Source organism: Triticum dicoccoides, chromosome 2A (assembly GCF_002162155.2).
Source record: "Triticum dicoccoides isolate Atlit2015 ecotype Zavitan chromosome 2A, WEW_v2.0, whole genome shotgun sequence".
In the NCBI taxonomy this organism is placed as follows: domain Eukaryota; kingdom Viridiplantae; phylum Streptophyta; class Magnoliopsida; order Poales; family Poaceae; genus Triticum; species Triticum dicoccoides.
This window is the reverse complement of record NC_041382.1, coordinates 207,179,416-207,251,504: the sequence shown is the minus strand read 5'-3', so window position 1 is coordinate 207,251,504 and position 72,089 is coordinate 207,179,416. Positions and strand designations below refer to the sequence as shown.

At 43.5% G+C, this 72,089-nt stretch overlaps 1 protein-coding gene across 2 annotated transcripts; it reads left to right on the top strand.

Moving 5' to 3' along the window:
- The first annotated feature begins 29,187 nt into the window (after positions 1 to 29,187).
- Positions 29,188 to 32,888, top strand: LOC119354236 (BTB/POZ domain-containing protein At3g22104-like). Of its 2 annotated transcripts, none has more exons than XM_037620950.1 (3): positions 29,188 to 29,735; positions 30,989 to 32,092; positions 32,212 to 32,888. In XM_037620950.1, the coding sequence occupies exons 1-3, from the start codon at positions 29,679 to 29,681 to the stop codon at positions 32,671 to 32,673; spliced, it is 1,623 nt and encodes a 540-aa protein (XP_037476847.1). In that variant the 5' UTR covers positions 29,188 to 29,678; the 3' UTR covers positions 32,674 to 32,888. The 2 variants fall into 2 exon arrangements, with proteins under 2 accessions (XP_037476847.1, XP_037476848.1); XM_037620951.1 differs by lacking the exon at positions 29,188 to 29,735 and adding an exon at positions 29,768 to 30,857.
- Positions 32,889 to 72,089: the final 39,201 nt, after the last annotated feature.

The following is a 72,089-nucleotide window of genomic DNA, read 5'->3' as shown; positions in this document are numbered from 1 at the left end:
CGCCATATCATATCACAAAGCACTTGCTGCAAAAACAAGTTAGACGTCCTCTAATTGTTGTTGCAAGTTTTACGTGGCTGAAATAGGATTCTAGCAAGAACATTTTCTTACCTACGTGAAAGCCACAACGTGATTTGTCAACTTCTATTTACCCTTCATAAGGACCCTTTTCATCAAATCCGCTCCAAGTAAAGTAGGAGAGACAGACACCCGCCAGCCACCTTATGCAACTTGTGCATGTTAGTCGGTGGAACCAGTCTCACGTAAGTGTACATGTAAGGTTGGTCCGGGCCGCTTCATCCCACAATACCGTTGAAGCAAGATAAGACTAGTAGCGGCAAGAAAGTTGACAACATCAACGCCCACAACAAATTGTGTTCTACTCGTGCATAAAGAACTACGCATAGACCTAGCTCTGATACCACTGTTGAGGAACGTTGCAGAAAACAAAATTTTTCCTACGATTTCACCAAGATCCATCTATGAGTTCATCTATCAACGAGTGATCGGATGCATCTACATACCTTTGTAGATCGCGAGCGGAAGCGTTCAAGGAACGGGGATGAGGTAGTCGTACACGACGTGATCCAAATCACCGGAGATCCTAGCGCCGAACGGACGGCACCTCCGCGTTCAACACACGTACAGTCAATGTGACGTCTCCTCCTTCTTGATCCAGCAAGGGGAAAGGAGAGGTTGATGAAGATCCAGCAGCACGACGGCGTGGTGGTGGATGCAGGGCGTCACAGTAACAGGGCTTCGCCTTATACTACAAGAGAGAGAGGTGTAGCAGGGGAGAGGGAGGCGCCAAGACTCAGGGTGCGGCTACCCCCTCCCTCCCCCTCATATATATAGGCTCCCCTAGGGGGCGCCGGCCCTAGGAGATTGGATCTCCTAAGGGGGGCGGCGGCCAGGGCTGGAGTGGCCCCCAAGGCAAGGTGGGGCGCCCCCCACCCCTAGGGTTTCAACCCTAGGCGCATGGGGTGGGCCTAGGGGGGCGCACCAGCCCACTATGGGCTGGTTTCCCTCCCCACTTTGGCCCATGGGGCCCTCCGGGATGGGTGGCCCCACCCGGTGGACCCCCGGGACCCTTTCGGTGGTCCCGGTACAATACCGGTGACCCTGAAACTTGTCCCGATGGCCGAAACAGCACTTCCTATATATAATTCTTTACCTCCGGACCATTCTGAAACTCCTCGTGACGTCCGAGATCTCATCCGGGACTCCGAACAACATTCGGGTTACTGCATATACGTATCTTCACAACCCTAGCGTCACCGAACCTTAAGTGTGTAGACCCTACGGGTTCGGGAGACATGCAGACATGACCGAGACGACTCTCCGGTCAATAACCAACAGTGGGATCTGGATACCCATGTTGGCTCCCACATGCTCCACGATGATCTCATCGGATGAACCACGATGTCGATGATTCAAGCAACCCCGTATACAATTCCCTTTGTCAATCGGTATGTTACTAGCCCGAGATCTGATCGTCGGTATCCCAATACCTCGTCCAATCTCGTTACCGGCGAGTCACTTTACTCGTACCGTAATGCATGATCCCGTGACCAGACACTTGGTCACTTTGAGCTCATTATGATGATGCATTACCGAGTGGGCCCAGTGATACCTCTCCGTCATACGGAGTGACAAATCCCAGTCTTGATCCGTGTCAACCCAACAGACACTTTCGGAGATACCCGTAGTGTACCTTTATAGTCACCCAGTTACGTTGTGACGTTTGGCACACCCAAAGCACTCCTATGGTATCCGGGAGTTACATGATCTCATGGTCTAAGGAAAGGATACTTGACATTGGAAAACTCTAGCAAACAAACTATACGGTCTTATGCTATGTTTAGGATTGGGTCTTGTCCATCACATCATTCTCCTAATGATGTGATCCCGTTATCAATGACATCCAATGTCCATAGTCAGGAAACCGTGACTATCTGTTGATCAACGAGCTAGTCAACTAGAGGCTTACTAGGGACATGTTGGTGTCTATTATTCACACATGTATTACGATTTCCGGATAACACAATTATAGCATGAATAAAGACAATTATCATGAACAAGGAAATATAATAATAATCCTTTTATTATTGCCTCTAGGGCATATTTCCAACACAAAGTGCATCATCTAATTTCTTAGACCAATTCTTCTTGGACCTACTGACAGTCGTTTGCAAAATTAATTTTATTTCTCTATTGCTAAGTTCAACTTGACCACTAGACTGAGGATGGCAAGTTGATGTAATTATATGGTTAACATCATACTTGGCAAGCATTTTACGGAAAGCACCATGAATAAAGTGTGAACCACCATCAGTCATTAAATATCTAGGCACTCCAAACCTTGGGAAAATAACTTCCTTAAGCATTTTAATAGAGGTGTTGTGATCAACACTACTAGTTGGAATAACTTCTACCCATTTAGTAACATGCTACCTCTTGAGCACTTGGTTTTCCCTTGAAGAGGAAAGGGCGATGCATCAAAGTAGCATAAGTATTTTCCTCAGTTTTTGAGAACCAAGGTATCAATCCAGTAGGAGACTACACGCAAGTCCCTCGTACCTGCTGATAGTCCATTTTGCATCATGCTTTTATATCAATATTTATTGCATTATGGGCTGTTATTACACATTATGTCACAATACTTATGCCTATTCTCTCTTATTTTACAAGGTTTACATAAAGAGGGAGAATGCCGGCAGCTGGGATTCTGGGCTAGAAAAGGAGCAAATATTAGAGACCTATTCTGCACAGCTCCAAAAGTCCTGAAACTTCACGGAAGATGTTTTCCAAATATATAAAAAATACTAAGAGGAAGAACTTCACCAGGGGGGCCACACCCTGACCACGAGGGTGGGGGGCGCGCCCTACCCCCTGGGCGCGCCCCCTACCTCGTGGGCCCCCTGGTGGCCCTCCGGTGACCATCTTCTACTATATGGAGTCTTTCGATGGGAAAAAATCATAAGCCATCTTCTCAGACGAAACTCCGCCGCCACGAGGCGGAACCTTGGCGGAACCAATCTAGGGCTCTGGCAGAGCTGTTCTGCCGGGGAAACTTCCCTCCCGGAGGGGGAAATCACCGCCATCGTCATCACCAACGCTCCTCTCATCGGGAGAGGGCAATCTCCATCAACATCTTCATCAGCACCATCTCATCTCAAAACCCTAGTTCATCTCTTGTATCCAATTCTTGTCTCCAAGTCTGGGATTGGTGCTAGTAGGTTGCTAGTAGTGTTAATTACTCCTTGTAGTTGATGCTAGTTGGTTTATTTGGTGGAAGATCATATGTTCAGATCCTATATGCACATTAATACCCCTCTGATTATGAACATGTTTATGCTTTGTGAGTAGTTACTTTTGTTCCCGAGGACATGGGAGAAGTCTTGCTAGTAGTCATGTAAATTTGGTATTCGTTCGATATTTTGATGAGATGTATGTTGTCTCTCCTCTAGTGGTGTTATGTGAACGTCGACTACATGACACTTCACTATTATTATTTGGGCCTAGAGGAAGGCATTGGGAAGTAATAAGTAGATGATGGGTTGCTAGAGTGACAGAAGCTTAAACCCTAGTTTATGCGTTGCTTCGTAAGGGGCTGATTTGGATCCATATGTTTCATGCTATGGTTAGGTTTACCTTAATACTTTTGTTGTAGTTGCGGATTCTTGCAATAGAGGTTAATCATAAGTGGGATGCTTGTCCAAGTAAGGGCAACACCCAAGCACCAGTCCACCCACATACCAAATTATCAAAGTACCAAACGCGAATCATATGAACGTGATGAAAACTAGCTTGACGATATTCCCATGTGTCCTCGGGAGCGCTTTACATCATATAAGAGTTTGTCCAGGCTTGTCCTTTGCTACAAAAAGGATTGGGCCACCTTGCTGCACTTTATTTACCTTTGTTACTTGTTGCTCGTTACAAATTATCTTATCACAAAACTATCTGTTACCACTTATTTTAGTACTTGCAGAGAATACCTTGCTGGAAACCGCTTATCATTTCCTTCTGCTCCTCGTTGGGTTCGACACTCTTACTTATCGAAAGGACTACGATAGATCCCCTTTACTTGTGGGTCATCACCTGCACAAACAAATAAGAACCTCGCAACCAACACGATAAAGGGGTTGTCAATCCCTTCACGGTCACTTACGAGAGTGAGATCTGATAGATATAATAAGATAAATAAATATTTTTGGTATTTTTATGATATAGATTGAAAGTAAAGATTGCAAAGTAAAATAGATTGGAAACTTATATGATAAAAGATAGACCCGGGGCCATAGGTTTCACTAGTGGCTTCTCTCAAGATAGCATAAGTATTACGGTGGGTGAACGAATTACTATCGAGCAATTGATAGAAAAGTGCATGATTATGAGAATATTTAGGCATGATCATGTATATAGGCATCACGTCCGCGACAAGTAGACCGAAACGATTCTGCATCTACTACTATTACTCCACACATCAACCGCTATCCAGCATGCATCTAGAGTATTAAGTTCATAAGAACAGAGTAACGCATTCGGCAAGATGACATGATGTAGAGGGATAAACTCAAGAAATATGATATAAACCCCATCTTTTTATCCTCGTTGGCAACAATACATACGTGCCTTGATGCCCCTGCTGTCACTGGGAAAGGACACCGCAAGATTGAACCCAAAGCTAAGCACTTCTCCCATTCCAAGAAAGATCGATCTAGTAGGCCAAACCAAATTGATAATTCAAAGAGACTTGCATAGATAATCAATCATACATAAAAGATTCAGAGAAGAATCAAATATTGTTCATAGATAAACTTGATCATAAACCCACAATTCATCGGATCTCAACAAACACACCGCAAAAAGAGTTACATCGAATAGATCTCCAAGGAGATCGAGGAGAACTTTGTATTGAGATCCAAAGAGAAAGAAGAAGCCATCTAGCTAATAACTATGGACCCGAAGGTATGTGGTAAACTACTCACAAATCATCGGAGAGGCTATGGTGTTCATGTAGAAGCCCTCCGTGATCGATTCCCCCTCCGGCGGAGCTCCGAAAAAGGCCCCAAGATGGGATCTCTTGGGTACAGAAGATTGCGGCGGTGAAAATAGGGTTTCGTGGTGCTCCTGGATGTTTTCGGAGTATTTGGACATATATAGGAGGAATAAGTAGGTCAGTGGAGCCATGAGGGGCACACGAGGGTGGGGGCGCGCCCAAGGGGGCAGGCGCGCCTCCCTGCCTCGTGGCCTCCTCGTTGATTTTTTGACGTCCACTTCAAGTCCTCTGGATCATGTTTGTTCCAAAAATAACTCTCCCGAAGGTTTCATTCTGTTTGGATTCCGTTTGATATTCCTTTTCTGGAAAACACTGAAATAGGTAAAAAAAACAGCAATTTGCACTGGGGCTTGGGTTAGTAGGTTAGTCCAAAAATAATATAAAAGTGTATAAATAAGCCCATTAACATCCAAAACAGATAATATATTAGCATGGAACAATAAAAAATTATAGATACGTTGGAGACGTATCAAGCATCCCCAAGCTTAATTCATGCTCGTCCTCGAGTAGGTAAATGATAAAAATAGAATTTTTGATGTGGAATGCTACCTAGCATAATTCTCAATGTAATTTTCTTTATTGTGGCATGAATGTTCAGATCCAAAAGATTCAAGACAAAAGTTTAATATTGACATAAAAATAATAATACTTCAAGCATACTAACTAAGCAATTATGTCTTCTCAAAATAACATGGCCAAAGAAAGTTATCCCTACAAAATCATATAGTCTGGCTATGCTCTATCTTCACCACACAAAATATTTAAATCATGCACAACCCCGATGACAGGCCAAGCAATTGTTTCATACTTTTGATGTTCTCAAACTTTTTCAATCTTCACGCAATACATGAGCGTGAGCCATGGACATAGCATTATAGGTGGAAAAGAATGGTGGTTGTGGAGAAGACAAAAAAGAGAAGATAGTCTCACATCAACTAGGCGTATCAACGGGTTATGGAGATGCCCGTCAATAGATATCAATGTGAGTGAGTAAGGATTGTCATGCAACGGATGCACTAGAGCTATAAGTGTATGAAAGCTCAAAAAGAAACTAAGTGGGTGTGCATCCAACTCGCTTGCTCACGAAGACCTAGGGCATTTTGAGGAAGCCCATCATTGGAATATACAAGCCAAATTCTATAATGTAAAATTCCCACTAGTATATGAAAATGATAATATAGGAGACTCTCTATCATGAAGATCATGGTGCTACTTTGAAGCACAAGTGTGGTAAAAGGATAGTAACAATGTCCCTTCTCTCTTTTTCTCTCTTTTTTCATTTTTTTTCTTTTTTGGGCCTTTTCTCCCTTTTTATGGCCTCTTTTTCTTTTTTTATTTTCCGTCCGGAGTCTCATGTCTCATCCTGACTTGTGGGGAAATCGTAGTCTCCATCATCCTTTCCTCATATGGGACAATGCTCTAATAATAATGATCATCACACTTTATTTACTTACAACTCAATTCCTAGAAGAAAATATGACTCTATGTGAATGCCTCCGGCGGTGTACCGGGATGTGCAATGACTCATGAGTGACATGTATGAAAGAATTATGAACTAAAGCATGAGAGATCAATAATTTCTATAAAATAAAACCACCACCGTGCTAAAAAAAGATATAAGTGAAGCACTAGAGCAAAATTATCTAGCTCAAAAGATATAAGTGAAGCACATAGAGTATTCTAATAAATTTCTATTCATGTGTGTCTCTCCCAAAAGGTGTGTATAGCAAGGATGATTCTGGTAAATTAAAAGCGAAGGCTCAAATCATACAAGACGCTCCAAGCAAAACACATATCATGTGGTGAATAAAAATATAGCCTCAAGTAAAGTTACCGATAGAAGAAGAAGAAAGAGGGGATGCCTTCCGGGGCATCCCCAAGCTTAGGCTATTGGTTGTCCTTGAATTTTACCTTGGGGTGCCTTGGTCATCCCCAAGCTTAGGCTCTTGCCACTTCTTATTCCATAATCCATCAAATCTTTACCCAAAACTTGAAAACTTCACAACACAAAACTTAAACAGAAAATCTCATGAGCTCCGTTAGTATAAGAAAACAAACCACCACTTAAGGTACTATAATGAACTCGTTCTTAATTTATATTAGTGTTAAACCTACTATATTCCAACTTATCTATGGTTCATACCCTCTGATACTAGGCATAGAATCATCAAAATAAGCAAACAACACACGAAAAACAGAATCTGTCAAAAATAGAACAGTCTATAGTAATCTGTAGGTTTCGAATACTTCTGTAACCCAAAAATTCTAAAATAAATTGCTGGAAGTGAGGAATTTATCTATTAATCATTTGCAAAAATAATCAACCTAATCTCACTCTCTAGTAAAAAAAATGGCAGCAAATCTCATGAGCACCTAAGTTTCTGTTTTTTACAGCAAGATCGCAAAGAGTTTCCCCAAGTCTTCCCAAGCATTCTACTTCGCACAAACACTAATTAAAAGCGTAAAACCACATCTAAACAGAGGCTAGATGAATTATTTATTACTAAATAGAACCAAAAAGCAAGAAACAAAAATAAAATTGGGTTGCCTCCCAACAAGCGCTATCATTTAACGCCCCTAGCTAGGCATTGATAAATTCAATGACGCTCACATGAAAGACAAGAATTGAAGCACAAAGAGAGCATCACGAAATATGTGACAAACACATCTAAGTCTAACAAACTTCCTATGCATAGGCATCTTATAGTCAAACAAATTATCAAGGCAAGCAAAAACTAGCATATGCAAGGAAGCGGAAAGAAACAATAGCAATCTCAACATAACGAGAGGTAATTTAGTAACATGAAAATTTCTACAATCATATTTTCCTATATCATAATAATTACATGTGGGATCATAAGCAAATTCAACAAAATATCTATCACATAAAATATTTTCAACACGATCCACATGCATGCAAAGTTGACACTCTTCCAAAATAGTAGGGTTAACATTAACTAAAGTCATGACCTCTCCAAACCCACTTTTATCGAAAATTGCATAAGATTGAACATTCTCAAAATACGTGGGATCTAAAGTTGACACTCTTCCAAACCCACTTTCAATAATATTGCAAACACTATTATCAATCTCATATTCATCATGGGGCTTAAATAAATTTTCAAGATCATAAGAAGAATCACCCCAATCATGATCATTGCAACAAGTAGAGGACATATCAAAACTAGCATCCCCAAGCTTAGGGTTTTGCATATTATTAGCACAATTTACATCAATAGAATTTATAATAACATCATTGCAATCATGCTTTTTATTCAAAGACCTATCGTGAATCACTTCATAAAGTACTTCATCACAATTTGCAGATTCACGAATTTCAAGCAAAACTTCATAAAGATAATCTAGTGCACAAAACTCACTAGCAATTGGTTCATCATAATTGGATCTCTTAAAAAGATTGGCAAGCAGATGAGGATCCATAGATATTTAACGAGCGAAGATGCAAGATAATAGAAGGCACATGGTAACATGAGCAAACAGAGGGACGAACGGAAGAGGGGCGAATAAAACAGCAAAGATGAAGTGGGGGAGAGGAAAACGATAGGCAAATGGCAAATAATGTAATGCGAGGGATAAGAGTTTGTGATGGGTACTTGGTATGTCTTGACTTGTGCGTAAACCTCCCCAACAACGGCACCAGAAATCCTTCTTGCTACCTCTTGAGCACTACGTTGGTTTTCCCTTGAATAGGAAAGGGTGATGCAGCAAAGTAGCGTAAGTATTTCCCTCAGTTTTTGAGAACCAAGGTATCAATCCAGTAGGAGACTACACGCAAGTCCCTCATACCTGCACAAACAAACAAGAACCTCGCAACCAACACGATAAAGGGGTTGTCAATCCTAGGGCTGGAATTCGAGCCGAGTCGAGCCAGCTCGGCTCGACTCGCTAGAGCTCGTTTTGTTAACGAGCTAGCTCGACTCGACTCATTATTATAACGAGCTCAAATCCAAGATTGGCTCGACTCGTATAACTTGTGAGCTGGCTCGTTTAGCTTGTTAAGCTCGTTAAAGATATGAACATAAAACCCTCAAATATTATAAAAATGATTATGTATATATTAAATATATATATCACTGAACAATAGTAATTTCCTTGTAACGCATGAGTCTCTTGGGCGGCTGGGCCTTCAAAGGCTAGGACTTATGTTGTGCGCTTAGGACACAGGGTGCTGAGTGGCTGATTTTTTTTGTATTGGGAGTGGCTGATCTTTTGTAACGAGCCTAATGAGTTATATGAGTACTCGTGAGATTGACTCGTTTAACTTAGTCTATAAACGATCTTAAACTAAAGCTCAACTCGACTCGTTATTCTTCGAGTTCGAGTCGATTCGAGCCGAGTCACGAGCTACTCGTTTACCTCACGAGCTTCGAACTTTTTTTCCAGCCCTAGTCAATCCCTTCATGGTCACTTACGAGAGTGAGATCTGATAGAGATAATAAGGTAAATAAATATTTTTGGTATTTTTATGATATAGATTGAAAGTAAAGATTGCAAAGTAAAATAGATTGGAAACTTATATGATAAAAGATAGACCCGAGGCCCATAGGTTTCACTAGTGGCTTCTCTCAAGATAGCATAAGTATTACGGTGGGTGAACAAATTACTGTCGAGCAATTGATATAAAAGTGCATAATTATGAGAATATCTAGGCATGATCATGTATATAGGCATCACGTCCGCGACAAGTGGACCGAAATGATTATGTAGCTACTACTATTACTCCACACATCGACCGCTATCCAGCATGCATCTAGAGTATTAAGTTCATAAGAACATAGTAACGCATTAGGCAAGACGACATGATGTAGAGGGATAAACTCAACCAATATGATATAAACCCCATCTTTTTATCCTCAATGGCAACAATACAATACATGCCTTGCTTCCCCTGCTGTCACTTGGAAAGGACACCGCAAGATTGAACCCAAAGCTAAGCACTTCTCCCATTGCAAGAAAGATCAATCTAGTAGGCCAAACCAAACCGATAATTCGAAGAGACTTGCATAGATAACCAATCATACATAAAAGATTTCAGAGAAGAATCAAATATTGTTCATAGATAAACTTGATCATAAACCCACAATTCATCGGATCTTGACAAACACACTGCAAAAAGAGTTACATCGAATAGATCTCCAAGAAGATCGAGGAGAACTTTGTATTGAGATCCAAAGAGAGAGAAGAAGTCATCTAGCTAATAACTATGGACCCGAAGGTCTCTGGTAAACTACTCACACATCATCTGAGAGGCTATGGTGTTGATGTAGAAGCCCTCTGTGATCGATTTCCCCTCCGACGGAGCTCCGGAAAAGGCCCCAAGATGGGATCTCTTGGGTACAGAAGGTTGCGGTGATGTAAATAGGGTTTCGTGGTGCTCCTGGATGTTTTCGGGGTATATGGACATATATAGGAGGAAGGAGTGGGTCAGTGGAGCCACGAGGGGCCCACGAGGGTGGGGGGCGCGCCCAGGGGGGCAGGCGCGCCTTCCTGCCTTGTGGCCTCCTTGTTGATTTCTTGACGTCCACTCCAAGTCCTCTGGATCACGTTTGTTCCAAAATAACTCTCCCGAAGGTTTCATTCCGTTTGGATTCCATTTGATATTCCTTTTCTGTGAAACACTGAAATAGGAAAAAAAAATAGCAATTTGCACTGGGCCTTGGATTAGTAGGTTAGTCCAAAAATAATATAAAAGTGTATAAATAAGCCCATTAACATCCAAAACAGATAATATAATAGCATGGAACAATAAAAAATTATAGATACATTGGAGACGTATCATAACATAATCAACATCAACCAAAATATGTGTATACCCATTAGAGGAAGGAAAATGTCCCATGTAATCAAATCCCCAAACATCAAAAGGTTCAACAGCAAGTGAATAATTCATATGCATTTCTTGACGCTTACCAATATTACCTATTCTTTGACATTCATCATAAGATAAGACAAACTTACGGGCATCTTTGAATAGAGTAGGTCAATAAAATCCAGATTGCAACACCTTGTGAGCAGTTCTATCTCCAGCATGATGCCCTCCATAAGCTTTGGAGTGACATTTCCGTAGTATTTGTCCCTGTTCATGCTCAGGTACACAACATCTAATAATACCACCTACTCCTTCTTTATAAAGATGTGGGTCATCCCAAAAGTAATGTCTCAAATCATAGAAGAATTTTTTCTTTTGTTGGTATGTAAAGCTAGGTGGTAAGTATTTAGCAACAATGTAATTAGCATAATCAACATACCAAGGAGTATTGTGAGCAACATTTATTGTAGCTAACTGCTCATCAGGAAACTATCATCAATAGGTAGTGGGTCATCAGGCACATTTTCAAGCCTAGATAAATTATTAGCTACTGGGTTCTCAGCTCCTTTTCTATCAATGATATGTAAATCAAATTCTTGTAACAAGAGAACCCATCGAATAAGTCTAGGTTTAGTATCTTTCTTCTGTTTGGGAACGTAGTAATTTCAAAAAAAATTCCTACGCACACGCAAGATCATGGTGATGCATAGCAACGAGAGAGGAGAGTGTTGTCTACGTACCCGCGTAGACCGAAAGCGGAAGCATTAGCACAACGCGGTTGATGTAGTCGTACATCTTCACGGCCCGACCTATCAAGCACCGAAACTACGGCACCTTCGAGTTCTACCACACGTTCAGCTCGATGACGATCCCCGGACTCCGATCCAGCAGAATGTCGGGGAAGAGTTCCGTCAGCACGACGGTGTGGTGACGGTCTTGATGTTCTACCGTCGCAAGGCTTCGCCTAAGCACCCAATATTATCAAGGATTATGGTGGAGGGGGGCACCGCACACGGCTAAGAGATCAATGATGAATTGTTGTGTCTATGGGGTGCCCCCTGCCCCCGTATATAAAGGAGCAAGGGGGGAGGCGGCCGGCCTAGGAGGAGGGCGCGCCAAGGGAGGAGTCCTACTCCCACCGGGAGTAGGACTCCTCTTTCCCTTGTTGGAGTAGGAAAGAAGGAAAGAGGGGGAGAGGAACAAGGAAAAGGGGGCTGCACCCCTTGTCCAATTCGGACCAGAGGGGGGGCACGCGCCTCCTTCCTTTTGGCCTCTCTCCTCTATTCCCGTATGGCCCAATAAGGCCCATATACTCCCCAGCGAATTCCCGTAACTCTCCGGTACTCCGAAAAATACCCGAATCACTCGGAATCTTTCCGATGTCCGAATATAGTCGTCCAATATATCGATCTTTATGTCTCGACCATTTAGAGACTCCTCGTCATGTCCCCGATCTCATCCGGGACTCCGAACTCCTTCGGTACATCAAAACTCATAAACTCATAATATAACTGTCATCGAAACCTTAAGCGTGCGGACCCTACGGGTTCGAGAACAATGTAGACATGACCGGGACACGTCTCCGGTCAATAACCAATAGCGGAACCTGGATGCTCATATTGGCTCCCACATATTCTACGAAGATCTTTATCGGCCAAACCGCATAACAACATACATTGTTCCCTTTGTCATCGGTATGTTACTTGCCCGAGATTTGATCATCGGTATCTCAATACCTAGTTCCATCTCGTTACCAGCAAGTCTCTTTACTCGTTCCGTAATACATCATCTCGCAACTAACTCATTAGTTGCAATGCTTGCAAGGCTTAGGTGATGTGCATTACCGAGAGGGCCCAGAGATACCTCTCCGACAATTGGAGTGACAAATCCTAATCTCGAAATATGCCAACCCAACAAGTACCATCGAAGACACCTGTAGAGCACCTTTATAATCACCCAGTTACATTGTGACATTTGGTAGCACACAAAGTGTTCCTCCGGTAAACGGGAGTTGCATAATCTCATAGTCATAGGAACATGTATAAGTCAGGAAGAAAGCAATAGCAACAAACTAAACGATCAAGTGCTATGCTAACGGAATGGGTCAAGTCAATCACATCATTCTCCTAATGATGTGATGTCGTTAATCAAATGACAACTCATGTCTATGGTCAGGAAACATAACCATCTTTGATTAACGAGCTAGTCAAGTAGAGGCATACTAGTGACACTCTGTTTGTCTATGTATTCACACATGTATTATGTTTCCGGTTAATACAATTCTAGCATGAATAATAATCATTTATCATGATATAAGGAAATAAATAATAACTTTACTATTGCCTCTAGGGCATATTTCCTTCAGTCTCCCACTTGCACTAGAGTCAATAATCTAGTTCACATCGCCATGTGATTTAATACCAATAGTTCACATCACCATGTGATTAACACCCATAGTCCACATCGACATGTGACCAACACCCAAAGGGTTTACTAGAGTCAACAATCTAGTTCACATCGCTATGTGATTAACACCCAAAGAGTACTGAGGTGTGATCATGTTTTGCTTGTGAGAGAAGTTTAATTAACGGGTCTGCCACATTCAGATCCGTAAGTATTTTGCAAATTTCTATGTCAACAATGCTCTGCACAGAGCTACTCTAGCTAATTGCTCCCACTTTCAATATGTATCCAGATTGAGACTTTGAGTCATCGGGATCATTGTCAAAACTTGCATTGACGTAACCCTTTACGACGAACCTTTTGTCACCTCCATAATCGATAAACATATCCTTATTCCACTAAGGATAATTTTGACCAATGTCCAGTGATCTACTCCTAGATCACTATTATACTCCCTTGCCAAACTTAGGGCAGGGTATACAATAGGTCTGGTACACAGCATGGCATACTTTATAGAACCTATGGCTGAGGCATAGGGAATGACTTTCATTCTCTCTCTATCTTCTGCCATGGTCGGGTTTTGAGTCTTACTCAACTTCACACCTTGTAACACAGGCAAGAACTCCTTCTTTGAATGTTCCATTTTAAACTACTTCAAAATCTTGTCAAGGTATGTACTCATTGAAAAACTTATCAAGTGTATTGATCTATCTTTATAGATCTTGATGCTCAATATGTAAGCAGCTTCACCGAGGTCTTTCTTTGAAAAACTCCTTTCAAACATTCCTTTATGCTTTGCAGAATAATTCTACATTATCTCCGATCAACAATATGTCATTCACATATACTTATCAGAAATGTTGTAGTGCTCCCACTCACTTTCTTGTAAATATAGGCTTCACCACAAGTCTGTATAAAACTATATGCTTTGATCAACTTATCAAAGCGTATATTCCAACTCCGAGATGCTTGCACCAGTCCATAGATGGATCGCTGGAGCTTGCATATTTTGTTAGTACCTTTAGGATTGACAAGAACTTCTGGTTGCATCATATACAACTCTTCTTTAATAAATCCATTAAGGAATGTAGTTTTGTTTATCCATTTGCCAGATTTCATAAAATGCGGCAATTGCTAACATGATTCGGACAGACTTAAGCATAGATACAAGTGAGAAACTCTCATCGCAATCAACACCTTGAACTTGTCGAAAACCTTTTTGCGACAATTCTTGTTTTGTAGATAGTAAAACTACTATCAGCGTCCGTTTTCCTCTTGAAGATCCATTTAATCTCAATGGCTCACCGATCAATGGGCAAGTCAATCAAAGTCCATACTTTGTTCTCATACATGGATCTCATCTCAGATTTCATGGCCTCAAGCCATTTTGCGGAATCTGGGCTCATCATCGCTTCCTCATAGTTCGTAGGCTCGTCATGGTCAAGTAACATGACCTCCAGAACAGGGTTACCATACCACTCTGGTGCAGATCTCACTCTGGTTTACCTACGAGGTTCGGTAGCAACTTGATCTGAAGTTACATGATCATCATCATCATTAGCTTCCTCACTAATTGGTGTAGTAGTCACAGGAACATATTTCTGTGATGAACTACTTTCCAATAAGGGAGCAGGTACAGTTACCTCATCAAGTTTTACTTTCCTCCCACTCACTTCTTTCGAGAGAAACTCCTTCTCTAGAAAGGATCCATTCTCAGCAACGAATATCTTGCCTTCGAATCTGGATAGAAGGTGTACCCAACATTTTCTTTTTGGGTATCCTATGAAGACGCACTAGTCCGATTTGGGTTTGAGCTTATCAGGTTGAATTTTTTTCACATAAGCATTGCAACCTCAAACTTTAAGAAACGACAGCTTAGGTTTCTTGCCAAACCATAGTTCATACGGTGTCGTCTCAACGGATTTAGATGGTGCCCTATTTAACGTGAATGCAGTTGTCTCTAATGCATAACCCCAAAACGATAGTGGTAGATCGGTAAGAGACATCATAGATCGCACCATATCTAATAAAGTACGGTTATGACGTTCGGACACACCATTACACTGTGGTGTTCCAGGTGGCGTGAGTAGTGAAACTATTTCACATTGTTTTAACTGAAGGCCAAACTCTTAACTCAAATATTTTACCTCTGCGATCATATCATAGAAACTTTTATTTTCTTGTTATGATGATTCTCCACTTCACTCTGAAATTCTTTGAACTTTTCAAATGTTTCAGACTTGTGCTTCATTAAGTAGATATACCCATATCTGCTCAAATCATCTGTGAAGCTCAGAAAATAATGATGCTTGCCGTGAGCCTTAACACTCATCGGACTGCATACATCAGTATGCATTATTTCCAATAAGTCAGTTGCTCACTCCATTGTTCCGGAGAACGGAGTCTTAGTCATCTTGCCCATGAGGCATGGTTCGCAAGCATCAAGTGATTCATAATCAAGTGACTCCAAAAGTCCATCAACATGGAGTTTCTTCATGCGCTTTACACCAATATGACCTAAACGGCAGTGCCACAAATAAGTTGCACTATCATTATTAACTTTGCATCTTTTGGTTTCAATATTACGAATATGTGTATCACTACGATCGAGATCCAACGAACCATTTTCATTGGGTGTGTAATGATATAAGGTTTTATTCATGTAAACAGAACAACAATTTATTCTCTTACTTAAATGAATGACCGTATTGCAATAAACATGATCAAATCATATTCATGCTCAACGCAAACACCAAATAACACTTATTTAGGTTCAACACTAATCCCGAAAGTATAGGGAGTGTGCGATGATGATCATATCAATCTTGGAACCACTTCCAACACACATCGTCACTTCACCCTTAACTAGTCTCTGTTCATTCTGCAACTCCCATTTCGAGTTACTACTTTTAGCAACTGAACCAGTATCAAATACCGAGGGGTTGCTATGAACACTAGTAAAATATACATCAATAATCTGCATATCAAATATACCTTTATTCACTTTGCCATCCTTTCTTATCCGCCAAATACTTGGGGAAGTTTCGCTTCCAGTGACCAGTCCCTTTGCAGTAGAAGCACTCAGTTTCAGGCTTAGGTCCAGACTTGGGTTTTTCACTTGAGCAGCAACTTGCTTGCCGTTCTTCTTGAAGTTCCCCTTTCTTCCCTTTGTCCCTTTACTTGAAACTAGTGGTTTTGTTTACCATCAACACTTGATGATTTTCTTGATTTCTACCTTCGTCGATTTCAGCACACGAAGAGCTTGTGAATCGTTTCCGTTATCCCTTGCATATTATAGTTCATCACAAAGCTCTACTAACTTGGTGATGGTGACTAGAGAATTTTGTCAATCACTATTTTATCTAGAAGATTAACTCCCACTTGATTCAAGCGATTGTAGTACCCAGACAATCTGAGCACATGCTCACTGCTTGAGCTATTCTCCTCCATCTTTTAGCTATAGAACTTGTTGGAGACTTCATATCTCTCAACTCGGGTATTTGCTTGAAATATTAACTTCAACTCCTGGAACATCTCATATGTTCCATGACGTTCAAAACGTCTTTGAAGTCCCGATTCTAAGCCGTTAAGCATGGTGCACTAAACTATCAAGTAGTCATCATATTGAGCTAGCCAAACGTTCATAACATTTGCATCTGCTCCTGCAATAGGTTTGTTACCTAGCGGTGCATCAAGGACATAATTCTTCTGTGCAGCAATGAGGATAAACCTCAGATCACGGATCCAATCCGCATCATTGCTACTAACATTTTTCAACATAATTTTTCTCTAGGAATACAATAAACTGGGAGCAACATCGCGAGCTATTGATCTACAACATAGATATGCTAATACTACCAGGACTAAGTTCATGATAAATTAAAGTTCAATTAATCATATTACTTAAGAACTCCCACTTAGATAGATATCCCTCTAATCCTCTAAGTGATCACGTGATCCAAATCAACTAAACCATGTCCGATCATCATGTGAGATGGAGTAGTTTCAATGGTGAACATCACTATGTTGATCATATCTATTATATGATTCACGCTCGACCTTTCGGTCTCCGTGTTCCGAGGCCATATCTGTTATATTCTAGGCTCGTCAAGTTTAACCTGAGTATTCCGCGTGTGCAACTGTTTTGCACCCGTTGTATTTGAACGTAGAGCCTATCACACCCGATCATCACGTGGTGTCTCAGCACGAAGAACTTTCGCAATGGTGCATACTCAGGGAGAACACTTGTACCTTGATAGTTACTGAGAGATCATCTTATAAAGCTACCGTCGAACTAAGAAAAATAAGATGTATAAAAGATAAACATCACATGCAATCAAAATATGTGACATGATATGGCCATCATCATCTTGTGCCTTTGATCTCCACCTCCAAAGTATCGTCATGATTTCCATCGTCACCGGCATGACACCATGATCTCCATCATCTTGATCTATATCAATGTGTCGTCATATGGTCGTCTCGCCAACTACTGCTCTTGCAACTATTGCTATCGCATAGCGATAAAGTAAAGCAATTATTTGGCACTTGCATCTTATGCAATAAAGAGACAACCATAAGGCTTCTGCCAGTTGCCGATAACTTCAACAAAACATGATCATCTTATACAACAACTTATATCTCATCACGTCTTGACCATATCACATCACAACATGCCCTGCAAAAACAAGTTAGACGTCCTCTACTTTGTTGTTGCAAGTTTTACGTGGCTGCTACGGGCCGAGCAAGAACCGTTCTTACCTACGCATCAAAACCACAACGATAGTTTGTCAAGTTAGTGTTGTTTTAACCTTCTCAAGGACTAGGCGTAACCACACTCGGTTTAACTAAAGTTGGAGAAACTGACACCCGTCAGCCACCTGTGTGCAAAGCACGTCAGTAGAACCAGTCTCGCGTAAGCGTACGCGTAATGTCGGTCCGGGCCGCTTCATCCAACAATACCGTCAAACCAAAGTATGACATGCTGGTAAGCAGTATGACTTATATCGCCCACAACTCACTTGTGTTCTACTCGTGCACAACATCAACGCATAAAACCTAGGCTCGGATGCCACTGTTTGGGAACGTAGTAATTTCAAAAAATTTCCTACGCACACGCAAGATCATGGTGATGCATAGCAACGAGAGAGGAGAGTGTTGTCTACGTACCCTCATAGACCGAAAGCGGAAGCGTTAGCACAACGCGGTTGATGTAGTCGTACGTCTTCACAGCCCGACCGATCAAGCACCGAAACTACGACACCTCCGAGTTCTAGCACACGTTCAACTCGATTACGATCCCCGGACTCTAGGGATGGCAACGGGGACCCATACCCGCCAAACCCGTGGGGATTTCATCTATTAGGGGGTGGGGATGGGCGAAAAACATCCCCATGGGGATATTTACCAAACTATTTTATTCCCCATAGGGTACAACGGGGATGGGGACGATATCCTATTCCCCAGACCCGATACCCATTGGGGATCCGGTTAGTAACTGTGATACTGCGGTCAACCTTAAAATATTCACAAACAAACTTGCGAAAACAAAAAAAAGCTCTGAAAAAATGTTAAACCTATCTCACATCCTCACCTCAGCTGCCACCATGACCAAGCAGTCAATACGACCTAGATAGGCATTAGCAGGACAAGGACAACACCATGTATGTATGTTGATTATAGGGTGTCATATTATGTATATGAGTATTTGTTTATGGGGATGGGGACCCTAATGGGGCCCCGTTTCCTAGTGGGGCATGGGTATGGGAAAATTTCATCCCCAGACATGTAAACGGGGATGGGGATGGGATGATAGGGAATAGATGGGGATGGGGATATTGTAGGTATCCCCATAGGAGATTGTCCCCATTGCCATACCTACCGGACTCCGATCCAGCAGAATGTCGAGGAAGAGTTCCGTCAGCACGACGGTGTGGTGACGATCTTGATGTTCTACCGTCGCAGGGCTTTGCCTAAGCACCGCTACAATATTATCGAGGATTATGGTGGAGGGGGGCACCGCACATGGCTAAGAGATCAATGATCAATTGTTGTGTCTATGGGATGCCCCCTGCCCCCGTATATAAAGGAGCAAGGGGGGAGGCGGCCGGCCTAGGAGGAGAGCGCGCCAAGGGGGGAGTCCTACTCCCACCGGGAGTAGGACTCCTCCTTCCCTTGTTGGAGTAGGAGAGAAGGAAAGAGGGGGAGAGGAACAAGGAAAAGGGGGCTGCACCCCTTGTCCAATTTGAACCAGAGGGGGGGAACGCGCCTCCTTCCTTTTGGCCTCTCTCCTCTATTCCCGTATGGCCCAATAAGGCCCATATACTCCCCGGCGAATTCCCGTAACTCTCTGGTACTCCGAAAAATACCTGAATCACTCAGAACCTTTCCGATGTCCGAATATAGTCGTCCAATATATCGATCTTTACGTCTCGACCATTTTGAGACTCCTTGTCATCTCCCCGATCTCATCCGGGACTCCGAACTCCTTCGGTACATCAAAACTCATAAACTCATAATATAACTGTCATTGAAACCTTAAGCGTGCGGACCCTACGGGTTCGAGAACAATGTAGACATGACCGAGACACGTCTCCGGTCAATAACCAATAGCGGAACCTGGATGCTCATATTGGCTCCCACATATTCTACGAAGATCTTTATCGGTCAAATCGCATAACAACATACGTTGTTCCCTTTGTCATCGGTATGTTACTTGCCCGAGATTCGATCGTCGGTATCTCAATACCTAGTTCAATCTCGTTACCAGCAAGTCTCTTTACTTGTTTCGTATTACATCATCTCGCAACTAACTCATTAGTTGCAATGCTTGCAAGGCTTAGGTGATGTGCATTACCGAGAGGGCCCAGAGATACCTCTCCGACAATCGGAGTGACAAATCCTAATCTCGAAATACACCAACCCAACAAGTACCTTCGGAGACACCTATAGAGCACCTTTATAATCACCCAGTTACGTTGTGACGTTTGGTAGCACACAAAGTGTTCCTCCGGTAAACGGGAGTTGCATAATCTCATAGTCATAGGAACATGTATAAGTCAGGAAGAAAGCAATAGCAACAAACTAAACGATCAAGTGCTATGCTAACGGAATGGGTCAAGTCAATCACATCATTCTCCTAATGATGTGATCCCGTTAATCAAATGACAACTCATGTCTATGGTCAGGAAACATAACCATCTTTGATTAACGAGCTAGTCAAGTAGAGGCATACTAGTGACACTCTGTTTGTCTATGTATTCACACATGTATTATGTTTCCGGTTAATACAATTCTAGCATGAATAATAAACATTTATCATGATATAAGGAAATAAATAATAACTTTACTATTGCCTCTAGGGCATATTTCCTTCATCTTCTTCATAAGATATTTAATAGCAACATGGTTTGTGTGAACAGTTACTTTGGAAACAATATAAGGTCTAAATTTATCACAAGCAAACACCACTGCTAAGAATTCTTTTTCAGCAGTAGCATAATTTCTTTGAGCATTGTTTAGAGTTTTACTAGCATAATGAATAACATTCAGTTTCTTATCAACTCTTTGTCCTAGAACAACACCAACGGTATAATCACTAGCATCACACATAATTTCAAAAGGCAAGTTCCAATCAGGTGGTTGAACAATAGGTGCAGAAATTAAAGCTTTCTTGAGTGTTTCAAAGGCTTCTAGACAATCATCATAAAAAAGGAATATCCTTTTGCAGAAGACTCGTAAGAGGCCTAGAAATTTTAGAAAAATCTTTGATAAATCTCCTATAGAAACCAACATGACCTAAGAAACTACGAATACCTTTTATATATTTAGGACATGGAATTTTCTCAATTGCATCAACCTTAGCTTGGTCCACTTCAATACCTCTTTCAGAGATTTTACGACCCAAGACAATGCCTTCATTAACCATAAAGTGGCACTTCTCCCAATTCAAGACAAGATTTGTTTGTTCACATCTCTGCAAAACTCGCTCAATTGCTTAAACAATCATCAAAAGACTTCCCATAAACAGAGAAATAATCCATGAAAACCTCAACAATCTTTTCACAAAAATCAGAGAATATAGCAGTCATACATCTTTAAAAGGTAGCAGGTGCATTACATAAACTGAAAGGCATACGTATATAAGCATAGGTTCCAAAGGGACAAGTAAAAGTGGTCTTTTCTTGATCATGTTGAGAAACAAGTATTTGTGAAAAACTAGAATATCCATCGAGGAAGCAAAAATGTGTGTGCTTATAATCTTTCAAGCATTTGATCAATAAAAGGCAGATGGTAATGCTCTTTTCTAGTTGCTTTATTTAATTTTCTAAAATCTATTACCATTCTATAACCTGTAACAATTCTTTGTGGAATAAGTTCATTCTTATCATTAGGAACAATAGTTATACCTCCTTTCTTAGGGACACAATGAACAAGACTTACCCATATACTATCAGTTATATGATAGATTATACATGCTTCCAGAAGTTTTAAGATTTCCATTCTTACCACTTCTTTGATTTTTTGGATTTAACCGACGCTGGTGATCAACAACGGGTTTAGCATCAGGTTTCATATTAATTTTGTGCTGACATAGAGTGGGACTAATGCCCTTTAAATCATCAAGAGTATATCCAATAGCAGCTCGGTGCTTCCTTAGAACTTTCAATAATCTTTCTTCTTCATGTTCTAAAAGGTTAGCACTAATAATAACATGATATATCTTCTTTTCATCAAGATAAGCATATTTTAAAGTTTCTGGCAATTATTTTAATTCAAACACATGATCACCTTTAAGGGGAGGAGGACCTCCTAGAGTTTCAATAGGAAAATTGTGTTTAAGTAGAGGACGTTGTTCAAAGAAAATCTTATCTATTTCATTTATTTCATGCATATGTAAATCATTTTCATGGTCTAGCAAATATTGTTCTAAAGGATCAGTAGGTGGTATAGCAATAGAAGCAAGACCAATTAATTCATCCTTACTAGGCAATTCTTTTTCATGATGTTTTCTGCTAAACTTGGAAAAATTAAATTCATGAGACTCATCACCAAAACTAACATCGAAAATTTGTTTCTCACAATCTATCTTAGCATTAACGGTGTTCAAGACAGGTCTACCAAAGATAATGGGACAAAAATCATCTTGTGGGGAACCAAGAACAAGAAAATCAGCAGGGTGTTTTATTTTCCCACATAAGACTTCAACATCTCTAACAATACCAATTGGTGATATAGTGTCTCTATTAGCAAGTTTAATAGTAACATCTATGTCTTCTATTTCTGCAGGTGCTATCTTTCATAATTTCTTGATATAAGGTGTAAGGAATAGCACTCACACTAGCACCTATGTCACATAAACCATGATAACAGTGATCTCCTATTTTAACTGAGATGACGGGCACGCCAACAACATGTCTATGTTTATCCTTTTTATCAGGTTTAGCAATTCTAGCAGCTTCTTCACAGAAGTAAATAACATGCCCATCCATATCTTCTTCCAAGAGATCTTTAACCATAGTAATACTAGGTTCTACTTTAATTTGTTCATCAGGTTTATGTGTTCTAATATAGATTTTGTTAACCACAGTTGAAACTTTAGCATGTTCCTTTATCCTAATAGGGAAAGGTGGTTTCTCAATATAAGCATAAGGAACAACTGGATCAACATTGTAGAGTATAGTTTCTTCTTTAACTGGTACCGATTCTTTAATTTCTTCTTTAATAGGTGGGTGATATTTAAACCACTTCTCTTTAGGGAGATCAACATGAGTAGCAAATGATTCACAAAAGGAGGCTACTATCTCAGAGTCAAGTCCATATTTAGTGCTAATTTTTTTAAAAGCATCGGTATCCATAAAAGATTTAAAACAATAATACTTAAGTTTAATACCTGACTCTTTACCTTTGTCGAGTTCCCAATCTTCAGAGTTGCGTTTAATTCTTTCCAAAAGATCCCACCGGAATTCAATAGTCTTCTTCATAAAAGAACTACCATAACAAGTATCAAGCATGGTTTGATCATTACGAGAAAGCCGAGCATAAAAATTATATATATAATTCCGATCACGATGAACTAGATGCATAGGATAATTTTTTTGGTGGAACTCCAATTTCAAACGGTTCCAATTCCAAGATCCAATATCATCGCATAGCCTATACCATGCCAATGCTTTTCCCTTCAAAGATAAAGGGAAAACCTTCTTCATAACCTCATCTCCGGGTAAACCTGCAAGCTTGAACAATCCACAAATTTGTTCTACATATATCAAGTGGATATCAGGATGTTCAGTTCCATCTCCTGCATAAGGATTAGCTAGCAGTTGCTCTATCATACCCGAAGGAATTTCATATTCAATATTTTCAGTAGGTGCAGTAGGTTGAGGGGTAGCTAATTGTGGTCCCGATTGAGGTGAAGATACCCCGAACAAACCCCTCAAAGGATTGTTTTCCATAGTAACAAGTGACAATAAATTTCAGCATACTACATAAATGTTTTCTTACCAAATGCGCTTCACTCCCCGGCAACGACGCCAGAAAATAGCCTTGATGACCCACAAGTATATGGGATCAATTGTAGCTCTTTTCGATAAGTAAGAGTGTCGAATCCAATGAGGAGCAGAAGGAAATGACAAGTGATTTTCAGCAAGGTAATGTCTGCAAGTGCTGAAATTGTAAGTAACGGAATAGTTTGATAGCAAGATAATTTGTAACGAGCAAGTAACGATAGTAACAAAAGTGCAGCAAGGTAGCCCAATCCTTTTGACACAAAGTACGGGCCAATACGGTCTCTTATGATAAGAAAATCGTTCTTGAGGGTACACGGGAATTTCATCTAGTCACTTTCATCATGTTGGTTTAATTCATGTTCAGTACGTTGATAATTTGATATGTGGGTGGACCGGTGCTTAGGTGTTGTTCTTACTTGAAGAAACCTCCTACTTATGATTAACCCTCCCGCAAGCATCCGCAACTACGAGAAAAGTATTAAGAATAAATTCTAACCATAGCATTAAACTTTTGAATCCAATCGGTCCCTTACGGAATAACGCATAAACTGGGGTTTAAGCTTCTGTCACTCTCGCAACCCATCATCTAATTGCTACTCCACAATGCATTCCCTTAGGCCCAAATATGGTGAAGTGTCATGTAGTCGACGTTCACATGACACCACTAAGGGAATCACAACATACATACTATCAAAATATCGAACACATTATCAAGTTCACATGGTTACTCGCAACATGATTTCTCCCGTGACCTCAAGAACAAAAGTAACTACTCACAATAGTAATCATGATCAAGATCAGAGGGGTATTAACTAGCATAATGGATCTGAATATATAATCTTCCACCAAATAAACCATATAGTAATCAACTACAAGATGTAATCAACACTACTAATCACCCACAAGCACCAATCTATTGTTCCGGTAACAAGATTGAACACAAGAGATGAACTAGGGTTTGAGATGAGATGGTGATGTTGAAGATGTTGATGGAGATTGCGCACCCCAAGATGGGAGAGTTGTTGGAAATGATGATGACGATGATTTCCCCCTCCGGGAGGGAAGTTCCCCCTGCGGAATCGCTCCGCCGAAGGGCAAAAGTGCGCATGCCCAAGTTCCGCCTCGAGACGGAGGCGCTCCGTCCCAAAAGTCCTCTCCTTATTTTTTCTAGGTCAAAATGACGTATATACCAGAAGATGGGCATCGGAGGTGGGCCTGGGTGAGCACAACCCACCAGGGCACGCCTGGGCTCCCTCGCGCGCCCAGGTGGGTTGTGCCCACCTGGTGGGCCCCCTATGCTAGTTATTTGCTCCAATATTCCTTAAATATTCCATAAAAAATCTCCGTGAAGTTTCAGCTTGTTTGGAGTTGTGCAGAATAGGTAGCCTAACGTAGCTTTTCTAGGTCCAGATTTCCAGTTGCCGGAATTCTCCCTCTTTGTGTATACCTTGCATATTATGAGAGAAAAGGCATTAGAATTACTCCAAAAAGCATTATTATGGATAAAACATTATAAATAACAGTAAGAAAACATGATGCAAAATGGACGTATCAACCAAGCCAGATCATGTCTGCCAGCTCGCGAAGTCACTCTATGGCCTGAAGCAGGCCCCTCGAGCCTGGTTCCTGCGCTTCGCTGGGTTTCTGTGGACGATCGGCTTCACTTCTACGCGTTCCGACTCGTTGTTGTTCACCTACGCCGCCGGCCAAGACGAACCTTCCTGCTACTTTATGTCGATGACATAATCCTCACTGCGTCCACTCTGGCTCTTCTTCACCGCATCATCGCTCGACTTCCGCAGAATTCGCCATGAAAGACCTAGGGCCTCTCCACTTATTCGTCGGCATTCGTGTGACGTGCTCTGCCGCCGGCTTCTTCCTCTGTCAGGACCAGTATGCCGAGGATATCCTTGAGCGTGCTAGCCCTCGTCCCACGCCAATTGACACTAAAGGGAAGCTGCCCCAGGTGGATGGACTGCGCGTCGCAGATCCCTCCGCATACTGCAGTCTCGCTGGCGCCCTCCAATACCTGATGATTACGCGCCCAGAGCTCGCACACGTGGTGCAGCAGATCTGCCTGCATATGCATGATCCAGGGGAGTGCCACTAGAACCCGATCAAGCAAGTCCCGTGCTACGTGTGCGGCTCTCCGTCGCTTGGGTTTTACCTACCCACTTCGTGTACAGTGGAGCTTCGCGCCTATAACGACGCTGACTGGGCGGGGTGCCGTGACACCCGACGCTCTAGCTCCGGATTCTGCATCTATCTTGGTGACGCTCTTGTCTCCTGGTCGTCTAAACGCCAGGCGACAGTGTCCCGCTCGAGCGTCGAAGCTGAGTACAGAGGGGTGGCCAATGCCGTCATTGAGTGTGTGTGGCTTTGCCAACTCCTTCATGAGCTTTTTCTTCCGCTTCGGGCTGCGACGATCGTCTACTGCGACACGTTTCAGCCGTGTACCTGTCGGCAAACCCAGTTCACCATCAGCGCACAAAGCATGTGGAGCTCGACATCCACTTCGTCAGGGAGCGGGTCGCGCTAGGTGAATTTCGTGTCCTCCACATTCCCACCACGCAACAATTGGCTGACATCATGACCAAAGGGCGGGGTGCCAAGAACTTGCAAGATCTTTGACATATTGCTCCCAATACCATGACGTGGAAAGTTCTTCTCAAGAAAGATATATTTCTTCTTCAGCACAAGATCAAGTTGAAGCATAAACAAGTCTACATTTTTCGATAAAGGGTGTTTTTATTGACTCATAATATAGCACCGAGGGATATAGATATAATGAGCGACACCCGGCCTCTGCATAGATAGGATGCACACAACCAACACAAACACACACACACACACACACACAAAATCTCGTCGGCAAGGAGCCAAGTCATACTAGACCGAAGTTGTGCCTGGCGGAGAGAAAAAAAGAAATTCCAAAGTGATAAAAACAGCGATCAATGATGTACAACAACAACCATCAGCTCCAACTATCTCATGATAGCATACAGACTACGAGAGAGGTTCTTCAAAAGCAACGCCTCCAGAAAGGGAACGACACACAAGTGACGCAGTCGCCGGATCCAACACCTGAAGGTAAGATCGTGGATTTTCACCTTGAAGATCAAGTCTGAGCAAACTCCGAGCAATGCCTTCACCAAGGTAATGACGCCAAAAACGCCACCATTGCCACATACAGCCAATATGAGACCAGACCTAGGGTTTTCACCCAGAGCTCAAGACCCGGTACTCGGAAAGCACCACCCAATCGAATTCATCTTGCGCTATCTCCTCCACTTGCCATGAACCCAAGTTGCAACTAGGCACGGACATGACGGCAGATGAGCATGCCCACACGAGCAAAATCGCTACAAGAGCTGCTCACCACAACCGACGAAGTCGTTGACGAGGGAAAAAGGTCAGCCGCACTATCAAAATTCCGAAGGGACACTCAGGAGGCCATGTACCATCTCTGAGTGGCAACAATGGCTTATCTTTATTAGACAACACCACCATGCGCCACCACAAGCTTCGACATCATAGCCGTCATGGCCAGATTCATGGCGCCACGCCGCTATGCCGGCGGCGCCGGCAACGGGAACGACAACCGCTGCATGTCTACTTCCACATCTCGTCGCGCCCATAGACTGGATTGAAGCGCATTTCTAGTTCTCTGCTTGTTTCCGTGATGTTTCCAAAAAGAGGAATTGGCTAACTTTGTTACTGCATTTTTTTTGCTGTACATGTACCTTTTTGAATGAAAATATACCGTAGAACGATTGTTCTATGGTCTCTGCTTCAAAAAAAATATGACCAACGGGCTAGCCTCAGACATTTTTCTTCAGTTCAGGTTCAGTCTTTGCGTCGTCTCGGCCGACGTCACGACTGCGGGGGTGTTAGGGTGTGTTTGGTTGAGGAACGAAGTGGAATGGAATGGAATGGTTCCATTCCATTGGAATGAGTCGGTTCCGTTCTTGTGTTTAGTTGAGGAAGATAGGTGGAATGGAACGGTGACAGTTCTGTGTTTGGTTGGCGAGATGGAACGAAGCGGTGACATTATAGTTTTATATTTGCAATAACAAATTATATGGCATTTCAATTGTATTTGTAGGACAAATAGTTTATAAATTCACTCACAAATATAATAGAGTAGCCCATATCTGAAAAGTTCATTGCAATCCAAATTTTCTTGAGCATTTACAGTGATTTGCAGATGAAACATACACTGCTTAGTCTGGTAAATATACAATTATCTCTTTTGCATCTGAGCATACCTACAGTCAAAAGAATAACTAGCTGACTCTAATCACTAAATTCAGAATTTTAGAGGAAGACCGCATCAGATTAGAGGAAGAATTGGGAGTGGCTCCTGCCAATTTCAACAGGGAGACCGCATCGTCGCTGCACTTGCCCGTGGCAACCCTCCAGCAAGGAAGGACGTGCCTGCTGTAGGAAACGACGACGAGGCATGCAGAGATGAATACGGCGCCAATCCTCTGCTTGCCTGCTGCTCCGACGCGACCGCCGCTTTGACGCACCAACCCTCGGCCAGATCTGTGGTGTGGCGCCGCCGCCGCCAGCACGGGCGAGGGGGTTGACGGCCCAAAGTCGCCGGCGTGAGGGAGAGACGAGAGAGGAGAGTCGCCGGCCTGAGGAAGAGACGAGAGAGGAGAGTCGCCGACCTAAGGGAGAGATGAGAGAGGAGAGACGGCCGTGAGGGAGAAGGTTTGTCGGGCGAGAGTGAGACGAGGGGGAGACGGTTCCGCGCGGTCCGCTCGATTTCAAGGTCTCACCTCGTTCCGCATCTGGGCCGAATATTCCGTCTGTGGGAACGAGTTGGTCACCATCCGTGTATGTACCAAACACGAGAACCAGACCCAGGAACGGGTCCAACCCATGACATTTTAGTACATTACTGAAACCAAACAGACCCTTAGAATACACTGTGTATATACCGTACAACATATGTATTAGGTCAACCGTTGTACGTGCGAGCGCGTCTGACCGGGGCACAATCCCCACGGCTGTGGCCTCCTGTAACGTTATATTTCCCCCAGTCTCATTCCTTCTCCCTCCTCAAACACTAAACTTCCCACCATCTAATCATAACAGCCAGATGAGCCTTCAATTTTTTTTTCTGAAATTGTTTTATGGTCCTAAAGCCCATCTGTATTTCAACAGAAACGGCAATTTTGTGTTTACCCAAACGATGGCAAAGATAATGCTCACATACCACTAAGAAAAAAAGATAATGCTCACATCAGGGTATCAGATATCTGAGTGTCACATGGAGACTCTGATGACCCAACTGAGATACACTCTCTTCTTAATGCAAGACAGCACAAGGACTGCATTTCTGTCTCTTCACGCTTCACCAGCCCACTTCCTTCCTATAAAGAAAACCACCCCTCTTCGTCTTCGTCTTCAACCTGCTAGTATAAAGGGAAGTACCTACCACCGAAGGATACATATGTAGATAAATCAAGACCCGGCCTTACATATTCCCCAAACCTCCTCTGAAAACTCCACTTGCATGCTAGCAGAGGCTGTCAGGAGCTCAGATCATCCACCAACTTCCTTTGGCCCCTCTCCTCTCCACCCCTCACACACACACACACACTCCTTTCCTGCTCCAGATTTGTGGCATTGACCACTCATCAGCAAGGACTCTCCCAGAGCATCTGCCCTCCCTTGGGCATCTTGCCATTGGCAGCTTCGGCTTGGGCTTTTCTGCGGGCGAGGTGTGGGTGGTGCCGCTGCCATCCCCTTTGTGCTTGCTGGTTCCATCCCCATCATTGCAGCCTTTTTACTACTACTCCTACATCTCTTCTTTCCCATGTTGATGCTTTAAAGCTGTTGGGGAATAGCAGCAGAAAGGATGGGCTCTGTCCTTGAGGTGGATGTCGATGGTGAAGCCGTCTTCTTCCTTGATAAGGTGACCGCCCGCCTCTTCTTCTTCTTCTTCCTCCTCCCCCTCCTTCCCCAATTTCGCGCGCCTTGCTTGTTCTTCTTCCTCCAAGGTCTCGATTTGCTCTGTGTTCTTGTTTTTTCGTTTCTGTTTCTTCCTCTCCTGTAGGCACCGTTGTGTAGCTGCTGGTTTCTAGCGTGTATCGAATTCCCAGAGGTCTAGCCTCTCTCTAGGGGGTGATGACATATCCTGGTGGAATGGAGGTGTGCCTGTTTGAATTCTAGCCCTTGTTGCTTCCTCTGGCTAGATCAGCTCAGGTAGGACTATAGGTAGCACCCAAATTTTTGGCGATACGGGCGTACCAGAATTTTTGGCATCTACCCTCTGACATTTCTCTCCATTTTTGGTCTCTTGCATCGCTTCCTTTTCGACCTCCCGACCTGCTTGGTTTCGTCTCCATCTCCATCTCCAGTTGCATTTGGTCTCGGGGTCCTTGGGGCGAGTGTTTCTTGTCACTTGCTGCTGGTTCCCTTCCCTACTCCCTGTTCCTTCTGCCGTGAATCCATCCGGCCATGATTCACTCCATGGACTAAAATCACCGCCCTGCCCCCTAACCACATGTTCTTGCTGTAAATGTGCCTGACACTCTCTCATGGAACTGTAAATTTTAACCTTTCCTTCGGGAAGGCGTCTCGATCGATCCTGTGCCATTCAAGCGCATTGGGCGTGGGATCCATTCCATTAAACTGCAGAGAGTTTTAATGGCCGCACAGTGAAACTGCGTCCCTTTCCCTATCATCGCCTTCAATGAGCCAGCCACCAGCTCGCCATTGCCGGTCCTTCTCCTCCCCCCCATTAATGGCGAAACTGTCCATGGTCTTTTCTGGGGCCTGAACGTGCTTGTGGTGCCTCTGCTCTCGCCTTGTCGCTCGCGTCGTTCCGTTCCTCCTCCCCCCCTGCCGCGTGCTCACGTTAATGGCTTCATAGCTACACCTCATCTTCCTCCTCGCCTTTATTCTCCCCGAGCTTTAATGGCGTTTGGTGGCTAAAACGGCCGGTAGCTTCTCGCCATTAAAAAGATTAGATTGTTCCTCTGGAAAGGACCTGATCTCCCTTTTGGTGCCCGCATTAACTCGGCATCTTGAGTGGGTGCGGATTGCTCCTGTGTAGCACGCTGTCCTTGGATTCTTCTTCCGCTAGTACCCCTGCTAATCTATGCGTGGCGTGCTTCATTAATTCCATGGCGTACTCGTTCTCATTTGTTGTTGGATGATTGGCAGGACGCTCTTGCACCGTTCAGCCGCAGGATCAAGAATCTGTCCGGGGAGGAGCTGGTCGGAGCTGCGGCGTCGCCTCGTCGCAGACTAGTGTTGCACGGCTTCCCCGGCGGCGCCGAGGCGTTCGAGCTCGTCGCGAGGTTCTGCTACGGCGGCGGCGGCGGAGTGACGGTCACCGCGGCCAACGCCTGCGCGGTGCGGTGCGCGGCACAGTACATGGAGATGGGGGACGCGCCCGCGGCCACCGCCCCGAGTTTGGCGAAGGTGGCCGATAAGGCGCTGGAGGATATGCCGCACTGGCCGTGGCAGTGCGTGGTGGACGCCGTGAAGCAGTGCCAGAGCCTCTTCCCGCTGGCCGAGTCCACCGGGGTGTTCGACAAGGTCGTCGGCGCGCTGCTGGCCCAGATGGCCATCCCTGCCCCTGGCGACGCCACCCCGACGAGCTCCTCGCCGGAGAGCTCGGCGTTCCGCTTCTCCTGCGATACCAAGTGCAGCAGCCTCAGCCTGCGCCGCACCTGGTGGTTCGAGGACCTCGTCGTCCTCAGCCCCGGCATGGTGGAGCGCGTGGCCAAGGCGCTCCTGGCCAGGGGCGCCGACCACGGCATCGTCGCCCGGTTCCTCTTCTACTACCTCAAGTGCCGCATCGCCGGCGCCAGCGCCGAGGACAAGAGGGCGATGCTGGAGGCGGCGATCACCGTCATTGCCGACCTCGACCGGAGTTCGGTTTCTTGCAAGGGCCTGTTCGGCATCCTGAGGATCGCCTCCCCTGTCAAGCTGGCCGCCGGTTGCCAGGAAATGCTCGTGGCCATGATAGGCCGCAAGCTCGACCACGCGACGCTCGACAACCTGCTCGTCCAGGCGCCGTCCGGGACGGGCAGCTTGTACGACGTGAGCCTGGTGCTCAGGTTCCTGGAGGCGTTCCTGCGCCACGGCGACGAGCCGGGGAGGCTGAAGAAGGTGGGTGAGCTCATGGACCTGTACCTGGCCGAGGTCGCGCCGGACCCGTCGCTGCGGCCGGTCAGGTTCGTCGAGCTGGCCACCGCGCTGCCCGCCGCCGCGAGGGACTGCCACGACGCGCTGTACCGCGCCATCGACGTCTACTTCCAGGTACTACATTCTCCGCAGAGCTCAGGGATGTCAGAAGCAGAATTGAGTTGCACAGTGCATCACATTGATTGCTCGAGCTGAAAAAAAAATAACTCTGTCCCGTTCATTCATGGCCGCAGGTCCACGGCCGACTGACGGACGACGAGAAGATGAAGATCTGCAAGGGCATCAACTACGAGAAGCTGTCGCCGGAGTGCTGCAAGCACCTGGCGACCAACTCCGGCTTCCCAACGAGGGCGGCGGTGCAGGCGCTGGCGTCCCAGCACACGGTGCTCAAGGGCATCATCCGCCACTCTGGCCCCTTGAAGCCGGCGTCGCCCCCGCCACCTCCGGCCGCCCATCGCGAGAGCTACGACGACGCCGACGGCGACAACAACGGGCAGGTGGTCCTGTACGCGAGCAGGCTGGAGCTGACGCTGGAGAACCAGAACCTCAAGTCGCTCCTGGACAGCATGCACTGGCGGGTGATGGAGCTGGAGAAGGTGTGCAGCCGGATGAAGACGCAGATGACGAAGATGAAGGCCTCCCGGCGCGGAGGAGGCGCCGCCGCCGCGAGATCACTCCCCAGGATGTGTTCTTGATCGTCCCATTTCACTCTGCACATTAGTGAATGTACATACTGCTAGGAGCAGCTGCAGCGTCCTGTTTTCAGTTCTTTTTTTTGCTTCACTTTTGTCAATTTTTAATGTATCGATTCCTGGTGATTGATCTAATCTGATGTTGGTGGAGCTGGGGAATCTCTTCTTGTTGCATCTCAGTGAACAGATGATCGAATAACCAACAACCTTATCAGAAATGTAAGTAAGATTCCAAGTACAACTGCTACATTTTTTAGGGTACTGACTATGCCACGACCACGTCTTGCAATCTACAAAAACAATTCAATCCATGACCTCGATAGATCAACAGGGGATAAACAAATCCTCCGGGATGTCGTGGTTAAGTTACTTGTTAACCTCTAAGAACGTGCAGCGTAAAGCGTGATCAAGCAAAAAAGAAGATGACATCATGGCGGCCAAGGTCAGGGGAACAGTTGACTTGTAGACCGTAGATTAACAGCCCGGGGTTAAAGATTGATGTTACAGTGTTTGGAAAGCAAGGACACCTCTGACCGTCTGATATGGCTCGAGACTTTGAGTGGCAAAGAACATGGGCCATTGGGTCTTTCTAGCTTGGCAGTTGGCAGGGACTTTCTCCCTTGGTTTTTGGATGCTCTTTGAGAGACTAAAACAAGATTTGAATGTGGAGTGTGCAGTGTCCAACCTCCCGCATGTGGTTGTCTAGTCATGCTTCCGGTTACTTTTCATTGCATTTGTGCCTTCCTCATGCTTCCAGTTACAGCAGAATATATAATTCTTCAATTCTAGCTCACCTTTTGCTTCTGTGCCTTGATATAAACTTTTTGTGCCGGACATGGAGTTTCTAAACTCGAGCTCAAATGCTCCTGCATGAACAGTAAGTTCAGAATTTTTTTTAAAAAAAATCTGAAATTTTTATGTGACAAACTTTAAAGAATGTTTGAAGTGTATGAAAAAATTCATCACGAAGTCACATCGGTGCAAGGCGTGGTAAAAAAAACAAAATCGATGCTCTAAAAATGTTACTTTCAAATGCATTTTGGACCTCTGAAAAAAAATTCCCATGACTTGCTCGAATGTGATTCGTGATGAAATTTTGCATGCAATTCAAACATTTCTTAAAGTTTGCCGCAAAAAAATCAGAAGTTTTTTAATTAATTTTCTATTTTTTATTGTACTGTTCATAGCAGGAGCATTTGAGCTTGAGATTAGTTGCATACTTTCATTTTGTGTCCTTTTTTGTTGCATTTGTTTGTGAATGGTTGATTTTGAAAAAACGAAAGATTTTCACTTTGCTTTACTTTTTTTAAAAGTTTATCTCCTTATTAATCCTTAAACTTCGACAACACACTTTCTATTCTTAATTTTTCACGGCAGGTCTAGACACCTGGAGCCTTAACTTTTTTTATCGAGGGCCTTAATGTAAGGCATTTTCGGGCGATCCCCTGTCATATAACTTCTCAAATGCTCTTCTAAACCTGAACTCCGCAAAACTGACGAGTTAAGATGGTGGTCAGACCTAACCGAACCCCTATATTTAATTCTCAAAAAAATACTAGTTTGTTCATCTTTTGTCACCTACATTCAAACAATTCCATGACATTTCATCAGTCATTTGAATGATGCAAATTGATCATATGCAACAATTCAGCATACAAACATACATATAGTACATCCAATTGAACTATTTAAATTAAAACATGCATATATTTCATTCATAAGCCACCAAATTGATCAAGTTTGATGCAAAAAACCACAACATAGCATGTATTTATGTCGCGGACCAAACCTTCTCAAATTCATACTAGACGAAATCAAGAACTTTCGTGCTCATCACCACCACCCACCATGGCCACCACCACCACTGCCGACCTCCGATTGGGCCAAGAGAGCCTTAACTTTTTTTACCGAGGGCCTTAATGTAAGGCATTTTCAGGCGATCCCCTGTCATATAACTTCTCAAATGCTCTTCTAAACCTGAACTCCGCAAAACTGACGAGTTAAGAAGGTGGTCAGACCTAACCGAACCCCTATATTTAATTCTCGAAAAAAATACTAGTTTGTTCATCTTTTGTCACCTACATTCAAACAATTCCATGACATTTCATCAGTCATTTGAATGATGCAAATTGATCATATGCAACAATTCAGCATATAAACATACATATAGTACATCCAATTGAACTATTTAAATTAAAACATGCATATATTTCATTCATAAGCCACCAAATTGATCAAGTTTGATGCAAAAAACCACAACATAGCATGTATTTATGTCGCGGACCAAACCTTCTCAAATTCGTACTAGACGAAATCAAGAACTTTCGTGCTCATCACCACCACCCACCATGGCCACCGCCACCACTGCCGCCCTTCGATTGGGCCAAGATCTCTCCGTGAGTGAGTTCCTAGTACTTCCTTGTCGTCGCATCCATCGTGCTTGGGTCCATGAACATGATAGAATGCTCTTTGACCTTCTTATTTTTTGTATGCCTCTCCTCCTCGAGTGTAATCTTATGCTCCTCCATTTCCACCTCCCCCGCTTGGAATGCAGACTTTGCTCTCCACTTCTCATCCTCCATGAACTTGAGCTTGTTCCACCTCGTCGCCTTCTCTTCTCTGCGTTCAGTCGCGAACATTTTCTTGGTCTCAATCGCAACACAAAGCTCCTATTTGTAGGCATCGATGTCTCCATGCTTATCCCTCTTTTTTGCAATCTTTTGCCCAATCCAGCCTTTTATGAGAATTTTGATCCTCCTCGTCACCGGCTTCAATGGATATGCTAATCTGTGACCTCATTGGTTTGGTTTCAAAGTTTCTCTGGATCCACTTCTCATTGCTATCTAGTTCCTTGTAGCAGTGGTGCAATGTGAATGCCTTATGGTCGCCCATTTTGTTGTATTGCTTGTATAGCTCTTGGATGAGAGGCACATACTCTATGATTTGCACCCCACTTGGTGGTGCATGATTAACTTGATTAAAACAATTGTACCGTCACTTGCATTGCTCTTGGATCGCATTCCACGGGTTCGAAAAAGAGCCTTGAGGCGACGATATTGGATAATGCCAGTGTTGCAATAGTAGTCTTCAATCCTACTCCAAGTTTTCTCCTTCGATTGATCTGTACCAACTAAGGCATCAAGTGAGACATTCATCCAAGCAAAGCACAAAGCAACGTACTCTTCTTGGTCATAGTTCATTATCCTTGTCCTCCTTTATGCTTTCTTGTGTATCCACGGGATCATCGACCTCCTCCACTTTCGGGATCATCATCCTCTTCGCTCTCTTGTTCTTGATCATACCTTGCACCATCATAGTCTAGATTGTTGAGGACGAGTATTGAGACATGAAAGTTGCAACATCATGCTACTCAACACTATGATTAACAACAACAAGCACGCCACAAGATCGTCGTCACAAACCATCACCAATATCCATAGCAAAAGAAGAAAAGAACATTTTTACCTCTTTAGCATTTTGTTGAATACTTGGTGGTCATGGACCTTGGCCGCGGTTGCGACGGCCAAACATGTCAAAGAAGGAGTTGATGTGGTGGCCGGAGAAGGGCTACAAGGAACCAGACAAGGAGAAGGCATCGACATGGACTCCTTCACCAAATTATTCCCCGCCTCCTACTCGAGGGCCTTTATGGATCCTATCAGCTTCCTCTTCCACTTGTCGTCGACCGGATTCGATGCCAAATGACCTATATTGACGACGCGATGGTCTGCACCATGCTTTTCCGTCTCATGCCGGTTCCTTAGTGTGGGGGTCAACTCCGGTGTGTAGCACCAACAGAAGTGGTCGGCGGGGTTGCAGAGGCGGCCCACCACCAACCCATGGAGGTGTAGCATAGGTGGGAGTGGTGAAGGGGTTGTGGAGGCGATCAGTGGTCCCATTCTAGTCGGAATCGGGGCCACTGGTGGCTGGGGCGGTGACATTGGGTGGCCTAAGGTTTATCAATCTGTGGGGAGGCGTAGGATGAAGATGGTCTCTCTCAAACTACCCTGCAATCAAATACAAGAAATCTCTTGTGTCCCCAACACACCCAACACAATGGTAAATTGTATAGGTTGTTCGGCGAAGAGATGGTGATACAAGTGTAGTATGGATAGTAGATTATGTATTTGCAATCTAAAAATATAAAAACAGCAAGGTAGCAAGTGATAAAATGGAGCACAAACGGTATTGCAATGCTTAGAAACAAGGCCTAGGGTTCATACTTTCACTAGTGCAATCTCTCAACAGTGCTAACGTAGTTCAATCATAAAACAATCCCTCAACGTGCGATAAAGAATCACTCCAAAGTTTCTATCAGAGAACTTAGGAAAAAAATGTGTATCAACCCCTATGCATAGATTACCCCAATGTCACAACGAGAATCCGCAAGTTGAATACCAAAACATACATCAAGTAACTCAATAGAATACCCCCATTGTCACTAGGGTATCCACATGCAAGACATATATCAAGTGATCTCAAATCCAATATTCAATCCAACATAACGAAACCTCAAAGAGCAAGACTAAATTCATCACAACAAGATAGAGAGGGAAGCACACAATATGATCCAACTATATTAACAAATCTCACGGTACATCAAGATCGTGCCAAATCAAGAAGATGAGAGAGGGATGAATCACATAGCTACTGGTACATACCCTTAGCCCCAAGGGTGAACTACTCCCTCCTTGCCATGGTGGCTACCGGGATGATGAAGATGGCCTCCGGTGATGATTTCCCCCTCCGGAAGGGTAACAGAGAAGGCTTCCATATGAGATCACTTTGGTAAAGAGCCTTGCACCGACGGAGTAGAAGTTCTAGGTTAATTTTCGGGGGTTTATGAATATATAAGAATTTTCAGTGTTCGAAACATGGAAAGAGGTGCCATAGGGGCCCCACAAGGTACTAGGGTGCGACCACCCCCTGGGCGCGTCCTAGTTCCTTGTGGGGCCCATGTAGATTTTTTGGTACTCCCCCGAGGCCTCCTGGGCCCCTTTCATTTCCAGAAAAAATCATCAAAAAGTTTCATTGCATTTGTACTTCATTTGATATGAATTTTCTCGAAAACCAAAAACAAGCAGAAAATGGCAACTGGCATCGGGCACTATGTCAATATGTTAGTCCATGAAAATCATATAAAATTTATATAAAAAGTGCACCAAAACCATATAAAACTATTGCAAACATGGCATGAATACTTCATAAATTGTAGATACGTTAAAGACGTATCATGCATATATGGAGCCCATTTGTGATAGGAATACCTATTGCACACAGTTATGAAATGGACATGTTGGCGATAGTAGAGACACCACACATATTTTACATTTTTAACTGTATGCGATAATGTACATATCGCAAACACATCGGTAGATTAAATGTTTGTGATATCCACCTTTTCCACACGAGTACAGTTGCATAATTGTTTCGGATGCCTCTCGGATCGGAAACATAACGTTGACGCTTAACGAGTGGGATAGATTGCGACTTCTCATACGTTTATTCTATGGAAATTGTCAGTAGCCGCTCGCCTATCCCTGACAGTTTCTGGGTCATGTGGGAAGGACCCCCCCTATCGCACACACATGCAAGACGATAGTTCAAAACTCTGTCGTGGAAAGGGGTTAAAAACCATTTATATAACACTTAATAGTACCAGTGCAATCCAAGCAAACACTCAACCTCCATTTATAGGAGACGAGCTTGCCCCTTTAGCCAGTAATCCTCTTCAGATTTTTATCTATCAGTGGTTGGATGTCCTCTTTCCTGATATTATCATGATGAAGAGAGATACCTAGGTATTTAATAGGGAAGTTGCCTTTATTACAAGTAAGAATGCCTACAAGGACCTGAAGTTCTTCCTCTACCATATTAGTGGGTATCAACTCACTTTTGTTATAGCTATTCTTCATACCATAAACTTGCTCGAAGCAAGATAGAGTCATTTTAATGTTTTATGCTTTCTCTACATATTTTCTAAGAATAATATGGTATCATATGCATACTGGAGATACATGATGCCAGTAGTACAAATAGGAGAGTAGAACGCTCTAATTAGATCAAGCAATGTTGTTGTAGCTAACTGATACGTCTCCAACGTATCTATAATTTTTTGATTGTTCCATGCTATTATATTATAGGTTTTGGATGTTTTATATGCATTAATATGCTATTTTATATCATTTTTGGGACTATCCTATTAACCTAGAGCTCAGTGCCAGTTCTTTTTTTCCTTGTTTTAGAGTTTCACAGAAAAGGAATACCAAACGGAGTCCAAATGGAATGAAACTTTCGCGATGATTTTTCTTGGACCAGAAGACATCCAAAGGACTTGGAGTGCACGTCAGGAAAGCCATGAGGCGGCCACAAGGTTGGAGGGCGCGCCTAGGGGGTAGGGCGCGTGCCCCCATCCTTGTGGGCCCCTCCTGACTCCATCGACCTATTTCTTCCGCCTATATATTGTCAAATAACCCAAAACCTTCTAGGGGAGCCACGAAACCACTTTTCCACCGCTGCAACCTTCTGTACCCATGAGATCCCATCTAGGGGCCTTTTCCGGCATCCCGCCGGAGGGGGATTCGATCACGAAGGGCTTCTACATCAACACCATTGCCTCTCCGATGAAGCGTGAGTAGTTTACCACGGACCTACTGGTCCATAGCTAGTAGCTAGATGACTTCTTCTCTCTCTCTCTTTGATTCTCAATACCATGTTCTCCTCGATGTTCTTGGAGATCTATTTGATGTAATACTTTTTTGGGTGTGTTTGCCGAGATCCGATGAATTGTGGATTTATGACCAGCTTATCTATAAATATTATTTGAATCTCCTCTGAATTATTATATGCATGATTTGATATCTTTGCAAGTCTCTTTGAACTATCAGTTTGGTTTGGCCAACTAGATTTGTTTTTCTTGCAATGAGAGAAGTGCTTAGCTTTGGGTTCAATCTTGCGGTGCTCGATCCTAGTGACAGAAGGGAAACCGACACGTATTGTATTGTTGCCATCGAAGATAACAAGATGGGGTTTTCATCATATTGCTTGAGTTTATCCCGCTACATCATGTCATCTTACTTAATGTGCTACTCTGTCCTTATGAACTTAATACTCTAGATGCATGAGGCGGTCGATGTGTGGAGTAATATTAGTAGATGCAGAATCGTTTCGGTCTACTTGATACGGACGTGATGCCTATATTCATGATCATTGCCTTAGATATCGTCATAACTTTGCGCTTTTCTATCAATTGCTCAGCAGTAATTTGTTCACCCACCGTAATATTTTCTATCTTGAGAGAAGCCTCTAGTGAAACCTATGGCCCCCGGGTCTATTTTCCATCATATAAGTTTCCATCTACAATTCTAGTTTCCTATTTACTTTCTTTGCAATCTTTTACTTTCTGATTTATAAACCAAAAATACCAAAAATATTACTTTACCGTTTATCCATCTATATCAGATCTCACTTTGCAAATAACTGTGGAGGGATTGACAACCCCTTTGTCGCGTTGGGTGCAAGTTGGTGTTTGTTTGTGCAGGTATTCGGTGGCTTCTGCGTTGTCTCCTACTAGATTGATACCTTGGTTCTCAAAAGCTAAGAGAAATACTTACTCTACTTTGTTGCATCACCCTTTCCTCTTCAAGGGAAAAACCAACGCAAGTTCAAGAGGTAGCAGGAAGAATTTCTGGCGCCGTTGCCGGGGAGATCTATGCCAAGCCGAGACATACCAAGTACCCAGCATAAACTCTCATCCCTCACATTATATTATTTGCCATTCGCCTCCCGTTTTCCTCTCCCCCACTTCTAAAATGATTTTTGAAAATATTTGCCTTTTCTTCGCCCGTCTTCCATTCGTTTCCTCCGCTTGCTTTTTGTGTGCTCGTGTGTTTAAACACCCGTTTAGTTCCTATGGTTAGTCCTTTTTCTCTTCCTTTGTTTCCTAATTTTGAAGTTCTTCACTTCAAACAAAGACAAGGAGAACATTTAAAATATGCTTGGTATAGGATGATAGAATCCTATCGTAATTGCACTATAGAAGGAGATTTCAAGATTTCACGTCGTAAGTTTTATGTTGGGCTAAACATGTCCCATATACAACTCTTGGATTTCGCTGCTAAAGGGAATTTTATTGAAATTGATCCCGACATTGCATATGAGACTATAGAGGGAATAGTAGGAATACTACCCCCACAAAAGGTACTACATCACACTCAAGAAGGGACCCAAGTTTTTGAGAAACTTTGTGAAGTAACGAAAATTTTGCAAAAATATCTTGAACCTCTCAAAGATGTTAGCGGGAACTTTCATCACATGAATATGTTGATCACTCTTTGCAATAAGCGGTTGGATGCTCTAGATTTAAAAATTTCCGAATATGAAGGGAAATGTAAGGAACCTCCCGGATTCTAATGTTTCCATTAAAAATATAAAAGCCAAAGATGATAATACTTAGATCTATTCGTGTTTTATGCCTAGCTAGGGACGTTAAACAATAGCGCTTGTTGGGAGGCAACCCAATTTTATTTTTGTTTTTGCTTTTTAGGTACTGTTCTGCATTAAATAATTTATCTAGCCTCTGGTTAGAGGTGGTTTTTATGTTTTAATTAGTGTTTTTGCCAAGTAAGATCTTTGGGATAGCTTACGTTCATAGTTAATTTGATCTTGCTGAAAAACAGAAACTTTTGCGCTCACGAGATTAGTTTTCTTTTTTAGCAGAAGTGCAATAAGATACTGATTTTTTTGCAGAAGATTAATAAACAAATTTCTTAGGCCATCCTAATTTCACAGGTTTATTGGAGTTACATAAATATTTGAAATCTCCAGATTGCTACAGGCTGTTTTGTTTTGACAGATTCTGTTTTTCGCGTGTTGTTTTCTTATTTTGATGCATCTATGGCTAGTATCGGGGGCTACGAACCATGGAAAAGTTGGAATACACTAGATATTATAACAATATAAATAAATAATGAGTTCACAACAATACCAAAAGTGGTGATTTATTTTCTTATACTAACGGAGCTTACGAGATTTTCTGTTGAGTTTTGTGTTGTGAAGTTTTCAAGTTTTGGGTAAGGATTTGATGGACAATGGAATAAGGAGTGGCAAGATCCTAAGCTTGGGGATGCCCAAGGCACCCCAAGGTAATATTCAAGGACAACCAAGAGCCTAAGCTTGGGGATGCCCCGGAAGGCATCCCCTCTTCCGTCTTCATCTATCGGTAACTTTACTTGAGGCTATATTTTTATTCACCACACGATATGTGTTTTGCTTGGAGCGTCTTGTATGATTTGAGTCTTTGCTTTTTAGTTTACAACAATCATCCTTGCTATACACACCTTTTGAGAGAACACATGAATCGTGATTTATTAGAATACTCTATGTGCTTCACTTATATCTTTTGAGCTAGGCAAATTTGCTCTAGTGCTTCATTTATATCTTTTTAGAGCACGGCGATGGTTTTATTTTATAGAAATTGATGAACTCACACACTTCACTTATATTATTTTGAGAGTCTTTAAAACAACATTGTAATTTGCTTTGGTTACAGAATTAGTCCTAATATGATAGGCATCCAAGAGGGATATAATAATAAAATTCATATAAAGTGCATTGAATACTATGAGAAGTTTGATTCCTTATGATTGTTTTGAGATATGAAGATGGTGATATTAGAGTCATGCTAATAAGTAGTTGTGAATTTGAGAAATACTTGTGTCAAGGTTTGTGAGTCCCATAGCATGCACATATGGTGAACCATTATGTAACGAAGTTGGAGCATGAGATGTTTTTTGGTTTTCTTCCTTATGAGTGGCGGTCGGGGACGAGCGATGGCCTTTTCCTAGCAATCTATCCCCCTTGGAGCATGCGCGCAGTACTTTGTTTCGATGACTAATAGATTTTTGCAATAAGTATGTGAGTTCTTTATGACCAATGTTGAGTCCAGGGATTATACACTCTCACCTTTCCGCCATTGCTAGTCTCTCTTGTGACGCGCAACTTTTGCCAGTACCATAAACCCACCATATAGCTCTGAAAGTGCGTTAAGTCGGCTAGAGGGGGGCGAATAGGCGATTTTTATGAATTCTTCACTGAGGAATTTCAGTGTGAGGAAATTCCTAAGCGAAGAACTACTTGCAACAGAATAAGTACTCAGGTGCAAACATAACATAATGTAAGCACAATCATCATGAAGAAATGAAAACAAGCATAGAGTACAGAAAGTGTAAACAGCGGATAAGCAGGCTGAAGACAAACTGACTGAAGAAATTGAGAAAGTCTCCAGTCAAAGTCTTCAAACAGTAGCGATCGAGTACACAACACAGTAATGAGGAAATGAAAGGGTTGAGGAAATAGAACCAGTTAGCTTGGTGAAGACAATGATTTGGTAGTCCAGTTCCAGCTGCTGTGACAGTCGTATGTCTGGTTGGAGCGGCTAGGTATTTAAACCTGAGGACACACAGTCCCGGACACACAGTCCTCACCATATTCTCCTTGAACTAAGGTCACACAGACCTCGTCCAATAACTCGTGGTAAGTCTTCAGGTGACTTCCAAACCTTCACAGACTCGGTCACTCGGCGATCCACAATTTCCTCTTGGATGCTCTAGACCATGACGCCTAACCGTCTGAAGGATGCACAATCCTCAAAGGTAACAAGCATCGGTTCCACACAGGAACAATCTCTTCAGTGATGCTCAATCACTTTGGGTTTGTAGGTGTTCGGTTTGGGGTTTTGGGTTTTTCCTCACTTGATGATTTTCGCTCAAAGTCCTCGGAGGATGGGATGCTCTCAATGACAAGTGTCATTTTCTCACGGAGCAGCCAACCAGCTAGTGGTTGTAGGGTGCGGCTATTTATAGCCTAGGGAGTAGCCCGACATGATAAGACATAAATGCCCTCTAATGATATGACCGTTAGGTGGGTAGATATTTTAGGACAGCTGGCGCATAGCATAGCAACGGTCGGAAATTTGAGGTTCAAATTCCTCAGGGCTATCATGTTCCTCACTTGTAGGCAATCCGCACTGGCGAATTCCTAACTCCTCAGTGAGAACAAATTCCTCAGAGACCAGAAGAACTTCGTCTCTGTCAGTGAAGAAATTGACTGAACTGTATGAGATTTTCAATGGCTTCACTCGAAGGGATTGGTAGGTGTAGGATTTTGTGTTGAGCATCACCTGGAAACTTTTCCTTATTTTTACCTCGACCCCCTTTAACAATACGGTGTTTCCTATGACTCAAGAAAGAGAAAATAAAACTACGAAAACAAAAGTCTTCACGCTTCATATTCCTCGCATGAATATCAAGTCTTCACGGTCACACCAATTTCTTCACTTTCAAAGTCTTCAGAAAGTCTTCAGAAATCCAAAGTCTTCAGTTGAAGACATTCATTTTTAGGGGACGACTTTCTGTGTAAAGATCAAACTCCTCATAGACTTATAGACATGTGTACACTCACAAATGCATCAGTCCCTTAACCTATAAGTCTTCAATACACCAGAATCGCTAAGGGGCACTAGATGCACTTACAATCTCCCCTTTTTGGTGATTGATGACAATATAGGTTAAGTTTTCAATGGGGATAAACATATGAAGTGTAAATACTGATATTGAGGAATTTGATTGCAAGATATAGAAGAAACTCCCCCTGAAGATGTGCATAGTGAGGAATTTGCTTTTGAAGCAATGCACATTTGAAGAGTAGAATCATGGAGATCTCCCCCTATATCTTGTAATTCATACGTGCATTTATCATATGGTATGAAGAATTTGAAATGCATGATGAAATATGGTGGCTGATGTAATTCAACATGCGTGCATTAACATATATGAGGAAATAGCATACAGAAGAACATAGCAGAAGTATCAGACCACCATCGGGTTTAAGATTACAACTCAATCCAACAAAGTTTTCAGAAGAAGGAGAGTTGTAACTTAGCAAAATATGCCCATGTAGATAGACCCGCTTGAAGACTAACTCAAATTTCTCCCCCTTTGTCATCGAATGACCAAAAGGGGCGAAAAGTGAGGACTAACGCCCCAGAAGAATATCACGAATTCAATGGAGGAGCGCCAACGTTGTCGGGGTCGGTTGTTGAAGTAGGGTCTGCCGCAGTGTCGTCCAAATCTTCATGTTCATCCGTCTCGCGCAATGAAGAATAAGAGCTGGCCACCAAGTGAGGAACTTTGACCTTCTTGAATTTCTTCGAAGGCGGCTGAGACCAGTCAAAGTCCTGCTTGAAGCCTATCTGTTTTAGATCTTCTTCACCGTAAAGATGAGACAGAACAGCCCAGGTGCGATCAAATACTTCATGGAGGTAGTAATGGTTCTTCTTCACTGAATTCTGAGTGATGGTCATGTTCTGAAGAATTGAACCAAACTGACGCTTGACCCATTTATGATTGTGATCGACCTTCTGGTGAAGACCGAGGAGAAGCTCACGATCAGTTAGCACCCTGGGAGCAGTGGCTTGAGGATTTTGCTTAGAAGCATTTGGGCAGAGTCATGCGTGGTAGAGTCATCATTGGTGGAGTAAGATGATGCAGCTTTGCGGAACTGACCATCCAATGGACGAATGCCTTCATCGATAATAGCAGTTGCCTTGCCCTTCTCATCAGATGATGAAATGGGTCATTTGAAGACTTCAATGGGCAGCAAGTAGCTAAGATGATTCTAAAAGTCAGCCTTGTAATTGATTGAAGACCTTGATCTGAGGAATCTCATAATCCAAGGAGCATAAGGCTTCAACTCAAAAGGTGACAATGCAACATTTACTAGAGTCCTCATGAAGAAATCATGGTAGTTGACAGGAACGCCATGGATGATGTTGAATAGCAAATTCTTCATGATGCCAACGACTTCTTCTTCATTAGAGTCGTGGCCTTTGATTGGACTCAATGTCTTGGTCAGAATGTGATAGACAGTCCATGGCACATACAACAATTCCTTCACGAGGAATTTGGTTCTGGGGGCTTGACCAGGCTTTAGCGGCTTCATCAATACTTGCATGTAATGATCAGATAGCTCAGGTTCATGGTAGATGAGTTGCGCACCTTCAAGAGGAGGACTGACAGGCAGGGCATGAAGCAATTCAGATGACGGTGATTTGAAGTGAGTATTTTCTGTCATCCAATCCAGCACCCATGAATTCACATCTTCAGCATTGCCGGTGATGTGTAGTGTGGCGTAGAACTGAAGAATTAGTTCTTCATTCCAGTCTACAATGTCAGTGCAGAAGTTTAGCAGCCCAATGTCATGAAGAACACCGAGGACTGGTGTGAAGTAAGGTAGCGATTCCATGTCCACATGTGGAATATGCTCATGGTCAAAGATCTTGTCCTTATCAAAAAGCAGTGAACAGTAGAACTTGGCTTGGCTGGCTGTCTAGAAACGCTTCCTTCGAAGATGAGCAGAGTCATATGGAGTGTAATCAGTGAAGAACAGATGCTGGTGAAAGAAGTCATCAGCCTTGAATTTTTGCCTTTTGGATAAGGGATTCTTTGGCTTGGGATGAGGAATATCAGTCAATGCCTTCACAGTTTCAGGAATCACAATCTCAGGAACCACAGGCTGAGGAATTTCAGTTTCTGCTTCAGTAGCAGCCTGGGTCTTTATCTCTTCAGCAACATCAGCATCAACACTAGTGGTTGGAATTTCTTCATGAATGGAAGGTGTGGCTTGAGGTTCCTTAGAGCCCATTTGAATTTCTTCAGTCTGGACAGGGGACTGAGGTATCTGTTGCAGTGGGGTGAATAGTGGTGAGTTGGGGTGCTGACTGTCCCAATAGTCATCATTCAGCACCAGAGTGGAGCACCCTGATACGTCTCCAACGTATCTATAATTTTTGATTGTTCCATGCTATTATATTATCTGTTTTGGATGTTAATGGGCTTATTTATACACTTTCATATTATTTTTTGGGACTAACATACTAACCCAAGGCCCAGTGCAAATTGCTATTTTTTTTCCTATTTCAGTGTTTCGCAGAAAAGGAATATCAAACGGAATCCAAACGGAATGGAACCTTCAGGCGAGTTAGTTTTGGAACAAACGTGATCCAGAGGACTTGGAGTGGACGTCAAGAAATCAACGAGAAGGCGACGAGGCAGGGAGGTGCGCCCCCACCCTCGTGGGCCCCTCGTGGCTCCACCGACCTACTTCTTCCTCCTATATATGTCCATATACCCCGAAAACATCCATGAGCACCACGAAACCCTATTTCCACTGCTGCAACCTTCTGTACCCAAGAGATCCCATCTTGGGGCCTTTTACCGGAGCTCCGCCGAAGGGGGGATCGATCACGGAGGGCTTCTACATCAACACCATAGCCTCTCAGATGATGTGTGAGTAGTTTACTTCAGACCTTCAGGTCCATAGTTATTAGCTAGATGGCTTCTTCTCTCTCTTTGGATCTCAATACAAAGTTCTCCTCGATTTTCTTGGAGATCTATTCGATGTAATTCTTTTTGCGGTGTGTTTGTCGAGATCCAATGAATTGTGGGTTTATGATCAAGTTTATCTATGAACAATATTTGATTCTTCTCTGAAATCTTTTATGTATGATTGGTTATCTTTGCAAGTCTCTATGAATTACTTGTTTGGTTTGGCCTACTAGATTGATCTTTCTTGCAATGGGAGAAGTGCTTAGCTTTGGGTTCAATCTTGCGGTGTCCTTTCCCAGTGACAGCAGGGGCAGCAAGGCACGTATTGTATTGTTGCCATCGAGGATAAAAAGATGGGGTTTATATCATATTGCTTGAGTTTATCCCTCTACATCATGTCATCTTGCCTAATGCGTTACTCTATTCTTATGAACTTAATACTCTAGATGCATGCTAAATAGCGGTCGATGTGTGGAGTAATAGTAGTAGATGTAGAATCGTTTTGGTCTACTTATCGCGGACGTCATGCCTATATACATGATCATGCCTATATATTCTCATAATTATGCACTTTTCTATCAATTGCTCGACAGTAATTTGTTCACCCACCGTAATACTTATGCTATCTTGAGAGAAGCCACTAGTGAAACCTATGGCCCCGGGTCTATCTTTTATCATTTAAGTTTCCAATCTATTTTATTTCGCAATCTTTACTTCCAATCTATATCATAAAAAGACAAAAAATATTTATCTTATTGTTATTATCTCTATCAGATCTCACTCTCATAAGTGACCGTGAAGGGATTGACAACCCCTTTATCGTGTTGGTTGCGAGGTTCTTATTTGTTTGTGTAGGTACGAGGGACTTGCGTGTAGTCTCCTACTGGATTGATACCTTTGTTCTCAAAAACTGAGGGAAATACTTACGTTACTTTACTGTATCACCCTTTCCTCTTCAAGGGAAAACCAACGCAATGCTCAAGAGGTAGCAAGAAGGATTTCTGGCACCGTTGCCAGGGAGGCTTACACCAAGTCAAGTCAAGATTCAAACTCCCACCAACGTGCGATTTCTGGCGCCATTGCCGGGGAGATCTATGCACAAGTCAAGACATACCAAGTACCCATCACAAACTCGTACCCCTCGCATTACATTATTTGCCATTTGCCTCTCGTTTTTCTCTCCCCCACTTCACCTTTGCCTTTTCTTCGCCTTCTTCCCGTATGTATCTTTGTTTGTGTTTCCATGTGCCTTCAATTTGCTTGCATCTTTGCTTGCTAAAAATCTATTGATATGGATCCACTTAAAGTGTTCTACTTGGATTTTCTTCGATCCTTATGCGCTCGCGCTGAAACCCCAACTAGCTTAGTTGATGGGAAATCTTTATATGAGCATGCTCATTTTGTGCGTCACCATTTGTCTGAAAAAGGGAGACTCTTATGGGATCAAATAAACAGATTGATGTGTTATGCTTGGAATCTTTGTGAAATTTATGATTTTACTTGTTGCTCTAAGAACCCTAAAAAACACCTCCCCTACCTATGTGAGTTTAATGACAATGAAATCTTATCTTCTTATGCAAAGGGTGTTTATAGTTACTACGATATCGAACAAATTGAAGAATTTGTTGCTTTTAAGGGTGCTTATGAAGTTGCTACTTTGATTGAAAAGTATGATATTACTCTCTACGAATCTTAAAATTTTGACATACTTAAATATTGCTATGAAAACTATGCTCATAATGTCTATGTCAAAGAATTTATTGAAGGAATGACCGTTGCTTCGGAAGAAAATAATGATATGCATGAATCTATAGATAATTATGATTGTGATGATTTTATTGAAATATCCCTTGATGAACATGATTCTTGCTATTCTTGTGGACATGATGTCAATATTTATGAAGATGAATTTCCTATAGTTCCTTATGTTAAACATGAGATCGTTGCTATTGCACCCATACTTGATAGTTCCTTTGATGAAAAGCATGATTGCAATGATGTTATTATAAATTCTCTTAATGTCAATTGTGTTAATGATATTCCAAACCTCAAGCTTGGGGATGCTAGTTTTGCTATGACTACTATTTGTTGCAACGATCATGATTGGGGTGATTCTTCTTATGATCTTGAAAATTTATTTAAGCCCCATGATGAATATGAGATTGATAATAATGTTTGCAATAATATTGAAAGTGGGTTTGGAAGAGTGTCAACTTTAGATCCCACATATTTGGAAAATGTTCAATATTATGAAGTTTTTGATAAAAGTGGGTTTGAAGAGGTCTGATACGTCTCCAACGTATCTATAATTTTTGATTGTTCCATGCTATTATATTATCTGTTTTGGATGTTAATGGCCTTATTTATACACTTTTATATTATTTTTGGGGACTAACCTACTAACCCAAGGCCTAGTGCAAATTGCTATTTTTTTGCCTATTTCAGTGTTTCGCAGAAAAGGAATATCAAACGGAATCCAAACGAAATAAAACCTTCGGGAGAGTTATTTTTGGAATACACGTGATCTAGAGGACTTAGAGTGGACGTCAAGAAATCAACGAGGAGGCCACGAGGTAGGGAGGCGCGCCTGCCCCCCCGGCACGCCCCCACCCTCGTGGGCCCCTCGTGGCTCCACCGACCTACTTCTTCCTATTATATATGTCTATATACCCCGAAAACATCCAGGAGCACCACGAAACTCTATTTCCACTGCTGCAACCTTCTATACCCAAGAGATCCCATCTTGGGGCCTTTTCCGGAGCTCCGCCGGAGGGGGAATCGATCATGGAGGGCTTCTACATCAACACCATAGCCTCTCCGATGATGTGTGAGTAGTTTACCACAGACCTTCGGGTCCATAGTTATTAGCTAGATGGCTTCTTCTCTCTCTTTGGATCTCAATACAAACTTCTCCTCAATCTTCTTGGAGATCTATTCGATGTAATTCTTTTTGCGGTATGTTTGTCGAGATCCGATGAATTGTGGGTTTATGATCAAGTTTACTATGAACAATATTTGATTCTGCTATGAAATCTTTTATGTATGATTGGTTACCTTTGCAAGTCTCTTCGAATTATCAGTTTGGTTTGGCCTACTAGATTGATCTTTCTTGCAATGGGAGAAGTGCTTATCTTTGGGTTCAATCTTGCGGTGTCCTTTTCCAGTGATAGCAGGGGCAGCAAGGCACGTATTGTATTGTTGCCATTGAGGATAAAAATATGGGGTTTATATGATATTGCTTGAGTTTATCCCTCTACATCATGTCATCTTGCCTAATGCGTTACTATGTTCTTATGAACTTAATACTCTAGATGCATGCTGGATAGCGGTCGATGTGTGGAGTAATAGTAGTAGATGCGGAATCGTTTCGGTCTACTTGTCGCGGACGTGATGCCTATATACATGATCATGCCTAGATATTCTCATAATTATGCACTTCTCTATCAATTGCTCGACAGTAATTTGTTCACCCACCGTAATACTTATGCTATCTTGAGAGAAGCCACTAGTGAAACCTATGGCCCCGGGTCTATCTTTTATCATATAAGTTTCCAATCTATTTTGTTTTGCAATCTTTACTTTCAATCTATATCATAAAAATACCAAAAATATTTATCTTATTGTTATTATCTCTATCAGATCTCACTCTCGTAAGTGACCGTGAAGGGATTGACAACCCCTTTATCGAGTTGGTTGAGAGGTTCTTATTTGTTTGTGTAGGTACGAGGGACTTGCATGTAGTCTCCTACTAGATTGATACCTTGGTTCTCAAAAACTGAGCGAAATACTTATGCTACTTTAGTGCATCACCCTTTCCTCTTCAAGGGTAAACCAACGCAGTGCTCAAGAGGTAGCACACCCAATGTCCACATCATCTTCTTCATCATTAATTTCTTCAACACTGGCCTCTTCAGCAGTGAACTGAGGCATGGGCAACGATACCATTGGAGTTGAAGGGATGTTATCCACTTCAATTTCTTCGTCCAACAGCTCTGTCGAAGTAGCAGAAGGATCTTCTTCATCAGATTCATTCGGAATTTCATAATCTTTACCAAAGGGTACAAGCTCCTTTGATTGCATACTCGAAACAGAAATAACATCAATTGGATTCTTAAAAGAACTTGTCAGAGTCTTTGTCTTCTTTGGTGCTGAAGACTCTGAGGTGGCGCATGCTTTCCTTTTCTTCATAGTTGCTCTCTCCGCAGCTTTGGTTTTCTTCAGTTCTGATGCAGAAGGAAGAGTGGGACTTGGCGTTGTTGCAGGAGGAGCAGACAAAATTAGTTCATTTTCATCAGGCACAACTGATGCAGTTGCCCTAATTGGTTCGGTTTCTTCAGGCACAATGTTTGATGCTTCAGCTGGCCTGGCTTGTTCTTCAGGCGCAACACTAGTGGTTGCCCTGGCAATCTCATCAGCGGTTGGAATATCTTCATCAGCCCTGGTACTTTTAGTTTCTTCAGCCGCCTAATTTTCATCAATGGTGCTGGCATGACCTTCAGTTGGTTGGGCAAATGCTTCAGCCTGAGGAGATTCATGTTGCGTTGGAGCAACTGCATTTGAGTTGAATCCTTCAGTCAGTTTCACAAATCTGACTTTGTCTCCAAGCCAATCTGCATGGTAGAAGTTGAATTCATCATTGAGACATTTGATCTCATACTGTATAGCAACAAGTTCATTAGTTGTCATGTTGACAACATTCTTCTTCAGAAAATGCTCCTTCTTGTACTGAGCTTTTTTCAGCTTCCTGGCATTCTCAAATTTCCTTTTTTCTTCGCTGATGAAGGTGGTCAGCATGTGACTTTGGCGAAGAGTGAGCTTGAAGTCAGGCATAGGTGTGTTTGGGTCCTTGTGCCAGAGATCAATAAAATCAAGGATCATCTTGGGATCCAACATCAATGGCACATTTGTACCTTCGGCTCTAGTGGCCCTTTGCTGTCTGTCTCTAATGATTTCTTCAAGTTCTTCATCATCAGCTTCATCATCACTGGACGGTACATGAAAGGCAACCTGCTTCTTATGAGGACTTGGTCTAGTGCCTCGTCCAGCAGTGGCTTTTGTCTTCGGCAGAATGGGGCCAGTTGAGGATTGCAGAGGACCTGAAGAACTTGTAGAGGCTCCTGAGGAAATTGAGATGCCTTTGGTCCTTTGACACGAGTCGAGATGCACATGTTGGGGAACGTAGTAATTTCAAAAAAATTCCTACGCACACGCGAGATCATGGTGATGCATAGCAACGAGAGGGGAGAGTGTTGTCCACGTACCCTCGTAGACCGAAAGCGGAAGCATTAGCACAACGTGGTTGATGTAGTCGTATGTCTTCACGATCCGACCGATCAAGTACCGAACGCACGGCACCTCCGAGTTCAGCACACGTTCAGCCCGATGACGTCCCTCGAACTCCAATCCAGCCAAGTGTTGAGGGAGATGTTTCGTCAGCACAACGGCGTGGTGACGATAATGATGTTCTACCGACACAGGGCTTCGCCTAAGCACCGCTACAGTATTATCGAGGTGGACTATGGTGGAAGGGGGCACTGCACACGGCTAAAAGATCAAATCAATTGTTGTGTCCCTAGGGTGCTCCCTTGCCCCTGTATATAAAGGAGCAAGGGAGGGAGAGGTGGCCGGCCAGGGAGGAGGCGCGCCAGGAGGAGTCCTACTCCCACCGGTAGTAGGACTCCCTCCCTTTCCTTGTTGGATTAGGAGAAGGGGGAAAGAGAAGGAAGAGAGGAAGGAAAGGGGGGGGGGCTCTCCTTGTCCTATTCGGACTAGGGGGGAGGGGCACGCGGCCCTGCCTTGGCCGCCTCTTCTCTTCTCCACTAAGGCCCACTATGGCCCATTAATCCCGCGGGGGGTTCCGGTAACCCTTCGGTACTCCCGTAAAATCCCGATTTCACCCGGAACACTTCCGATATCCAAATATAGGCTTCCAATATATCAATCTTCATGTCTTGACCATTTCGAGACTCCTCATCATGTCTATGGTCACATCCGGGACTCCGAACAACCTTCGGTACATCAAAACTCATATAACTATCATTGAAACTTTAAGCGTGCAAACCCTATGGGTTCGAGAACTATATAGACATGACCGAGACATGTCTCAGGTCAATAACCAATAGCGGAACCTAGATGCTCATATTGGCTCCCGCATATTCTACGAAGATCTTTATCGGTCAGACCGCATAACAACATACGTTGTTCCTTTTGTCATTGGTATGTTACTTGCCCGAGATTCGATCATCGGTATCTCAATACCTAGTTTAATCTCGTTACCGGCAAGTCTCTTTACTCGTTCCGTAACACATCATCCCGCAACTAACTCATTAGTTGCGATGCTTGCAAGGCTTAAGTGATGTGTATTACCGAGTGGGCCCAGAGATACCTCTCCGACAATCGGAGTGACAAATCCTAATCTCGAAATACGCCAAACCAACAAGTACCTTCGGAGACACCTGTAGAGCACCTTTATAATCACCCAGTTACATTGTGACATTTGGTAGCACACAAAGTGTTCCTCCGGTAAACGGGAGTTGCATAATCTCATAGTCATAGGAACATGTATAAGTCATGAAGAAAGCAATAGCAACAAACTAAACGATCAAGTGCTAAGCTAACGGAATGGGTCAAGTCAATCACATCATTCTCCTAATGATGTGATCCCGTTAATCAAATGAGAACTCTTTGTCTATGGCTAGGAAACATAACCATCTTTGATCAACGAGCTAGTCAAGTAGAGGTATACTAGTGACATTCTGTTTGTCTATGTATTCACACATGTATCATGTTTCCGGTTAATACAATTCTAACATGAATAATAAACATTTATCATGGTATAAGGAAATAAATAATAACTTTATAATTGACTCTAGGGCATATTTCCTTTAGTCTCCCACTTGCACTAGAGTCAATAATCTAGTTCACATCGCCATGTGATTTAACACCAATAGTTCACATCACCATGTGATTAACACCCATAGTTCACATCGTCATGTGACCAACACCCAAAGAGTTTAGTAGAGTCAACAATCTAGTTCACATCGCTATGTGATTAACACCCAAAGAGTACTAAGGTATGATCATGTTTTGCTTGTGAGAGAAGTTTAGTCTACGGGTCTGCCACATTCAGATCCGTATGTATTTTGCAAATTTCTATGTCAACAATGCTCTGCACGGCATTACTCTAGCTAATTGCTCCACTTTCAAAATATATCCAGATTGAGACTTAGAGTAATCTGGATCAGTTTCAAAATTTGCATCGACGTAACCTTTTACGACGAACCTTTTGTCACCTCCATAATCGAGAAACATATCCTTATTCCACTAAGGATAATTTTGACCACTGTCCAGTGATCTACTCCTAGATCACTATTGTACTCCCTTGCCCAAAAACAGGTAGGGTATATAATAGATCTGGTACACAGCATGGCATGCTTTATAGAGCTATGGCTGAGGCATAGGGAATGACTTTTATTCTCTTTCTATCTTCTGCCGTGGTCGGGCTTTGAGTCTTACTCAATTTCACACCTTGTAACATAGGCAAGAACTCTTTGTTTGACTGTTCCATTTTGAACTACTTCAAAATCTTGTCAATGTATGTACTCATTGAAAAAACTTATCAAGCGTCTTGATCTATCTCTATAGATCTTGATGCTCAATATGTAAGCAGCTTCATCGAGGTCTTTCTTTGAAAAACTCCCATCAAACACTCCTTTATGCTTTGTAGAATAATTCTACAATATTTCCGATCAACAATATGTCATTTACATATACTTATCAGAAATGCTGTAGTGATCCCACTCACTTTCTTGTAAATACAGGCTTCACCGCAAGTTCGTATAAAACTATATGCTTTGATCAACTTATCAAAGCGTATATTCCAACTACGAGATGCTTGCACCAGTCCATAGATGGATCGCTGGAGCTTGCATATTTTGTTAGCACCTTTAGGATTGACAAAACCTTCTGGTTGCATCATATACAACTCTTTCTTTAATAAATCCTTTAAGGAATGTAGTTTTGTTTATCCATTTGCCAGATTTCATAAAATGCGGCAATTTGCTAACATGATTCGGACAGACTTAAGCATCGGTATGAGTGAAAAATCTCATCATAGTCAACACCTTGAACTTTGTCAAAAACCTTTTTCGACAAGTCTTCCTCTTAAATATAGTAACACTACTATCAGCGTCCGTCTTCCTCTTGAAGATCCAATTATTTTCTATGGCTTGACGATCATCGGGTAAGTCAACCAAAGTCCACACTTTGTTCTCATACATGGACCCCATCTCAGATTTCATGGCCTCAAGCCATTTCGTGGAATCTGGATTCATCATCTCTTCCTCATAGTTCGTAGGTTCATCATGGTCAATTAACATGACCTCCAGAATAGGATTACTGTACCACTCTGGTGCGGATCTCACTCTGGTTAACCTACGAGGTTCGGTAGTAACTTGATCTGAAGTTACATGATCATCATCATTAGCTTCCTCACTAATTGGTGTAGGAGTCACAGAAACAGATTTCTGTGATGGACTACTTTCCAATAAGGGAGCAGGTACAATTACGTCATCAAGTTCTACTTTCCTCCCACTCACTTCTTTCGAGAGAAACTCCTTCTCTAGAAAGCATCCATTCTCAGCAACAAATATCTTGCCTTCGGATCTGTGATAGAAGGTGTACCCAATAGTTACTTTTGGGTATCCTATGAAGATGCACTTCTCCGACTTGGGTTTGAGCTTATCAAGATGAAACTTTTTCACATAAGCATTGCAACCCAAACTTTAAGAAATGACAGCTTAGGTTTCTTGCTAAACCACAGTTCATACGATCATCTCAACAGATATAGATGGTGCCCTTTTTTAATGTGAATGCAACTGTCTCTAATGCATAACCCCAAAACGATAGTGGTAAACCAGTAAGAGACATCATAGATCGCACCATATCTAGTAAAGTACGATTACGACGTTCGGACACACCATTATGCTGTGGTGTTCTAGGTGGCATGAGTTTGTGAAACTATTCCACATTGTTTTAATTGAAGACCAAACTCGTAACTCAAATATTCGCTCTGCGATCAAATCGTGGAAACTTTATTTTCTTGTTATGATGATTTTCCACTTCACTCTGAAATTCTTTGAACTTTTCAAATGTTTCAGACTTATGTTTCATCAAGTAGATATACCCATATCTGCTCAAATCATCTGTGAAGGTCAGAAAATAACGATACCCGCCGCGAGCATCAACACTCATTGGACTGCATACATCAGTATGTATTATTTCCAACAAGTTTGTTGCTTGCTCCATTGTTCCGGAGAACAGAGTCTTAGTCATCTTGCCCATGAAGCATGGTTCGCAAGCATCAACTGATTCATAATCAAGTGATTCCAAAAGCCCATTAGCATGGAGTTTTTTCATGCGCTTTATACCAATATGACCCAAACGGCAGTGCCACAAATAAGTTGCACTATCATTATTAACTTTGCTCTTTTGGCTTCAATAGTATGAATATGTGTATCACTACGATCGAGATCCAACAAACCAATTTCATTGGGTGTATAACCAAAGAAGGTTTTATTCATGTAAACAGAACAACAATTATTCTCTGATTTTAAATGAATAATCGTATTGCAATAAACATGATCAAATCATATTCATGCTCAACGCAAACGCCAAATAACATTTATTTAGGTTTAACACTAATCCCGAAAGTATAGGGAGTGTACGATGATGATCATATCAATCTTGGAACCACTTCCAACACACATCGTTACTTCACCCTTAACTAGTCTCTATTTATTCTGTAACTCCTGTTTCAAGTTACTAATTTTTAGCAACCGAACAAGTATCAAATACCTAGGGGCTACTATAAATACTAGTAAGGTACACATCAATAACCTGTATATCAAATATACCCTTGTTCACTTTGCCATCCTTCTTATCCAGTAAATATTCAAGGAATTTCCGCTTCTAATGACCAGTCCCTTTGCAGTAGAAGCACTTAGTCTCAGGCTTAGGTCCAGACTTGGGCTTCCTCACTTGAGCAACAACTTGCTTGCCGTTCTTCTTGAAGTTCCCTTTCTTTACCTTTGCCCTTTTCTTGAAACTTGTGGTCTTGTTAATCATCAACACTTGATGCTCTTTCTTGATTTCTACCTTCATCGATTTCATCATCATGAAAAGCTCGGGAATCATTTATGTCATCCCTTGCATACTATAGTTCATCACGAAGTTCTACTAACTTGGTGATGGTGACTAGAGAATTCTGTCAATCACTATTTTATCTGGAAGATTAACTCCCACTTGATTCAAGCGATTGTAGTACCCAGACAATCTGAGCACATGCTCACTGCTTGAGCTATTCTCCTCCATCTTTTAGCTATAGAACTTGTTGGAGACTTCAACTCGGGTATTTGCTTGAAATATTAATTTAAACTCCTGGAACATCTCATATGGTCCATGACGTTCAAAACATCTTTGAAATCCTGATTCTAAGCTGTTAAGCATGGTGCACTAAACTATCAATTAGTCATCACATTGAGCTAGCCAAACGTTCATAACGTCTGCATCTGCTCCTGCAATAGGTCAGTCACCTAGCGGTGCAGCAATGAGGATAAATTTAGATCACGGACCCAGTCCGCATCATTGCTACTATCATCTTTCAACTTAGTTTTCTCTAGGAATACATATAAAACATAGGGAAGCAATAACGCAAGCTATTGATCTACAACATAGATATGAAAATACTATCAGGACTAAGTTCATGATAAATTAAAGTTCAATTAATCATATTACTTAAGAACTCCGACTTAGATAGACATCCCCCTAATCATCTAAGTGATCACGTGATCCATATCAACTAAACCATAACCGATCATCACGTGAAATGGAGTAGTTTTCAATGGTGAACATCATTATGTTGATCATATCTACTATATGATTCACGCTCGACCTTTCGGTCTCCAGTGTTCCGAGGCCATATCTGCATATGCTAGGCTCGTCAAGTTTAACCCGAGTATTTCTGTGTGTGCAAAACTGGCTTGCACCCGTTGTAGATGGACGTAGAGCTTATCACACCCGATCATCACATGGTGTCTGGGCACGACGAACTTTGGCAACGGTGCATACTCAGGGAGAACACTTTTATCTTGAAATTTAGTGAGAGATCATCTTATAATGCCACCGTCATAACTAAGCAAAGTAAGATGTATAAAAGATAAACATCACATGCAATCAAAATATGTGACATGATATGGCCACCATCATCTTGTGCCTTTGATCTCTATCTCCAAAGCATCGTCATGATCTCCATCGTCACCGGCATGACACCATGATCTCCATCATCTTGATCTATATCAATGTGTCGTCACATGGTCGTCTCGCCAACTATTGCTCTTGCAACTATTGCTATCGCATAGCGATAAAGTAAAGCAATTATTTGGCACTTGCATCTTATGCAATAAAGAGACAACCATAAGGCTTCTGCCAATTGCTGATAACTTCAACAAAACATGATCATCTCATACAACAACTTATATCTCACCACGTCTTGACCATATCACATCACAACATGCCCTGCAAAAACAAGTTAGACGTCCTCTACTTTGTTGTTGCAAGTTTTACGTGGCTGCTACGGGATGAGCAAGAACCGTTCTTACCCATGCATCAAAACCACAACGATAGTTCGTCAAGTTAGTGTTGTTTTAACCTTCTCAAGGACCAGGCGTAGCCATACTCGATTCAACTAAAGTTGGAGAAACTGACACCCGCCAGCCACCTGTGTGCAAAGCACGTCGGTAGAACCAGTCTCGCGTAAGCGTACGCGTAATGTCAGTCCGGGCCGCTTCATCCAACAATACCGCCGAACCAAAGTATGACATGCTGGTAAGAAGTATGACTTGTATCGCCCACAACTCACTTGTTTTCTACTCATGCATATAACATCAACGCATAAAACCAGGCTCTGATACCACTATTGGGGAACATAGTAATTTCAAAAAAATTCCTACGCACACGCAAGATCATGGTGATGCATAGCAACGAGAGGGGAGAGTGTTGTCCATGTTCCCTCATAGACCGAAAGCGGAAGCGTTAGCACAAAGCGGTTGATGTAGTCGTACGTCTTCACAATCCGACCGATCAAGTACCGGACGCACGGCACCTCCGAGTTCAGCACACGTTCAGCCCGATGACGTCCCTCGAACTCCGATCTAGCCGAGTGTTGAGGGAGAGTTTCGTCAGCACAACGGCATGGTGACGATGATGATGTTATACCGACGCAGGGCTTCGCCTAAGCACCGCTACAGTATTATCAAGGTGGACTATGGTGGAAGGGGGCACCGCACACGGCTAAAAGATCAAATCAATTGTTGTGTCCCTAGGGTACCCCCTTGCCCCTGTATATAAAGGAGCAAGGGAGGGAGAGGTGGCCGGCCAGGGAGGAGGCGCGCCAGGAGGAGTCCTACTCCCACCGGGAGTAGGACTCCCTCCCTTTCCTTGTTGGATTAGGAGAAGGGGGAAAGAGAAGGAAGCAAGGAAGGAAGGGGGGGGCCCTCTCCATGTCCTATTCGGACTAGGGGAAGGGGCGCGCAGCCCTGCCTTGGCCGCCTCCCCTCTTATCCACTAAGGCCCACTATGGCCCATTAATCCCCTAGGGGGTTCCGGTAACCCTCCGGTACTCCGATAAAATCCCGATTTCACCCGGAACACTTTCGATATCCAAATATAGGCTTCCAATATATCAATCTTCATGTCTCGACCATTTCGAGACTCCTCATCATGTCCGTGATCACATCTAGGACTCCGAACAACCTTCAGTACATCAAAACTCATATAACTGTCATTGAAACTTTAAGCATGCGGACCCTACGAGTTCGAGAACTATGTAGACATGACCGAGACATGTCTCAGGTCAATAACCAATAGCGGAACCTGGATGCTCATATTGGCTCCCACATATTCTACTAAGATCTTTATCGGTCAGACCGCATAACAACATACGTTTTTCCTTTTGTCATCGGTATGTTACTTGCCCGAGATTCGATCGTCGGTATCTCAATACCTAGTTCAATCTCGTTACCGTCAAGTCTCTTTACTCATTCCGTAACACATCATCCCGCAACTAACTCATTAGTTGCAATGCTTGCAAGGCTTAAGTGATGTGTATTACCGAGTGGGCCCAGAGATACCTCTCAGACAATCGGAGTGACAAATCCTAATCTCGAAATACGCCAACCCAAATAGTACCTTCATGGACACCTGTAGAGCACCTTTATAATCACCCAGTTACGTTGTGACGTTTGGTAGCACACAAAGTGTTCCTCCGGTAAACAGGAGTTGCATAATCTCATAGTCATAGGAACATGTATAAGTCATGAAGAAAGCAATAGCAACAAACTAAATGATCAAGTGCTAAGCTAACGGAATGGGTCAAGTCAATCACATCATTCTCCTAATGATGTGATCCCTTAATCAAATGACAACTCTTTGTCTATGGCTAGGAAACATAACCATCTTTGATCAACGAGCTAGTCAAGTAGAGGCATACTAGTGACACTCTATTTGTCTATGTATTCACACATGTATCATGTTTCCGGTTACTACAATTCTAGCATGAATAATAAACATTTATCATGATATAGGGAAATAATAATAACTTTATTATTGACTCTAGGGCATATTTCCTTCAGCACAGGTGCTGAGGACTTTGTCGGAGGAGCTGAGGACTTTGGAGGAGCTGGAGCAGCATGAGAAATTTGCTGTGAGGGTTTTGCAGAACTAGGCTGTGAGGGCATTCCTAAGGTGCTTGGCCGTGAGGGCATTGAAGCAGAGGCACGTGGCTTATGTGCGGGCTTCTTGGGCATAGCCTTCTTGGGCTTGCTAGCAGAGGCCTCAGCAGCAACAACAATAGAGTCTTCATTAAATTTCCTCACTGCTTCTTTAGCTATTTTGGCTAGCTCTGCTTGTCGTTTTGCCCATTCATCAGGATAGTCCTCACCGTGCTTGAGGCCGGTGGGATCAACTTCTTGGTCAGGTGCCAATGGAGGTCTTGGGCAAGGAGGTTGAAGAGCGAATTTCTTCATGTACTTTGGAGTGACATACCTGTACTCCCTCCATTCCCGGGCCCATCTCCTCTCAATCTTTTGAATGCGCACTTTAGCTCATTCTTTGTTTCCTCAGGGGGTGTGCAGTACCCTACATGGATGTTGTCGGTGTCAAAACCGGCGGATCTCGGGTAGGGGGTCCCGAACTATGCGTCTAGGCCGGATGGTAACAAGAGGTAGGGGACACGAAGTTTTACCCAGGTTCGGGCCCTCTTGATGGAGGTAAAACCCTACGTCCTGCTTGATTAATATTGATGATATGGGTAGTACAAGAGTAGATCTACCACGAGATCGGAGAGGTTAAACCCTTGAAGCTAGCCTATGGTATGATTGTATGTTGTGATTGTTGTCCTACGGACTAAAACCCTTCGGTTTATATAGACACCGGAGAGGGTTAGGGTTACACAAGGTTGGTTACAAAGGAGGAGATATCCATATACATATTGCCTAGCTTGCCTTCCACGCCAAGTAGAGTCCCATACGGACATGAGACGAAGTCTTCAATCTTGTATCTTCATAGTCTAACAGTCCGGCCAATGGAGATAGTCCGGCTGTCTAGAGACCCCCTAATCCAGGACTCCCTCAGTAGCCCCCGAACTAGGCTTCAATGACGATGAGTCCGACGCGCAGTATTGTCTTCGGCATTGCAAGGCGGGTTCCTCTCCAGATTCTGTGTACCTGTCGAAATGATGTCTGGTTTCTTGTGAATGTTTGTACTCCTCGGATTCCATGCCCAATAATAGCCACTTTCCACGTGTCGAGCGAATGTGAAGAGCCAGGGTGTTTTCATATTTACCCCCTAGCTGTGTGAATGAACCGCCTATTTAAAAATACGAGGATTCAGATCCAAATCACGCCATCCCCCTTTGGCGAGCCTTCATCGGAGCGCACCCGACAGAGATCCATTCCATCATGGCCGGTCGACGCAGCTCCTCCTCTCGCACCCCTAGCTCCAAACCGGGAGATTGGGAGAGATGTTGCATCCCGCACAGCAAATTGGTGATGCTTCAATCCAAGGGATTTCTTCCCCCAGCGTACCTGGTCCCGGTTCGAGCCGGGCTTGCCACCTACAATGGCGGAGAGCAAGCAGAGAGCCGTCCCAATCCCTCCAAGGGAGAGCGGGTATGCCTTGTCCCTTATTTGGTAAGAGGGCTCGGATTCCCAATTCATCCATTTCTCTGGGGGCTTCTGGAGTTCTACGGCCTCCAGTTGCACAACCTTACGCCTGCCTCCCTGCTGCATATCGTGGGATTCGTAGCCCTTTGCGAGTTGTTTTTGGGCTGTGAGGCTCATTTCGCTCTGTGGAAGAAGCTGTTCTGCCTCGTTGTAATGCCCTCGATGCAGCTATATCTCCTACGTGTCGAAGCATGACTTAGAGGCATAACCGCATTGAAAGCAATGTCGCAAGTAAGGTAATCTTCACAACATCCCATGTAATACATAATAAGGGGAAAGGTAACATAGTTGGCTTACACTCACCACGTCACACAAAGTACATAAATAGCATTACATCATCCAAACACTCATGGCCCGACTACGGTGCCAAAATAAAAGATCAACCCAACATGCGACACGGTCCCGATCGCCCCAACTGGGCACCACTACTGATCATCAGGGAAAGACACATAGTAACGGCGTGAGTCCTCATCGAATTCCCACTTGAGCTCAAGCGCATCATCTGGAACGGAATCATCAAGCCCTGCATCTGGTTTGGAAGTAATCTGTGAGCCACAGGGACTCAGCAATATCGCACCCTCGCGATCAAGACTATTTAAGCTTATAGGTAAGGCAAGGTAAATATGTGGAGCTGCAACAAGCGACTAGCATGTATGGTGGCTAACCTGTTCGCACAAGAGAGTGAGAAGAGAAGGAAAAGCGCGAACGAATAACTAGAGAACAACCTGTGGCAAGCATTACTCCAACACCATGTTCACTTCCCGGACTCCGCCGAGAAGAGACCATCACGGTAACTCACACAGTTGATTCATTTTAATTAAGTTAAGGTTCAAGTTATCTACAACCAGACATTAACAAATTCCCATCTGCCCATAACCACGGGCACGACTTTCGAAAGTTCAATCCCTACAGGGGGTCCCAACTTAGCCCATGACAAGCTCTCACGGTCAACGAAGGATATACCTTCTCCCGAGACATTCTGATCAGACTCGGTATCCCGGTTCTACAAGACACTTCAACAAGTTAAAACCAATCCAGCAACACCGCCCGAATGTGCCGGCAAATCCCGATAGGAGTTGCACATATCTTGTTCTCAGGGCACACTCAGATGAGCGCTGCATACAACTAAAACCAAACCTCGAGTTTCCCCGAGGGGGCGCTGCACAGGACTAGTTTGGACCAACACTCAGAGGAGCACTGGCCCGGGGGGGGGGTTTAAATAAGATGACCCTTGGGCTCCAGAAACCCAAGGGAAAAAGGGGCTAGGTGGCAAATGGTAAAACCAAGGTTGGGCATTGCTGGAAATGCTTTATTCAAGGCGAACTATCAAGGGGTTCCCATTATTACCCAACCGCGTAAGGAACGCAAAAGCCAGGAACATAACACTGATATGACGGAAACTAGGGCGGCAAGAGTGGAACAAAACACTAGGCAAAAGGCCGAGCCTTCCACCCTTTACCAAGTATATAGATGCATTAAGGTAATGAGATAATATAATGATATCCCAACAAGTAAATATTGTTCCAACAAGGAACGATCTCCAATCTTCACCTGCAACTAGCAACAGTATAAGAGGGGCTGAGCAAAGCGGTAACATAGCTAATCAACGGTTTGCTAGGACATGGTGGGTTAGAGGTTTGACATGGCAATTTGGGAGGCATGATAAGCAAGTGGTAGGCATCGTAGCATAGGCGTAGCAAAAGAGCGAGCATCTAGCAAAGCAAAGATAGAAGTGATTTCGAGGGTATGATCATCTTGCCTGCAAAGTTGTCAAAGTTGACTGGATCCTCGAAAGCAAACTCAAAGGGCTCCTCGTTAGCGAAATCGTCTCCCGGCTCTACCCAAACAAGACAAACAAGCAAAAGGAACGCAATCAACCACGTGCAAAGCTCGAACAACATGATGCAAACATGGTATGCTATGCGGGATGCGATATGTGATGTATATGCAAGATTTGACAGGAGATGAATGAACCTGGCCTCAACTTCGGAATCCAAGTGTTCCACTGGAAAGGTGATATGATTTCTCTTGAAAACGATATAAAGAACGTCGGAATCGGAGACACGGTTTGGAAATGGCAAGCAAAACAAATATGGCACCGGTCTGCGATATACAACAAGTGACCATCTAAATGCAACAAGAAAAACATGCTACAGCACCCAAACATGGCAACAAAATACATGGCAGGGATCCATTCATAATTCTTAACAAAAGAGGAACACTGAGCTACGGCCAATTCATCCATTAACAGGTTCAAACAAGCATGTCAAAAGAGCAATTGGTAAACAGATCTCAGACTTAGTGAAATTAACACTTGTCTGGTATTTCAGATCAGGTAGCACACTTTGGAGCAAGAAAACTATATGCTACAGGAACTAAACATGGCAAAGTAAAGCATGTCATGGAGCTACTCAAAGAGCTTAACAAAAGTCCCTTAGTGACCTTGAGCCAAAAGGGATCAGAAAATACAATTGCAAGCATGTGAACATGGCAAAAACTTAAACATATCACAGACTTAGTGGAAAACTGGAGCATGCAAAACAGATATCAAGTAGGCATGTTCACGAGCTCGATGCACTCACTACAGAGCATGTCATGACAATCTAAGCATACACCCATCAAGAATACACATTATACAAGCTAGACATGGCAAGAACAATAACATAGAATGCACGGATTAACTACAACATCCTCGGCACTAACAAGTAGACAATCTGCCCAGATTCACGAAATAGCAAAAGTAGAGCTCGATTGACTCAAGCTAGGGTGCTCCATAATTGCAAACAAAGACATGGATGGATAGAGCACTACAAGATTAACAAATCATCCTTACTGATCATCCTCAAAAGAGGCACGGATCACTAGGAAACAACATGAACATATGGCATATTGATAAGAACAGCTCAAGGACTTAGTGGAATTGCTAAGTCTCTGAAATCAACATTAACGAATGCACCACTTTGCAAGCTTGTGCTAGTCACCACACACATCACAAAAAAAATGGATGGCACCTCTAGAAAGATGACAAAGCACATAACAAAACATATGTAGAGCTCAGGGGCATATCATGCACACAATAATCATGGCAAAAATGACAAATAGCTATTTGGAGCAGCAGATGTGGCAATTATCTCAGCTAGCGCTCTTCGAACAGCAGTTCGGGCATCAAGATGAACTCTAATGAAAATTATGCAATGAAATAAAATGATGTGCTCTCTGAGACGAATATTTTGATATGATATATGCCCAAAATGGATCTACGGATGCAAAGTTGCGGCACGATGAACATGGCAAAATAATTAGGGTTTGCTGAGAAAAAGTCAACCCCGAGATTTCGGATCTCAGATCCAGATCGGGATCTTGCCGGAGTTACTGTAGCTGGCGCGCGGATCAAGGATCAACGTTGCCGGAGAGGACACCGGTGGCCGGGGAAGCTTGCCGGGGTTCGGGGACGGCGAGACGTGGCGGCGCGGGGGCGTGGTGGCGTCGAGGCGGCAAGGTGACCGCGAGCGGCAGCGGCGTGACGGTCGGTGGCGGCGCCGGATATCAGGGCGACAGGGCGGCACTGGAGGCATGGTCGGCGCGGTGGCGGCCGGGCTCGTCGCCGGCGCGGGAGGAGAGGCGAGCGGCGTGAGGCGCGGTTGCAGGGCGGCGGCGGCGGCGCGCGGGCCTGGCGGGCCGGCGGCAGAGGGTGCGGCGGCGCGACACGTGGCGCGAGCAGGTTGGCACGGAGGCGGCGGCGGACGCGTCCGGCGCCGTCCGGACGTGGCGGCGGAGATGATTTTTTAGGGTTTGGGGAAGAAGGACCCATGGATTTCGAAGGGGGGCTATTTATAGGCATAGAGGGATCTAGGAGTGTCCAAATGAGGTGCAGTTTTCTGCCACGCGATCGTGATCGAACGCTCTAGAAGATGGAGAGGGTTTTGGGCCAAAATGGAGGGGTGTTGGGCTGCAACACACACGAGGCCTTTTCGGTCCCTCGGTTAACCGCTGGAGCATCAAACGAAGTCCAAATGGTACGAAACTTGACAGGCGGTCTACCGGTAGTAAACCAAGTCTGCTTGGCAAGTCTCGGTCCAATCCGGAAATGTTTAATCCCCACACACGAAAGAAAGGTAGAAAAGACCACCGGAGGAGAACGAAGCACCGGAATGCAAAACGGACAACGGGGAAAATGCTCGGATGCATGAGACGAACACGTATGCGAATGCAATGCACATGATGACATGATATGAGATGCATGAAAACGACAAAAACACACGGAGACAAAAACCCAAACCCGAGAAAATAAAATAACTTAAGGCCGGAAACGGCAAGAGTTGGATTACATATTGGGTAAATCATATCTGGGGTGTTACAACACTCCACCACTACGAAAGGATCTCGTCCCGAGATCTAGGACTGGAAGAACGCCAGGTATTCAGAACGGAGGTGATCCTCGCATTCCCAGGTGGCTTCACAGTCGGAATGATGTGACCACTTGACTTTGAGGAATTTGATTGACTTATTGCGAGTCTTGCGTTCAGTCTCTTCAAGAATTACAACGGGGTGCTCACGATAAGAGAGATCTTCTTGGAGCTCAATGTCTTCGAAGTTGACGGTGCAGTCAGGAGTCTTGAAGCACTTGCGAAGCTGAGAGACATGGAACACGTCGTGCACATTTGCAAAGTTTGAAGGAAGCTCGAGTTGATAGGCGAGATCGCCTCTCTTGCTGACGATCTTGAAAGGTCCCACGTATCTAGGGGCAAGCTTCCCTTTGATACCGAAGCGACGAGTACCTTTCATTGGAGAGACGCGGAGGTAAGCATGATCTCCGATCTCGAAAGCCAAATCACGATGCTTACTATCATAGTAGCTCTTCTGGCGCGATTGCGCTGCTTTGAGGTTATCATGAATGACTTTACACATCTCTTCTGCCTCTGTGATTAAGTCATTTCCCAAAAGTTGACGCTCACCGGTTTCAGACCAGTTGAGCGGGGTACGACACTTCCTGCCATACAGAATTTCGAATGGGGCCTTTCCCGAACTTGCTTGAAAACTGTTGTTGTAGGAGAATTCAGCATATGGAAGACAATCTTCCCACTTCATGCCGAAAGAGATCACACAAGCCCTGAGCATATCTTCAAGAATCTGGTTGACACGCTCGACTTGACCGCTAGTTTGGGGATGGAAAGCAGTGCTGAAGCGGATGTTGGTGCCCATGGCCTTCTGAAAAGAATCCTAAAACTTGGAGGTAAAGATGCTGCCACGGTCTAAAGAGATCACCTGTGGAATACCGTGCAGCGAGACAATCCGAGAGGTATACATCTCCGCCAATTGAGCTGCAGTGATAGACTCTTTGATAGGCAGAAAGTGAGCCACTTTAGTGAGTTTGTCGATGACGACGAATATAGCATCATTGCCACGCTTGGACTTTGGAAACCCGGTCACGAAGTCCATCTCAATGTGGTCAAACTTCCATTCTGGAATGGCAAGAGGTTGGAGGAGACCAGCTGGCCTTTGGTGTTCTGCCTTCACTCTTCTGCAGACATCACATTCATTCACGAACTGAGCAATCTCGCGCTTCATTCGAGTCCACCAATAAGCCTGTTTGAGGTCCTGATACATCTTTGTGCTCCCAGGGTGGATGGAGAGGAGAGAATTGTGAGACTCGTTCATGATCACTTTACGAAGGTCACCTTTGGGCACAACAATTCGATCCTCGAAGAAGAGAGTATCCTTGTCATCAAGGCGGTATCACTTGTACTTGGGTTGACTCTTGGCAATCCCAATCTTCACCTTCTTCACCATAGCATCGAGAAGCTGAGCTTGGCGAATCTGGTCTTCCAAGGTAGGAGAGACTTGAAGGTTGGCGAGGAAGCCTTGAGGAACAACTTGCAGATTGAGTTTGCAGAAAACTTCACAAAGCTCGGGTTGATAAGGCTTGAGAATCAGACTGTTGCAGTAAGCCTTCCTGCTCAATGCGTCAGCAATCACATTGGCCTTGCCTGGAGTATACTCGATACTCGGATTATACTCTTGAATCATTTCGACCCATCGAGTCTGCCTGAGGTTGAGATTAGGCTGAGTGAAGATGTACTTGAGACTCTTGTGGTCAGTGAAGATGTCCACTTTTCTTCCCAATAAGAGATGTCTCCAAGTCAAAAGAGCATGCACAACTGCCGCCAACTCGAGGTCATGAGTGGGGTAGTTCTTCTTATTGGGTTTCAACTGACGAGAGGTATAAGACACAACTTTCTTCTCTTGCATCAAAACTGCACCAAGACCTTGAAGAGAGGCATCGCAGAAGACCTCGAACGATTTGGATTCATCAGGAGGAGTCAGAACTGGAGCAGTGACCAATTTCTCTTTCAAAGTGTTGAAAGCGATGTCACATTCCGGAGACCAAACGTACTTGACGTGCTTCTGGAGAAGGTTTGAAAGGGGCTTCGCAATTTTAGAAAAGTTCTCCACGAACCTTCGACAGTAGCTTGCGAGACCGAGGAAACTACGGAGTTGCTTCACATTCTGAGGTGGTTCCCAATTCACAATTGCGGACACCTTCTCAGGATTCACCGCAATGCCCTTGGCAGAGATGATATGCCCAAGATAAAGAACCTCATCGAGCCAAAATTCGCACTTTGAGAACTTGGCGTAGAACTGATGTTCCCTGAGCTTATCGAGAACCAAACGCAAGTGCTTGGCATGATCTTCCTTGTTCTTCGAAAAGACCAGAATGTCGTCGAGATAGACCAAAACAAAGTCATTGGTGTAGGTGTTGAAGATGAAGTTCATCATGCGAGAGAAAGTCAGAGGAGCGTTGACGAGGCCAAAAGACATGATAGTGTATTCATATGAACCATAGCTTGTCCTGAAAGCTGTCTTGGGAATATCTTGCTCACGGATTCGAATCTGGTGATAACCCATATGGAGATCAAGCTTGGAGAATACTTGGGCACCTTTGAGTTGTTCGAACAGCTCATTGATGTTGGGAAGTGGGTACTTATTCTTGATAGCCTTCTTGTTCAATGGACGGTAATCAACACAAAGTCGGTCCGTTCCATCCTTCTTCTTCACAAAAGAACTCCACAACCCCATGGAGAAGAACTAGGTCGGATGAGACCCATTCTATCTTGAATATCGAGTTGCTTCTTCAGCTCCTTCAACTCTTCAGGTCCGAGCTTGTAAGGGCGTTTGCAAACCGGTTCCGTGCCAGGCTCAAGATCGATGACAAATTCAACTGGCCAGTGCGGAAGCATTCCTGGAAGCTCTTCTGGAAAAACGTCTTGATATTCACAAACGACTGGAATTTGAGAGATGGCATCCAGTTCACCCTTCTCATTGAGAGAAAACAGACGAATGGTATCATCACGAGCGGCAAAGACAATCACATCCTCAGACGAATGAGTCAATTGAATCTGCCTGGCTGCACAATCAAGATGCGCCTTGTGCTTAGAAAGCCAATCCATTCCGAGAATAAGATCAATATCCGAGTCGCCCAGAACAATAGGAGAAGCTAGAAATTTGTAGTCGCCCAAAGTGATAGTAACATCCGGGACGCATGTATTAGCTGTCATTTGCTTGCCCGGTGACACGATTTGCAAGGAACTTTGCAGATACTGATAATCGCACTCATACTTTGATTCAAAAGGTTTGGAAATGAAACAATGCGATGCACCAGTGTCAAAAAGAACTCTTGCAGGAATATCGTTAACAGGAAGGTTACCCATGATGACATCTGACGAGTCCTCTGCATAGCTGCATTCACCATGTTGACCTTGGCGTGCTTGGGGTTATGCTTGACCACAGCTGTACTTGCCAATCTCACAGGAGGAGGAGGAGGGAGACGCCTCTGATTGAAGCATTTGTTGGCATAGCGACCCTTCTGTTGGCACTTGTTGCACGTGACCTCTGAAAGCGGACGGTGGTACAGAGCACTCGATCTTGGAGCTTGAGACGAAGTCTTGTTCTAAAAGCCAGGGTTGGGTGGGTGGGAAGATCCACTGCCACCTTTGATCTTCTGATACGGCTGGCGGAACGGAGGAGGAGGAAGCCAATACTTCTGCTGCTTGGCCACTTGAGTAGAGGAAGAAGGAGTAGCATCTCGGACTCGCTTCTTAGAAGCATCAAACTTCAGTTGAGCAGCCTCTTGCTTCAATGCCATGTTGTAGAACTCATCGTACCTCAAGGGCTCAAAGAGAACAAGAGCTAGCTGGATTTCTTCTCTGAGACCACCCCTGAACTGGTATATCATGCTCTTCTCGTTAGGGACGTCCTGCTTATCAAAGCGGGCGAGCTTCTGAAACAACTTGTTGTAGTCATAGACAGACAAAGAGCCTTGCTTCAGGTTGCGGAATTCCTCACGCTTGATTTCAACCATGCTCTGAGGGATATGATGAGCTTTGAAGTCTTGACGGAATTCACCCAGGTAATCACACAGCCTCCTCTGGAATCCTTGTACTGCTGGAACCATTCTGCAACTTGGTCTTTGAGTTGGAAGGAAGCGAACTTGACAAAGTCCTCAGGCCTGACGTTACTGCAATCGAAATGCTTGCATAAGTCCATGAGCCAATCGTCAGCATCAGTTGCCTCAACAAAATTGCTGAAAGTCTTTGGCCCGTTAGCAAGGAACTGGTTGAGTGTAGCAAAGTGATTCTGATTGTTGCCTTGGTTGCCTTGATTGCCTTGATTGCGCTCTTGAAGAATTTGCATGATCAACTGCGTGTTTGCATTGGTTGCAGCCATCACAGCTTGCCATGCCTCCGGAGAAGGGGGAGGTGGTGGCGGATCAGGATTCGGAGTCATGCGCGTTAGAGGAGCCATCCGGAAGAGGTTGACATCTATTAGCACATTGATAGATAAAATTGAAGCTGAATCCAATGGAATGAAATTGCAATATATTGTCTTCACATCCGAACAAAATGAACGAATGCATTCCACTTGAAATGGTCACATATCCATAAATTGAGAAGCCACTTAGAATTTAGGTAGAGGAATAAAATCAACAAGGTACAGATCAAGAATGAATACTTGGTAAGAAATCCCCATGTCAAACCAAATATCCGTGGAAGAAGAACTAGAGCTCCAAGAATTACCACCTATGAAACTCCTGAACCTTTCCGGTTATGCAATCAGGTGTTGGGGATCCAGGGGAAGCATAATATCTCACCCAAATCTAGCAATTCCTACATCCAGCTGTATCCATCCTTCAACACATAACCAAGAAAAACTTCGGAAACCATCTACCTCAACCTTCGAAAAGCATCCGTTATACAAGTTATGGCAATACTCCCGAACTCCCGCCCCAGTACTGGGTGGCGTCGAGGTTATCTCACCAACAACTGCATAAAAGAGATTTTCGATGTCGGCGTACTAAACTCAGGTATTCCAGAACTGCAACGATAAAATTGTGACGACAACACCTCGGAGCTCAACTCCCCGGGACACTGCCACAACCCCTAAAGACAGGAGGCACCAAGAACAATGTTCTCGTCACAAATTGATCGGAACGATTCCAAGATACCCGCGTGATCCCAAATTTTTTTAGTGAAATTTGAGAAGAGAAGAGTCAAAACTCTACGTCAGGATGCCTTACCAGAGCGATGAAGGGACTGGGAAGTAAAAAGAATTCCTAAACTCTCCGATATATATTTCCTAAATGACTCAAAACATTTTTCTAGACACAACTCGGCCGCTAATAACGATCAAGCAATGGGGCTCCTAAGGTCGGGAATGCTCTGATTACCAACTTGTAACGCCCTCGATGCGGCTATATCTC

Bases quoted from the DNA above. Each gene is read 5' to 3' on its own strand.
- LOC119354236 (XM_037620950.1), top strand. From the start codon at position 29,679: ATGGGCTCTGTCCTTGAGGTGGATGTCGATGGTGAAGCCGTCTTCTTC. The intron at 29,736-30,988 runs GTGACCGCCCGC...GATGATTGGCAG, and splicing joins CCGTCTTCTTCCTTGATAAG to GACGCTCTTGCACCGTTCAG. The intron at 32,093-32,211 runs GTACTACATTCT...TCATGGCCGCAG, and splicing joins CCATCGACGTCTACTTCCAG to GTCCACGGCCGACTGACGGA.